This window comes from Ictidomys tridecemlineatus, chromosome 14 (assembly GCF_052094955.1).
Source record: "Ictidomys tridecemlineatus isolate mIctTri1 chromosome 14, mIctTri1.hap1, whole genome shotgun sequence".
Lineage (NCBI taxonomy): Eukaryota > Metazoa > Chordata > Mammalia > Rodentia > Sciuridae > Ictidomys > Ictidomys tridecemlineatus.
Window position 1 is genome coordinate 36084675 of NC_135490.1, and position 72089 is coordinate 36156763.

Genomic DNA, 72089 nt, shown 5'->3' on the forward strand with positions numbered 1-72089 from the left:
GTGAGGCTGGAGTTGCATTGAAAATGAGAAGCCAACCCCACGAGAGGAAACAGGAAGAGCACTGGTGTTTTCGAATATGGGCTCTGAATCAGTAATACCTATGTTGAATTACTGACTTTGACATTGTAGCCATGTAAATATCCATTGAACAAGTTAATCAAACAAACTAAGCACCATAATTGGCCATCTAAAAAATGAGGATATTCTGAAATTCATATTAGCGATTATTATTACTGAATAATTAATTGATAAATGTTCATTACAAGGCTGACTTTGGATGAGTAAACACTATAATAGGTTTATAGTAGGTAGAGCATAAATAAATTGATAACGCAAAGACAGAGATTTCATAGCTGCAGTCAAATAATATCTACCATCACCAGAAACATATGTTACTACCCAAACTGTAGTTTTCTCTTGACTTACTCTATGTTGCTCAGCAGCCTTGATTGACTGGATGTTGGCCCTGATTGACCTATGCTCAGCTAGGGCTTTATTGTGGCTTCACAGGGCCTATTGGCCATTAATATTTAATTTGTTTTTTCTCCTACTTGTTTCTGAATTGATAATTTGGTGTTAGATAATTAAAAATCAATTGGATTTCTGTTCTAGGCAAGATATATGTAGTTACTTTTTCATGTATTTGTTTCTGACAAATCAATGAATAAACACATTTTGAAAAGCTTTTAAAAAAATATCAATAACAAAGCAATGAGAAAATTAAAGACAAACTTGAGGACTACTTCAGGTTTCTTCTAATTCTCTTCTTGCTCTTTGGTAGTACTCTTCCATTGCTTTCTCTTTCTCTCTTTTTCTTTCTTTTTTACCTTTTTGGACAAATTACTTACCATCTGTTTCTGAATATCTTGAACACTTTAAATGAGCAAACATAATTCTCTGAATAGGACACTTAGTTATCTAAGTGTTTATATTTCACATTATCCATTGCTTTGGATTTAATTATACTGGACAATTCTATCCCAGAGAATTAAATATCGCACTTAGATATCAACACTGTGCTGAAAGCTCTGATATTGAATTGGTGTAATTTTAACCTTCTAAGAGAAATCGCTGGTGTGGAGTTTCTACTCAGCCAGCACATGCTTTGATTTTAAGAACCATTCTGTGAAGAGTGTCTGATTACTTTTAGGGGTGAGTTCTGTCCTTTTGTCCTGACTAAGCTCACTTTTCCATTCTGGCTGCCAATTTTTTTTTTTTTTTTTTTTTTTTTTTTTTGCCATTGTAGGATTTTACACACCGTTGCTTGGAAGTCAAATTAAAGGTCTTAGGCAATTTCCCTTAAAAATGCCATGAAACAGACCAAATGGAGGTTGAGATTCAATTCTGCTGGTGAGCAAGTTAGGTCAGGTCTACAGAGCCATGGGTGAATATGGATAAAGCCAAAACATTTGGCTTTTTACTTTATTGCTTTCCAAGACAGACTGCCAAGAAAACAACAAAGAAAGAAAGAAAAAAGGCAGACTCTACCTTCCTCTTGCTAGAGGGAAAATTATTGTACACTTTGTTTATTTTAAATAGATTTGCAAACCCTCAAAGCTTTTAGAAGATCAATAAATGCTTAATTAATTTATTCATCTAAAATGTAAACCATGCTATCTCCTTTTTCACATACTGAGCGGAAGCAACTCTTCCTGGAGTCAATCTAACCTTCTTTTATGCTTCCCGTTCCTTCAATATCTCATCTCAGCAGGTCTTTTTGCTGTTCTTCTCTCCCTGCCCATGAACTGACTTGGCAGATGAATAGAGCAAGGTAGGAAAGAGGGATCCTAATGTGGGTGGTTTAATTACTTTCCTCCTGCTCAGTCCCCACCACCCACAGCCCTGTGTCGATACCATGAAGAGACCTGCTGGAGCTTGACTGTGAATTCTGACAAACTACAGAAAAGTCCAGAACAGAGAACTACAAGTCAGAAATTCCTACTGATGAATGGAGGGTGAGGGAAGGCAGAGGAGAGGAAGGTTTTAGGAAACCTGTTAAGGTATACACTTAAGCCATGGCCAGGCTCAAGATAATGAAACCTGTCGACCATTGTATCTTGTACATTGATTTTCCCAGTCTCTCTACCCTTGATTCTCTTGACCCCATCCTATTAGGGTTAGAAGTAGCTGTTACAGAAAAAAGAATGAAATAAGAGAAGAGAAAAACCAATCATTTTGTTTTTCCTGGTGATATGACATAGGACAATTATATTTTAATAAAGATCAAATTATTTCGTGGAGCTAAGCATTCTTTTTAAAGTATTTATTTAGTATTTTAAAAGTCACCATAGGACTTTGTATTACTCAAGAAATCTCTGCAAATAGTGGATCTGATCTGACTTTTTTTTAAAACCCAGAAATAGGATAAGTCCCAGGGAAACTTACAGTGAGAATTCAAAGAAGATTACTCCTGATAAGTATCTCACAAACCAGGTTTATTCACTGTAGGATATCATGGAACTGGCCATGTCCAGAATCCTAAAAATCTGAGCTTTCTATGAAATACTAAAAAAACTTATAAAATCCAAATTATATGGAATACTTTATGTTTAGGGATAAATATTTGATCCCTTATAACACCTTGGTCAGCAAAAAGGAGCAGATCAGGAAGACTTGCAAAGACCTTGGAAGAGCAAAACATTATGAATGACAGCTTCACTAGTGTTTGGTGTATCTCAAATGCTGTCAAGTTTCATCTTTCACCATGAACAATTGTAAATATTGCAGATGTTAAAGGACTTTGTGGAATCTTAGTACTAACCTTTGAATATAATAGAACTTCTTGAGGTTAGATTTAGCTAAACAATATACTTAATGTACAAGGTCTTAGACTTCATTTGAGTTCTTGAACTTTGTAAGAAAATATTTTAAAATGCAAAATTGTAAAGAGAAAAATGCACATATCTTTGTGCCATTTGGGGGACTAAGTTATGATAAATACAACCACTCATGTCACCACTACCTCCATCAAGATGTAGGATTATCTTTAATATGAAACTAGTTTTGCCTAGCTCTGATAATTATTTCCTTTCTTTTCCTAAACTTGGGTTTAGGGTTTTTGTTGTTGTTGTTGTTGTTTTAATCATTTGTGATATAATATTAGGTTGTTGAAATCTGTCTTCCTTTTTGGTGTAGACAGGTGTTTATTGCTATAAACTTCCCTCTTAGAATTGCTTTTGAAGTATCCCCTAAGTTTGGGTATTTGAGTATTCTCATATTTGTCTCTCAGGATATTTTAAATTTCTCTTTTAATGTTTTCTGTGACCCACTGGTGGTTCAGAATCTTTTGTTAATATCTTCTTAAATTTTGTAAGACTTAATTTGTGGCCTAACATAGAGTCTACCCTGGAGAATGTTCTGTGTACTTTTGAGATGAATGTGCACTCCTCTGGTGTTGGATAGAAAGGCCTGCGTATGTCTGTCAGGTATGCTTGGCTACAGTGTTGTTCAAATCTACTGTTTCCAGCCTGGGAGCCTGGTCTGCAGGTTCTTTGTGTAGGGGATCCTGGAAGAGCCTGTGTGCTAAGGTGTAGGTAAAGTCAGGTGCTTGTTTCATCTCCTTCCCTCCTGTGGAGGATTTATCTTTTAGTACAGTGTTGCTTTATAGGACAAAGTTGTGAGTATAATGTGAAACTATGCTTCCTACCCTTTTTTTTTAAATTTTTATTTATTTATTTATTTATTTTTTAATTGTTGGTCGTTCAAAACCTTACACAGTTCTTAATACATAGTATTTCACAGTTTGATTCAAGCGGGTTATGAACTCCCAACTTTACCCCATATACAGATTGCTGTATCACATCAGTTACCCTTCCATTGATTGACATATTGCCTTTCTAGTGTCTGATGTATTCTGCTGTCAGTCCTGTTCTCTACTATCCCCCCTCCCCTCCCCTCCCCTCCCCTTTTCTCTCTCTACCCCTTCTACTGTAAATCATTTCTTCCATTTGTATTATCTTGTCTTACCCCTCCATTACATAGTTCTTGATATATCATATTTCACATTTTGATTCAAGTGGGTTATGCACTCCCATTTTACCCCTTATACAGCTTGCAAAATCACATCAGTTTCTCTTCCATTGCTTTACATATTGCCATCCTAGTGTCTGTTGTATTCTGCTGCCTTTCCTATCCTCTACTATCCCCGCTCCCCTCCCCTCCCCTCTTCTCTCTCTACCCCCCCTACTGTAATTCATTCCTCCCCCTTGTATTATTTTTCCCTTTCCCCTCACTTCCTCTTGTATGTAATTTTGTATAACCCTGAGGGTCTCCTTCCATTTCCATGCAATTTCCCTTCTCTCTCCCTTTCCCTCCCACCTCTCATCCCTATTTAATGATGGTCTTCTTCTCATGCTCTTCTTCCCTAGTCTGTTCTTAATTACTCTCCTTATATCAAAGAAGACATTTGGCATTTGTTTTTTAGGGCTTGGCTAGCTTTGCTTAGCATAATCTGCTCTAATGCCATCCATTTCCCTCCAAATTCTATGATTTTGTCATTTCTTAATGCAGAGTAATACTCCATTGTGTATAAATGCCACATTTTTTTATCCATTCGTCTATTGAAGGGCATCTAGGTTGGTTCCACAGTCTTCCGATTGTGAATTGTGCTGCTATGAACATCGATGTAGCAGTGTCCCTGTAGCATGCTCTTTTTAGGTCTTTAGGGAATAGACCGAGAAGGGGGATAGCTGGGTCAAATGGTGGTTCCATTCCCAGCTTTCCAAGAAATCTCCATACTGCTTTCCAAATTGGCTGCACCAATTTGCAGTCCCACCAACAATGTACAAGTGTACCCTTTTCCCCACATCCTCGCCAGCACTTATTGTTGTTTGACTTCGTAATGGCTGCCAATCTTACTGGAGTGAGATGCAAATCAAAACCACCCTAAGATACCATCTTCCTACCCTTTTAAAAGCATATTTTCTTATTTCTTTTCTCTATTCAGGCTCAGGTGCCATAATGTCTCACCTGGGTCTCTTGGTTTTTGTGAAGGCATTTTCCTTTGTGGATAGCTGTTCTAGATGATATTTTTGAAAAGGGATGGGTACTGTTTCTTTCTGCTGTCTTCCTGATGTCACTCTCAAGCTTTTTTTTTTTTTCCCCTATATGTTCTTGCTTGCTGAGACCACATATAAACTCCTTAAAACAGGAAGCAATGATGCATGGGTGAATACTTTCACACCTTAAAGCATCACAGGTTTGTCATTCTGTGAATTCTTTTCACCAGAAAAGTCAAATACCAGCAGATTTAGAGAACAAGGTGGTTGTTACCGTGCAGAGAAGGATAAGGAAAGTTAATAATTATTTCAGGCATGTGTCACTGAGAACATGGGTGGCAATGATTCTAGCAGAATGTAAAGATAAAAAAATAAAGTGGAATTTGAGTTCAGTTTTAGGTAAAAATAATACTACTTTTCAATTGTAATGTCAAAGAGACAGTCGGATATAGTTTGTACTTGGAGGAGACAAAAGTGTTTGAGATGAACATTTAAAAGTGGTTAACGTAAAGCTGATCTGAATTGAAGCTAGGAGAAAGATGGTGACTTTGACATTAACTACCAGATGCCATTTCCAAAGGTGAAGTTACAGAAGAAAGATGCAAAGTCTCAAAGTTAGGAGAAAGAATATGCTCCTTATTTTAGTGGCCCCAAATCTTCAGTCAAAAAGAAAAAAAAAATGTGAAAATTTATAATTGTTAAATAACTTGATTATCATTAGTAAAAACATTGGCGTTTGTGCTGTTTTTAAGTCAAAACAGTAAAAGTATTTGAAAATAGAGGTAGAAAGATTTTATATTTGACTAAAATAGTGTTTATAAACTATAAATATATTTAAACAAATAATTTAGGGAATATCAAATGCCTTTGTAAAATATAATTATGCACTACATAACAACATTTCAATCAATTACAGATCACATATCAGATGGTGGCCCCATAAGATTGTATTGCCTAGTGCCACCTTGGTTTGTGTGAGTACACTCTGGTGTTCAGACAACTATGAAATAGCCTCACAATGTAATTTTCAGAATGTATTCCTGTTGTTAAGTGATGCATGACTATATTACAAAGTTAAAACCAGAAAATAGTTCCATTAACTTACTATATTCCCTAGAGTAAAGTAGTTACCTTCATAGTTCCAACCTCTGCTCAAAGTAAATTTTACCAAAAAGTGTGAAAAGAATTTTAACTATCTCACTGCAAAAATCGAAGGTTTTTGTTGTTATTGTTGTTCATCAGAATCTTTTCATGGTAGACCTGCCTAGTTACAATTAAGCTCATATTTAACTTCTAAAAATGTTAAAAATAATCAATAACAAACTTCCAAACCTGTTCTCCCTTCCTCTTTCTGTAAATATGCATATATCCGCATTAACTGTACTAGGCACTTTGGCTGATGACATCAAGAGAGTGTCTAGAGGTAATACAAAACATGTACAGAAATAATTACAATACAAATGAGAATATTTTCTAGTTCATTAGGTATGAATTATTGAATGGCAGTTATAAATGTTAAATGAACAAATTCTCATTCATTCCTGATTGATTATGGTTAGGTGTCAGTACAAGAAAAATTTGGATGGAATGATGGCTAACTTCAAAAATAACAATGCTACAATTTTAAAAAAGTAAATGGGTTTATTATGAAACAGATAAGCTTATTGTGCTGTTTTGATATCATATTGATTTAGTTCCCTGAAAAAAATATTCATAGCAATGTAATTAATTTTGAGTTTCAGATACTGTCTTACCGACAGGCCATACAGACTTAACTCATAGGAAGTTCTTAGAAGGCAGAAGAAGTACATAATATCTAAGCTGATGACTATTAGTTTCAGTAAGTGCATTGAGGCAATTTTTAATAAATGTACTTTACATAATTCAGCTTTTCAGACTTGATTATAAATGTTTCTAGAGCATTTCTATGTCAATTAAAATTTGAATATAAGCAGAAAAATATGTAGGCTCATATGTCTGTATAGTCTACACAGGTTAGGGAAAAATAATTACTCATTGAAATTTTAAAAGTTAAAACATTGCTCACTATACACTAGTCACAGGTGAAAAGAATTTCCTACAGATTTTGAACTCAGAAGTGTACATGCATCTTAATTACATAATTACCTAAAGTGACCACTCTAATCCATCTTTTTCACTCTGCATTTTATAAGAGAAACAAAAAAATTATGGTTCTATACAGAGGAAAAATACAAACGAGCACCATGTTTACTGGTTTTATTTAGTCTGGTACATCTTGCTCCTCAGACAGGCATAAATTATAGGGGGTGGGGAAATCCCTACTAAAAATGTGGTTGCTCTTCTGCATGTTGTAGCAGTTTTATTAAAAGGTAAAATGTCATTGAATCAACTCTTATGACAATGGAAAGCATGCTGGCTTTCTTTCTGTCTGGAACCTAGCTGGGATGTGCTGATCATGAAGCCCCACTTAAGAAGAATAAGTGAAAATGGGCTAATTTGGACAAGGTGAAAAAGGATGTGTAGTGAGGGAAGAATGAGGGGATTGTTAGTGTAAGGCACATCAGAGTAATGACAAGTGAAACATTAACGTGAGCTAAAACACAGGCACACAGTGCAATATACAAATAAGGTGCACAGCAGAGAAGAAATATTTGAACATCTGCTCATGCAGACCTGCTCCAAAGGAACACAGCTTTGCCTCTATAAAGATCTTCCATTGAACTACAACTTGGTATATTGTCCCTTCATGTTTAGAAAGGAATAGTTTGTGATCACAGAGACAAAGGAAGCTGTTAGAAAGGGGAGTACTTAAAGCTATGATAGCATGGATATTTCACAGACAAAAGCACAAGATCTCAAGTGTCCCAAGGGATTCACTCTAGTCTAGGACACACCAGGTAGGATCTTAGTTGATGCTGGATTACGGATTGGTGCACCACTCTGATGAACCAGTGTCCAATAGTACTCAAAAGATTTCTGTTAAATTTGAGAACACACCTAGAAATGCCCGGCTTGTTTAGGGTTCTCTACGTGAGGCACCAACCTAGAAAAGATGCAGCCCTGACACTATCAGGGAAGGCAGGACTCTAGATCAGTCCTTTGAGAGATGAGGTTTCTTTATAAGCAGAAATAAACTTGAAAGCGGGGTCATTTCCTGGGCTGAACTGTGAGCAAAGCTTCAGTATATCATTTGCATGGGTAATGGCATTTTACAAACTTTACAAATGCACAAGCCAAATATTGGAGCTACTCCAATCACTTGATTAAATATTACAGGGTAGTATGTGTCAAATTTTATTCCAGCTAGCAATACCATACTTTTAAAGTACTGCTTGATTATAGATGTAGATTACAAAATCTGAAGTGAGTTGTCATTCTAGAGCATAAAAATATGATGTTTATTTTAGTCAATTATATTTTTTTATCTAAATAAAGATGGGTTTTTTGCTTCACATGTAAATTAAATTTTTTATTTTTACACATTTGTCACAAAGACGAACCAGTGTCCAATATTACCGCACCATCTTTAAAGGGTTGATTTTAGACGGCTATGGTTGCCTCTCTAAAAATGTTTCCCTGTTTTTAGTGTAAATACAATCTTGGAATAAGACAGGAATAAAATGGCAAATATTTCCTTTTGATACTTTCTCAATTTATAATTTGATAGTATTTTTTCTAAAAGTCATGTGATAGTCATTAATTGATATTATACAAAGAAAATTCTTAATTAGAACATCTATCCTGAAATCTATTGATCAGTATTAGTTTAATTGGATTTGGGTTGCTCTTATAGGAATTAATTATATTTGCTAACAAATAAGAAGTCATTCTACAAATCTTTTGGGCAATTCTCCGTGTGTCTCTTGCATTGTCACATATCTTGTGCTTAGAGGCACTGACTGCTGTTGTTCTAGGCTATTGTCTAATGGCTTTTGTAAAAATTGCCCTGGAAGATACAGATAGTGTCTCTCAGAACAAAGAGCAGGTTTGCTTAAATAATAGTAACAAGATAATATCTTCCCCTAGAACAAATGACAGGCAGGTGGGTTTACTGTCCATTGTAAAATATTTGGTTCCCTAAGTTTATGATTCTTCTCCTATAATACAGGAATATTATTATTGCAGATACAAATGTCATCTGACTCCTTTTGAGTTGTCCTTTGGGAATCAGTCCTGTGGAATAGGGGCAAGAAAATGCCAGTATTTTGGCGTCTGTTGTTTCTTCATAGTCCTTTGCCTCAGACCTCTGAGTCTCCTGGATTTTGACAGAATCCATAAAATGGTGGCAGACTAGCTTTGAAGTAAAAGCTTAGACTCTTCAACGTTCTTGACAACACCATGGCAAGAGTCTAGGCACGATGGGACCACTCTAAGAGGGAGAAGAGATGGTCAGAAGATTTTGCCTCCATGTACAGTAATTTTTCCCTGTGGCTTAAATATGTATATGTCCATTAAACTAAATTAACATGATTTCTTTAGTTTTATCATCATCTTCTAAATGTCTGTTTGAATTTAGAAGAGAACAGGCTTCTGACAGTTGTTGCAAAGATCTAGGAGCTTAGATTTTAGAAACAGCTGGTTGGTGTTTACTCTGGGTAAGATCAATGAAAAAAATCACACTAGGTAGAAAAATGGGTCTTGTTTTTAACATTAGATCTATTTAATATTGAGGGATATTGAAATAGATTTGATAGACTTGTGAACCGATTTTTACAAAGTGAACTGTGCGTAGTCTTTGCCTTTAAGTGTTATGCTTTAATGAACCGGGTCAGGCTTTCTCAAATTCTCTTTGTTTAGAGTGGGCCCATGAGTGGAATACAGGCAGTGTGACTTCTGAAAAAAAGTAGATCATCCCCAAACACATGGTGGGCTTTCAGGGACACTGGGAGGAAGACTTCCTAAATGAACTTTTCTACTTGCTCTCAGATACCTGGACTTCTTTATCACCAAGACAAAATCCTTTCATGCAGTGTTTGTAGTAAAGGATTGAAATGCATATATACAGGGAAAGGTGACTCTTTGCTTAAACGGACATGATGGTATACCTGAATATGAATTTTCCTGATAGATGGCCTTCAAGCTTAAACTGGGGGTGGAAGAACTTTATATAAGAGAGAAAATGGTTCAGGATGATTTTGTTACTTTAGATAATGATCATTACCCCAATCTGGCACTGGCAAGCAGATTTTATCGTGCATGCAAACTCTACCTGATTGCCAGTGGTTTCCTAGAAGGTTGCTCAGGAAGAATTCTAGAGCATATCCAGGTTCACTGAAATAGCTCCACGGTCAGTTCACCATGGCTGTCAAGAGCACTGAGAGAGTTGTGGCACATATGCTAGATATTTGGTGCCTGTTTTACAATATTAGTTGCAAATAACTTACTAAAAGTAAATGTGACTATTTAGTGACCAGGAAATGATATAAAAAATAATAGAATATTTTCATTTATCCTCTTTGAAATTTCCCATCTTGCAGTATATACATAATTTCTTTTTGCTTCTGAGTTGAGTATCATGGTTCTGGTAGACCTAAAAATGTCATTGGTATCAGATGAGACTGACAACATTTGGTATATCAAATAAGCCAGCAAGTATCTATGATTGTCTGCTTTAACTGGCTAACTCTGCTACTGTTAGAAATATTTTGCCATGATAGAAATCCAAATTTAACCAACCTAAACCAAAAAAGGAAATTAATGGCTTATGTTATCAAATTGCATGAAGGGTCATAGTGTAATCTCAGAGACTGCTAGAACCATGGATTTTAATCTGGATCTCCTGGTTTTTTACTCTGCTAGGGTTTTTGCTTCTTTGCTTAATTTCGAATTTTCTTAGACAAACATTCTTTGTGACTCTAGTGTCAAAGGTCCTAATAGCTTTTGGGTTAACTCACTTTTTTGCTCTTACCAATAAACAGAAAGGAGGCTCTTATGTCTTACCTCCAATTAGAGAAAAAAAAAATGATGATGACAAGCCAAAAGCTTTGAACAGCATCGTAGTCTACTATAAGGTCAATTGACCTTCCTTATATTCCCCTGGCCAGGAAGGTGTACTTGGAAGTGTATATCAGCTTCCCTGGGAAGAGGAACATTTTCCAGAAAATGGGAGAGTCCTGCTTATCAAGCAAATAAGAAAAAAAAAATAAATAAAGAAAAAGAAATGCTGGGCTGTCAAACCAATAAGTGTCCCATTAATTAGATATTCTTAGGTTTCCTAGACAATTTTGGTCAGAAATATAAATCTTATCTGAAGAAACTGAATTTTATTTATAAAACACAAAAACCATTTTACCAATTTTCTTTTTAAAAACTTAAACACTTTCTTCCAGATTCCAAAGAGGCCACATCAGAGGGAGGAAACAAGCATCACCTAGCAGCTCCTCAGCATCAGATTTTCAAAGCAGGAAGACATCCTCTCGGTGAGGTGGATAGCCAAGGGAACACACTGAAACTTAGTAATAAAATGTAAAAACGAACAAACAAACAAAAAACCCAAATTCGTTAGATACAGAAAATCAGATACTTGAACCTAAGAAATGACATGTTGGATAGGCACCAGGTTGGGTGCCAACATGGCTTCCAGTGGTGGAGTCAAGGGGAGCGGCAGTGAAGACAAAGGAGAGGGTACAACTGTCACATCAGAAATTTTTAAAAATTGAATAAATATTGACTTGGATAAACTTGTATATTAGTAAGGAAGTGATTTTAATGGACTCAGAGTTGGTGGGGGCAGTAGCTCCATGGAAAGAAATCCAAGATGGCCTCCCTCCTCCACTGGAAAGTGTTCTCATGCTACCAGACTCGGGGCTCCCCAGGAAAGCAGGTTCCACAGCCACACTCCATAAAAGTTGCCTCCACCTCAGGACTCTGTGCCCCAGGTAGCCCCCCTCCATATTTGAGTTCCCCAATAGTAAGAGCAGCCAGAACTCTCTACTCTCTGAGTAACCTCAGCCCCCCAAAATGGAAATGGAAAATGGCTACTGAGGTAATGGAAAGGCAGGATCCCCTGCGGCCAACTGAAGAAAAAAAAAAAAAAAAAGAAAGAAAAGAAAAATTCCTCAGAAAGTGCCTGAAGCAAAGAAATTGAAATAGGCCTAAAGAAAATTTTACCTGGACCCTTTGTACTCTGGATCCCAAAGGGGAAAGCCCACAGTGTTGTTGGTGCAACAGGGGTCAAATAGGGGCATCTGTACTCAAGTTAAATACTCTGCACTTTATACTCATAAAAGTGAAGCTGAAACCTGTGGAGAGTTTTCCCCTATGCCCTAAAAGTGAATCTTACCAGACACCTGAGAGATCTAGACATCTGGATCTAGAGACTGGCATCTCCTGAGCAATGTAGGGACATGATTCCTTCTCACCCACAAAATTCCAAACTTGGTTCAAGTCTAAACCCCAATTACTGGACTCTCCAATTTAAAACAATACATCACTACATCATCCCTTGCCACAGAAATGCACAATTTATCAACACCCGCATTATGCTAACCCACTGTTAAGGTGGAGGCTCAGACCCAGGAAAACAGATTCAGGATCCCAGCAGGTGAGAGAAGATGGAAGATGCAGTTGGGATAGTAACATTCTTTATTCAGAAGTGGCAGCCCCAACCTCAAGCTCCTGCTTCATTTTGCCCTGACCATTTAGACTCCTGAGCCATTTATGTAGATTTGTTTTTCTTTTTCTTTTTTTTTTTTTGGCAGGATCTTCAAAGAAGGTACATTGCCAACAGGTTACAAAAGTGGGTGCATGCATATTCCCAAGCAAATGTTTATGATCCTGAGTACATATACTGAATTAGAGTGTACATGATCTTGGCTACATACTAAAAACAGCCTATTGGATGCTTCTGCAAGGGAGAGACTAACTGTAGTCATGAACACCTACCATACTTGGAGTAAATGGAAACTGAAATATATTACAACTCGCTATTCTCCCTAGCCACAAAGGCTGGCAGCAAGTGAGAAACACCAAGTTGTTGGGCTTTATAGTCCCCAACCCTCCACCCAAGGGTTATAAACCCAAAAGCAAAAACAAAGAATGAGAAGCCATCCCTGCCAGTAGTTTTGATCTCTGCAAGAGAATAAGCTTTTTATTTCTCAGTGAGATTTTTTTATTTGTTTGTTTTCTTTCTTTTGTTCCATTTTAACCATTTTTATTCATCTTCTTTTAAATTTTAACTTTCTAAAAATTTTCTTTTCAAACATCATTTCATTGTGTTGTATAATTGTTCACATTTTTCCATTATGCATAATTTTTTTTGTGTGTGTAGGTGTGTGTATTCACTGTGTAGATAATTTTAAAAAATCTATATATTCTTAACATTTTACTTTCACATTAATTGCTTCCCTCTGCACTTATTTATTGTTTAGCCTTGAATGGTATTAGGCTTGACTTATTTTCATCTCACATAAGTTTATTCATATTTTGGGTCTTATTCCTCTTATTTCTCCTTTTTTCACTCTTTCCCCTCTAACACCCAAATTTTCTATCTTTCACTCTGCAAAAAAAAGTCAAGTTAAAATAGATTGAAGGCTTAGGAATTGGATCAGAAATCATGCAACTGTTAGAAGAAAACATAGGGTCAATACTCCATATAGGTACAGGTACTGACTTCATCAAGCCCTGAAGTTCAAGAAATAAAACCAAGAATCAATAAGTGGGTTAAGATTGCATCCCACTCCAGTCAGAATGGCAATTATCAAGAACAATTGTACATTCTGGCAAGAACATGGGGGAAAAGGTGCAGTTGTACATTGCTAGTAGTACTTCCAATTAGCATAACTACTATGAAAAACAGTGTAGAGAAACTCTTTAGAAAATGGGAAATGGAACCACCATCTGACCCAGCTATCCCACTCTTCAGAATTTATCCAAAAGAACTAAAATCAGCATACCATAGCAATACCACCACTTCAATGTTTATAGCAGCATAAATCTCAATTGCCACATTATGGAATCAACCAAGATATCCATCAACAGATGAATGTATCAAGAAAATATGCTATATACACAATTCAGTTTTACTCAACCATAGAGAAGAATGAGATAATGGCATTTGCTGATAAACGGATGGGAATGGAGAAAATCATGCTAAATGAAATAAACTGGACTCAGAAAATCAAAAGCTGAAGCTGGATTCATATGTGGAAGCTAGATCAACATAAATGAAAGAAGATGGCAGGGGAGTCTATATCATAAACATAAATCTATATTTATGATATAGACTATCATAAATATATAAGGTAGACCAGTGGAGTAGAAAGAGAACAAGAGGGAGGAAGAAAGAAATGAAAGGGATTGAGATATGGAGTGAATTTAATAATAGCATGTTTCTTGCATATATTAATGTACCAAAAAGAATTTCACCTGTATATAGATGTAGAAAATACCAACAAAAATAAATACATAGTTGGTGCATCCCAGCAACTTGGGCGACTGAGACAGGAGAGGATCAAAAGTTGGAGGCTAGCCTCAACAATTTAGCGAGATCATGTCTCAAAAAAGAAAGAAAAGAAAAAGAAAAGGGCTGAGGACATGGTTTAGTGGTAAAGTGCCCCTGGGTTCAATCCCTTAGTACTAAAAATATGTACATACAATCATACACACAGGAGTTAAAGGAAGATCAATAGAGGAGAGGAGAAGAGGGAGAATAGGGAAAGAAAGAAGGAATTGGGATTTGATTTTAATTTCTTGCATTTGTCAAAATGAATACAAATACTATGCATAATAATAATGCTCCATAAAAAAAGAAAAGAAAAGAAAAAGAGAAAGCTTTTTCAGCTCGTGTTTTCTTCCTGTGTAGTCCTGTTTCCCAGGGTGCTGTACCACACCAACTGCTGTTCCTCCCACCATCATTTTCTGGACTACTCATTCGGCCAGTAAGCTGCAGTCTTTCCTGTGTTCTTGCTTTGGCTCTGTCAAAGATGATTTATGTTCTCAACTTAGAAGACTTCTGTTTTAGATCCAGCTTAGAAGTTTTCTTTTCATGGTAAATTCAGTCTATTCTCTCCCTAAACACCCCCCCCACACACACACAAGGAGTTATTCATTCTACTTTCCATCCTTTAGGAGGGCTTTATTTCTTATTGTTATTTTTATATCATACCATGTTTAATTTTAATAGCTTCCCTGATATATAATCTATCTACCATAAAGTTTACCTATTTAAATGTCAAATTCAATCATTGGAGGATATTCACAAAGTCATTCAACCATATTATCTAGTTTTAGAATGATTTCATCACTCCGAAACCATTGTGCTTAGCAATCATTCTGAGCTCCTTCCCTATCTCTAATAACTCCTCTGTCTTTAGCTCTGGGCAACCACTAATCTTTGCTCTTCTATATAGATTTGCCTGTTCTTGGCATTTCATGGAAATAGATAAATATGATATGTGAACTATTGTGATTGCCTTCTTTCACTTAGTAGATTATTGAGGTTTAACCATGCAGTCACACATATCCATGCTTTATTTCTTCTCTTGCTGAACAGGAATCAGACATTTTAGTCTTATTTCTTAGCATTCACTGTCTTTCCACCCATAAGCATTCTTTTCACAGCTCGATCATTCAGCAAAAAAAGTTATGGTCTCATAGTCTGGCGAGAACATATTTTGTCTATCCATTTATCAGTGGATGGATATTTGGGTTATTTTCATCTTTGGTTATTATGAATAAGGCGCCTATGAATATACCTGTGCGTTTTCACTTCTCTTAGGGAAATAGCTGGGAATTAATTGCTGAATAAAGAAAAAATTCTGTGTTCAGTATTTTGAGGAACTGCCAAGTGCTTTTCCAAAATGGCTGCACTGATGCACCTTCCCATTGGCAATGTGAGACAGTTACAAGTTCTACCCAGCCTAGCTTGTATGCTTATTATGATTTCTGTTTCTCTCTCTTCTCCCATATAATAGAAACTGAATTCTATGGTGTATTGTTTTTCATTGATCTTTATATTATCAGGAATCTTATAAATATATAAAAATATGGACATGGAAAGGAAGACCGAGTGTGGCTATAACTTGATAGATGGGAAATGTAAAATTAATCTGAAATTCTATATTGTTTTCCTTCATGTATCTTGTTCTGACTTTCTTAATGTAATAGGCTTTAACATGTTATATGATCTAATTGCCACAATTATTGATACATAATCATTGAGAGTATAGCTTTATCAATATTTTTCAGTATTAATAATAATAATGTGATACTGCAATTCAAATGATCATTTTCTTAGCAGTTGTTTCACTGTGTTCAGCAATGGTTGCAAGAAAAAAACAGGAAAATTAGAAAATATAAATAAAGTTTAGAATTATTTAAACTAAAAAAAATAAATGGTAAGATTAGTGAGATTTTTCTCAATTAAAAACTATTAAATAATATTTTTTGGACAGTCTATCTTAAATTTGGCCATGACCTTGTCTGCTTTCCATACTTTTCTTTCATAATTTACATAGATTTTGCAAATTTACTCAAGTTCAGAGGAGTGACTGTAACATACATTTTCATACTTCAATTCTCATTTTGCAAGGTGACATGAATGACTTGCTACGGCTTTTGTTCAGAGTGGAGGTATTTACATGACATATTTCAGATGTCAGTCAATCAATCATCAGCATGTATTGATTTAGGATATTTGTGCTTTGCAAGTATCTCTGGGGAAATGGCTAAAATTTTCTTTTGTTCAGGTAAAAAGAGGCCCTGAAGTTGTTTTAAATGACAACTTCATAATTAAAAAATATTTCAAATTGTTTTGTACATTGTGATTACCAAGTATTCTTTAGGAGCCTTTAGTTGGCTTATATCGAATTCATACTAAGCCTTCATATTGTTTTATAAGGAATTCTTATAAGTTTATAATTTGTTATTGTTTTTAAAGGCTTGACATCTTCTGAACAGATTTAATGTTTCCTGAAACATTCAGCCTATGCAGATACGCTTTTGAGAGTAAACCTTTCAATGTTATCTTATGAAATTCCAAGATTGATTTTGCCAGCTTTTCAGAAGCAATTTTTCTAAGAGGTCTATCCTGAAGGATATAAATTATATATAGAAAAAATATATAAATTATAGCAAGAGAAATTATATTGATTTTTTTAATTATAGAAAGAGAAAACGTAATTATAGAAACAAAAGTGATTCAAGCTTAGCAAATCACATTTCCACATATGTATATGCAAATATCATATATACCTTCTACAGTAAAAGAGTGCCCTGAGATCATTTCAATTTTGAGCACAAACATTAGAATGAATTGCATTTATTGTCATCTTTGGGGTTTAACTTGAAATAAAAATTTTCTCAGCAAAACCACAGACATAAGGGTATATAAATTAAAAATTATATATTTTTTAATATTTCTTTCCTATTAATATGATATAGAATACATACAGAGGGTTTTGTTCTATTCTAAATATAATGAGAATGCCTATTAGGAGATTACAACTGGATTTTTTTTTTAGCTTTCAGCTATTACTTAAATTTCTGCTTTATGGCAGATTTGACTCAACATAGGGAAAAAAGAAAATGTTTTGTGAAATTATTACTGAGGCATGATTTGATCAAAATCCTTCCAGTTATTTCCTTTGAGCATTCTGTTTTTGAACTATTTAATAATTTTTTACATTTTTATAGCAGAAAGATTAGTCATAAATATCACTTTAAGGGCCATGCAAATCATATTTTTATTTATGGAGAATAAAATACTATTTTTCTTTTAATGAGAGTTCAAAGTAAAATAATGCAACAGTTCTTAATACTGTTAGAACGTATGTTGAAATAAACAATTCCTATTGCTTTGCATTTTATTATTTGATTGGTTCTTGAAAGGTGACCTAAGAGGGCATAGGATTATAAATTTTATTGCTACAATGTATTTTGAGTAATTTATAAGTACTGTTTCATGAGATTGTGATGTTGATATAATCAGTGTGTCTCAATCTGCAAATCCATAAAAAATACAGCTTGATTTTAATTCAATTATTTACAAATTAAACTTTAGGCCATTTATCATTTAAAGAAGTCTGGGGTTTTTTATTTTAATTTCTCTTCCATTTTCTAATATTTCTTCAGTATTTTTTTGCATATTCTCTACATTTATCTAAGATGACTATTATACATAGAGCTTCAGGGAGATTAATATACTGAGGTTGGAAAATTCAAGTGTTCAATAAGCATTGTCTGGTAAAGTACAAGTACTTCCAACTGAAATTAGTCTTGAGCTTGGTTTGTAATTTGTAACTCTTTTACTTTATGCAATCCTTTACAGTGAGAAAATGAGCATATCATTTACTCATTCATTAACTGAACTGATATTCATAACAGTCTACTGTATGTCAAGCATTATTCTAGGCATTAAAAATACTGGGTGAATCAGGGAGGCAAGCTCTCAGGCTAATGGGAAAGAAATAGTCAATTAACAAGAGAACAATAAATAAAGATCAAAGTGCTATAAAAACTAAACGAGGTAATATGGAAAACAGAGTTCAGTGCACTTCATCCCATAGGATAGTTAAGAATGGCTATTTTTGGTAGATGTCATTTCAGCTGCACCTTCAATAATGAGAAATGAGAAGCTATAACAAGATCTTGGAAAATTACCTTCCAAACAGAGGAAACAGCCAGGCTCAATTCTGTACCTTGTGATTTATAACAATTTACATTTTCCACTTTGCTAGGAATCCTTTATATGAATACTTCCCCAAGATAATGGGATATAATTGTGTCTATTCCAATCAATTCTACTGAGAGGATTATGTAATTTGTTGGAAAGATCAATTGCTGACCCTTCTCTATGTGTATCAGTAGGGATCATGCATTATGTTTTACTGGTACAAGTAGGAGTGAAGGTTGAACATTCCTGTACATGTACAACTAGATCCTGTCTTTTGAATAGTGGAGCAAAGTCATCATGTGGTGAGGAAAAAAGGAAAATACTGGTTTTCTGGACAAAAAGAGGAAGAGGAAGAATACCTGCTTCTGTTCTAAAACAACAAAACCTGTCATATATTCATTTGTGTTTTGTAAGAAAAGTCAATATGTTTTTTTTTTTTATTTATATAACGAATTGTCATTTTCATTCTGGTCCTTAGAAGCACTCAGATGCATGAATTCTTAGAGATTCCTGATTTTTTCCAAACATTCTCAAATTAACCTCTATTCTTGGAAAAAGTGCAATGAACAATGTATTCATTATAAAGCATTGTTCATTGATTTATAAGACTTATATAGATATATAAGGTTTATTATAGTATATATAGATAACATAGAGAGACTAGTTTTATATATATATATATGTATATATATATATAGCTATATATAGATTATCTCTATATATTTTATATACACATTTGCTCACATATATATGTACATGCATATGTTCTTTGCATTTTTATCAGAATTACTGAAATCAACTAGCACCATCAAACCAAACAGCACAAAATGAGGGTAATAATTTCCCCTCACAAATTGAAGTTAAGGTATTACCTATCTGATCAACTCTATCCAGATGCTTGCACATAAAGTCACACACAAGTACACACAACACACAACACACACACACACACACACACACACACACAACCAGCCTTCCCACTGGAGAGAGACCTGTGAGATCAAAAGACTTGCCTGAGGTTGCAAAGTGGCAGTAGTAGGCTTGAGAAAAGAACCAAATCTCAGGGCTTTTAATTCAGTTCAGGTCTCCCTCTAAGGGAAAATGATAGACCTGCTAGATGGTACCTACATACACAATAAATAGCTTTATTCTTTCTTCTCCAACCTTACTTAATTATTTCTCTTGCCATAGAAGTTAAATAGGACATTTTAGCAGGCACTTCAAAAAAAAAATATGGAGTGCCAGTTAAAAATGAAATGGTCTGTGGGTGGTTCTGTTGCAGGATGAAGAGAAATAAGTTATTGAAGAATTTAATAGTAGAGAGGGACATAGCTTAGTGAGTACCCAATGTTGCTGATAACTCTGATGTTCTTATTGCTCTGTTGGAAAAAAAATTATAGGGCCCAATTGCTCTTTAGTTATTTTATAAGAAGAAAAAAGGGACAGTGTTTGAAGCATTGGACTTTTTCCTTTTATTTTATTTTAAAAATTTCTCATTGCTACAGCACTCTGAAACATAGGTGGGTAAATTATTCCACAACTTCAGACTTTTCTGAATGTTTTCTTATATTGACGTACAGTAGCTAACAATGGCAATTTTCCCATTGTTTATCACTCTAACCAATGGTACGTAATTGGAAGTCACTCTTGTTAATGCTTACTGCTTTTAAGTGGTTTTAGTCTTAAACTATGTATCTTATTCCACATCTGAAGTTGTATGAACTTCATGAACTGCTTTCAAATATTTCCTGAAACACTGCTTGCAATTCAAATGAGGTTAGCTCCCATCACTGTCCCATTGAATCTTCCAGATAGTGAGATGACTATGTCAACCTCCTGAATGCCAATGGGATTAGTCACTGGGAAATTTTAAGAATGAAGGAAACATGTATGTTTCATATGAAGGACCTGGAAGGATTACATGAGAATTTTCAAATTTAGTATCCTTGTAGTGTATTTCTTTGTCACAAAGCTCTTTACTGTAGGTGATCATTTGTTGATTCAGAGAGTAAAAACTCAGGCATAAACTGGAAATGTTGGAGAAAGAAGCTATAGATTATTCATCTCTCTATGCTCAGTGTTGGCTCAAGTGCAGATTCTTAATAAATGTTTGATTTTTAATCACATCTGTTCTGTCTTCGAATGGAACAACTATGGCCAAGTGAAATAAATACGCCTTTGTAAATGAAGGATCTCAAAAGTTCATTTATCTGATACATACTTTCTTGTACTTAATCCTCTTTTAGTAGCTAAATTGCTGCAAATGATAAACACTAAGTTGACTGAACTGACATTAGATAATGATTTTCATGTTGTTGCAGTTACATAATATCCAATGCAGGCCACACCCTGGCCCAGAGATCCCGAGGAGAGGCCCACCTACCCTGCATCAGCCTGAAGAGCTACCTGCACCTTTCTGGTTCCTTATTCACCAAGCATGGCCCCACAGCCCAACATCAGGGTACATATAGGCTTGGGGCTGCCACAGCCATGAAATTGGGATATCACTGCTTCTATCAAAGGACAAAAATAAGGACCTGGTAAGATGCCACCAAGGTCCCTCTGGGCCTGGCTACACCAGAAGTTTCTCTACTAGGATTGCTAACATTTATCCTGTTGCTAAGGTAACAGGGTGTATTACATGGGGTTGCCTATCTCTCCTACTAACAGCCAACTTCTTATGATTATCCTCTCACTAGTCATATAATCTAATACCTCAATGTTTTCACATCCTACCTCATAAACATCTCAGCCAACCCTTCAGTGCCCCCTTCTACAATTAGTAAACTATTATGCAAACCTATTGACTATATGGTAGAAGATAACCAAACTCACCTTTTCTGATTATAGTGATAAAACTACAGTGTAAAAATAGAAGCTAACTGATAAATGGCTGCACGTTGGGTACATTGAGTGCTGTAACATTGATCTCTCCCTTAAAAGTGAGGTATTGGTAACCTTTAGGGACACTATAAGACAATAGGGCAGAAGCTGTAATACCCCAGATCTACACTCAAGAGAGGAAGACACATAGACATCATGAAAAAACAAAGGAGGAAAGTGTCCCAAACAAACCAAGATACTACAACAATAAAATCCATAGGTAGCACAGTAGGTGAAATATCAGAGAAGGCGTTCATAATATACATAATTAAAATGATTTGGGAATTAAAGAATGACCTAAGGGAGCAGATACAGGCAAAAATTGATCACTCCAACAAAGAGATAAGTGAACAAATACAGGTGACCATTGATCACACCAACAAAGAGATAAGAGAGCAAATATAGGTTGCCAGAGAATACTTCAAGGAAGAAATAGAGATTGTCGCGACCCCTTGCCCACAAGGAAGACGCAACTCGGGAATCTTCTCTCAGCAGTTTATTCAGGCCTTTAATTATGTGTCTCTGGAAGCTTCTCTTACTACTACTACTACTACTACTACTACTACTACTACTACTACTGTTACTGCTTCTTCTACTTCTACCTCTACTTCTACCTCTTCTACTTTTACCTCTTCACCCGAGCGCCCCAGCCTTGATAAAGCACATCAAGCCCCAATGCACAACTGCCACGTGGACCTTTCTCATAGGGTGTTTTACAGCTACGTGCCATCTCTCCCAAAACAAGGAGTTGTTTATCACAGGCCACGGCGCTTATCAGCGCCATCTTGTAATGGCGACCACGGTCCGCTGACACGGCTCACCACAAGAGATACTAAAAAAAAAACCCAAACAGAAATCCTTGAAATGAAAGAAGCAACAAACCAATTAAAAAATTCAATAGATAGCATCAACAACAGACTAGATCACTTGGAAGACAGGACCTCAGACAATTAAAACAAAACATACAATCTTGAAAACCAATTTGACCTCACAGTGAAGATGGTAAGAAACCATAAAAAGAATATCCAAGAATTATAGGATACCATCAAAAGACCAAATTTAAGATTTATTGGGATAGAGGAAGGTTCAGAGATTCAAACCAAATAAGACAACAGACACTACAGAAATATAGAATAAGATATTTCTAGAGGCATATGATATGCCCAAACTGAATCAGGATGATATACACAATTTAAAGATATCAATTTTAAGCAAGAAAATAGAGGATACCATCAGAAGCCTACCAACCAAGAAAAGCCCAGGACTTGATGGATATACAGCTGAGTTCTACAAGAAACTATTTCAGGAAATAGAAAAAGAGAGCACTTCCAAACAGATTCACCCTGATTTACAAAACCAGACAAAGACACATCAAAGAAAGAAACTTTTAGACCAATATCTCTAATGAGTATACATGCAAAAGTTCTTAATAAAATTCTGGCAAATTGAATACAAAAACATATCAAAAAGATAGTGCACCATAATCAAGTAGGGTTCATCCCAGGAATGCAAGTTTGGTTCAACATACTGAAATCAATGAATGTAATTCATCACATCAATAGACTTAAAGATAAATCATATGATCATCTCAATAGATGCAGAGAAAGCATTTGACTAAATACAGCATCCCTTCATGTTTAAAATACTAGAAAAACTAAGGATATCAGGAATATGCCTCAACACTGTAAAGGCTATCTATGCTAAGCCCCAGACCAACATCATTATAAATGGAGAAAAATTGAAAGTATTCCCTCTAAAAACTGGAACAAGACAGGAATGCCCTCTGTCACCACTTCTGTTTAGGATAGTTCTTGAAACTCTAGCCAGAGCAACCAGACAGATGAAAGAAATTACAGGGATATGGACAGGAAAAGAAAAACTCAAATTACCATTATTTGCAGATGATATGATTCTATACCTAGAAGACCCAAAACATTCCACCATAAATCTCCTAGAACTAATAAATGAATTCAGCAAACTAGCTGAATATAAAACCAACACCCATAAATCAAAGGCATTTTATACATCAGTGACAAATCCTTCATTTACAATAGCCTCAAAAAATAAAATACTTGTGAATAAACCTTACAAAAGAGATGAAAGACCTCTACAGCACATACAGCACACTAAAGAAAGAAAACTACAGCACACTAAAGAAAGAAATTAAAGAAGACCTTAGAAGATGGAAAGATCTCCCTTGTTCTTGGATAGGCAGAATTAATATTGTCAAAAAGACCATACTACCAAAAGCACTATACAGATTTAATGCAATCCCAATCAAAATCCCAATGACATTCCTCATAGAAATAGAAAAAGCAGTCATGAAATTCTTCTGGAAAAATAAAAGACCCAGGATAGCCAAAGCAATTCTTAGCAAGAAGAGTGAAGCTAGTAGTATTACTATTCCAGACCTTAAACTATATTAGAGAGCAAGAGTAACAAAAACAGCACGGTATGGCACCAAAATAGACCTGTAGACCAATGGTACAGAATAGAGGACACAGAGACTAACCCACATAGTTATCTTATATTAGACAAAGGTGCCAAAAATGTACATTGGAAAAAAGATAGCCTCTTCAACAAATGCTGCTGGGAAAACTGGAAATCCACATGTAACAAAATGAAATTAAACCTCTATCTCTCACTATGCACAAAACTCAAGTCAAAATGGATCAAGAACCTAGGAATTAAACCAGAGACCTTGCGCCTAATAGAAAAAAAAAGTAGGACCAAGTCTCCATCATGTCAGATTAGGCCCCAACTTCCTTGATAAGACTCCTATAGCGCAAGAATTAAAACCAAGAATCAATAAATGGGATGAATTCAAACTAAAAAGATTCCCAGCAAAAGAAATAATCAGGTGAATAGACAGCCTACAGAACAGGAGCGAATTTTTACCACAAGCATATAAGATAGAGCACTAATCTCTAGGATATATAAAACACTCAAAAACCTAAATACCAAAAAATAAAATAAAATAAAATAAAATAAAATAAAATAAAATAAAAAAACCCAAATAACCCCAGTCAATAATTGGGCCAAGGAATTGAACAGACACTTCTCAGAAGAGGATATACAATCAATTATATATATATATATATATATATATATATATATATATATATATATATATCCCTTCAACATATCTAGCAATTAGAAAAATGCAAATTAAAACTCCAATCAGAATGGCAGCTATTAAGAATACAAACAAGTTCTTTAAAATGGATACATGTTTTCATGTAATAATTATTTGGTCAATTATACTTCTTTTTTTTTTTTAAATTAGTTACACATGACAGTACAATGACCTTGACATATCATACATTTGAATCAGATGGGATATAATTTCTCATTTTTTCTGAGTTTACAGGTTGCAGAATCACATTGGTCATGTAGTCACATATATACACACATAATAATAATGTCTGTTTCATTCTACTATCCTTCCTATCTCCCCATCCCCTCCCCTCCCCTCCCCTCCTCTCCCATCACTTCTCTCTACCTAATCTAGGGTAACGCTATTCTTTTTTTCCCCCTCACATCTTCATACAGGTATTTTGTATAAAAATAAGGGTCTCCTTCCACCATCCATGCAATTCCCTTTCTCCCTCCCTTTCCTTCCCACCCCTCTTCCCAATGTAGAGGTAATTTTAAGGAATCTGATGTAAATTTAAGGTTTTAAAGTTTTAGATCATTTAAACAATCTTTCTCTGATTTGTACTAATTTGAAATCAGTGTATTACATTTCTCCCCAAAGGTGTTAAAATAAATTTAGAAAAATAAAAGAATACAAACAACAATAAATGTTGGCGAGGATGTGGGCGAAAAAGACACACTCATACATTGCTGGTGGGACTGCAAATTGGTGTGTAGCCAATATGGAAAGCAGTATGGAGATTACATGGAAAATTGGGAATGGAACCACCATTTCACCCAGCTGTCCCTCTCCTTGGACTATACCTAAGGACTTAAAGACAGCATACTTAAAAATAGCTACATCAATATTTATAGCAGCACAATTCACAATAGCTAAACTGTGGAACCAACCTAGATGTCCTGCAATAGATGAATGGATATGAAAACTTTGGTATATATACACAATGGAACATTCTCAGCATTAAAAGAGAATAAAATCGTGGCATTTGCAGGTAAATAGATGCTAAGTGAAGTTAGCCAGTCCCACAAAATCAAAGGCCAAATGTTTTCTTTGACATGAGGATGCTGATTCATAATGGCAATGGGGAGAGCATGAGAGGAATGGAGGAACTTTAGATAGGGCAAAGGGAGGGAAGGCAAGGGAGGGGATAAGGGGGTAGGAATGATGGTGGAGTGAGTTAGACATCTGTTAAGGTCTGTAGACAAGTCAAAATAACACCTGGTATTTTGCCAGAGAAATGTTAGAGTTCGTAAACAAGTTTGGATGGTGCCTGGCAAAATGCCAGAAGGAGTGGTTTGAGAAGTAACAAAAGCAAGCCATTAAGTGTGGAGATTCCTTATTGGTTGACTGATGTATCTAGTTTATGCTAATTAAGATAAGCTGTGCAAAATGTATAAATAGCTCTGTTGTCCTATAATAAACGGCTCCTATCCTTGCTGTGTCAATCTACAGAAGTTATTCGTCACCCCCCGGTTATTCTGCTGCAGCCGGACTTCTGCTACAGCCGGACTTCGACAGACATCATTATCCTAAGTACATGTAGGAAGACATGAATGGTGTGAAAATACTTTGTATACAATCAGTGACTTAAAAAATTGTGCTCTATATGTGTAATATGAAATGAATTGCATTCTGACATCATGTATAGCAAATTAGAATAAATAAATAATTTAATTAAAAAATATCCAATGCATGTTGCTTTTTTAATGATTCTATCCATAGGTTTTAAAATAATTGGTTAAGGATCACAAATATGCCTCCCATTACCCTGAATTATCTTCCAGAACTCACCTTGTGAGTGACTTCTCAATTGCTGGTACTCCTCTGCCTTCACTCCTCCAGAGCCTTTTCACTTCACCTGGACTAATTTTACAAAGAAAATACCCAGAATCAATTGGAAAGTGATTACAAGTCATTAGCTTCTTGCTGGGCTAATTAGAAGTCATTAACTTTGAGCATTAGGACATACATAATACCCTTGCCCTGTGTTTCTGACCACAATCCCAAACTGTACATGAAAGAGAACACCTAAATATCCTTAACCAAATATATTTATAAAGTAATAAGTGTCAGTCTTGTAAAGCCCCAGTGGTGTTACAAAATAAAAAAAGTAAATATACCAGACTGAAAACTCAAATTTGTGAAATGTGACCACCCTCTTAAGATGGACTCTGACCAAGAAGCACTTTGGATAAATTCCTATATCCAGGGTAGTTCTGAGGGGCAAATAAGAACTAAAGATCCAATTCCCTTGTCCTTAGAAGTGTCTTAGCTATAGGAGCACTGGGGACAAGAGCATGGCCTGCCTCATCTGCAGAATGCATGCAATCACCCCCCCCACCACCACACCACATGCACACATTCACAATTCCTCACACACAAACACACAGAAGTATCTCACGTGTGTCACTTGGTAATGTGAGCAAAAGAGGCAGAACTAAAAGTGAAATCCAAGCTTTGGAAAGAAGCTGCTTTATTGTAAATATTTCAGCCTGTGCTTAACATTTGATAACTTGTACACTCATGTTGAGCATAATAAAGCCAAATTTGTTGGGCATTCTCCAAGCACTTATATCATTCTATTTAATAGTTCTTTTAATATTGATGTTTTTATGCCAAGGAATTTATTTATTCAAAGAGAAAGTTCAACAGTTGTTCAAAGGTTCTTTTTAAAGCTAAACTATTTTGTCTACATAGAGATACTTTTGTAGTTGGTCATAGTTGAGAATTTTATAACAGGCTTGATTTAACATTAATATGTATGAAGCTAGGGAATATAGATATTTCCTGTGACTATAATCTATACAGAGGTATAAGATTTGCATCTTGATCTAGCATTATTAATAATGTTTAATGTAATTTTATTTATCCCTCATTTATTTTGTCACATTCTTTATGACCACTGATAATTTATATACTTGAGGGGATGCTACATAATTAGAATCTATTCTTGCTATTGTTCTTAAACTACAGTGTGAACTGAAAATTATATAATATTGAAAAGAGTTAAAATGATTCTAAACACAATGTTGCTCAATTGAGAGTGATAAAGATGATAATTCTGCTCAGTAGACTCTGTCTTGAATGTAGTCCCCACTCAAAATTATGGAAGAATTGTCATAATTTGGAAAAATGATTTTAAAATTTGTATGGAAATGAAAAATACGATTTGTAACCAGGATAATTTTTTTCTTTTTCCTTTTTTTTTTTTTTTTTTCAGTAGTGGGGATGGAACCTACGGGCGCTTTACCACTAAACTACATCCCCAGACCTTTTTTGTGTTTTATTTTGAAACAGGGTCTCACTAAGTTGCTTACGGCCTCGCTAATTTCTGAGGCTCGCCTTAAACTTATGATCCTCCTGCTTCAGCCTCCCAAGCAGCTGGGATTATAGGTGTGTGCCACCTCACCTTGGTAAATATTCAATTTTAAGTTAAAAGTGCATATAATTCTAAAACCTTACGTATAGTGGGTTTTTAAACCTATATAAGCACCACCATGTTTAGGATATAGGATATTTTCAGAATTCAAACTGGTTCCCTCATGCCATCCCTACCCAGTTAAAACCTCCTTCTTCCCTGTTTTAGCACTGACACAAAGACAAACTGTTCTTCAAACTTCTATTAACACAGTATAGGTTTGTTTGTTCTTGTATCTCATACAAAGAAAATCATATAGAATATAATCTTTCGTGTCTGGATACTTTTACTCAGCATGGTGTCTGAAGCATTGACAGTAGCCTTTTCCAAACTCTCTCTCTTTTATCTTTGTAAATTAATCATATCTTCCTTATTTTGTAAATATGTGGAGCTATTTAGACTTTTAATGAGATTATTCCCAAGATCAAGATCGTTATTGCTTTTTAATCATTGTAAATAAGAGTGCATTCATTGATTTTCTAATTGTCAATTGCTAGTATCTAGAAATATAATTTCGTTTTATGTGTTGGTTTTGTATCTAGTAACTCTATTTTATTCACTTAATAATTCTAACTTATTACAGTTGCTTTTGGATCCACAATCCTATCATGGTTGAATATTCCTCCTTTTCAAATTTCACAACTTCATTTTTCTTGCTTAAATGACTTGAAGAAAATCCCTGGTAAAATCCTGACTGGCAGTGGTGTCAAGGAACACCTTTTTCTTATTCCCAGGTTCTTGGAGTAAGTTTTCTGATTTTCTCAAATAAATATGAATGGGCTTTTTGTTGGTTTATTTCAGATGCGCCTTTTCAGATGGAGGAAAGAGTCGAAAATAACCAGAACAGAATACACCACCACATTCAACATGCTTATAAAGCTTTTGTTTCATTTTCTTTATATACCTGGACAGGCATGTGTGAGTGTACATACACACACACTCAAGAACACACTCGTGGTTTGCTGGCTTCAAGAAAGTTTTGAAAGCCACTGCCTTAGAAACACTAGTACCGGAATCAGCCAACCATAGTGCACAGGTCCATTGCCTGGTTTCGTAAGTAGGTATGCTCCTGCACTAAAGAATTGTCTGTGGCTTCTTTGAGCCTCAATGGCGGGTTGAGTAATGCTTACAGAGACCCTCATTGCGCAAAAAAAAAAAAAGCAAAAATATTTACAATTGGATCTTTAGAGAAACAGTTGGCTTACCTCTGATTTAATATATGTGTCCAGGGTAAGGTGAACAAGATTATTTGTTACAGCATTTCCAATTTACATTTTAATAGTAAAAAAAGAAAGGAAGAAAGAAAGTAATACAGGAGTAGAAAACTAGATCATGGAATATTTATTCATACAGGAAAAGTTCTGTATAGAAATAACCTTAGTAATCAGCAGCTTATTTCTCAATATTAACAAATCTATGTAGCATTTTGTTGACCATCTAAGTGAAAATTTCATGAGGGTGAACTCATTAGAAGATATTTTAAGTAAATTTTTAAAGACACAGAAAAATGCAGTTTGGATTTTGGTGAGACGTATCTGTTCCACTGTTTTCAGTCTCTGTGAAATTTCTTTTAAGCACTCAGGTTTATCATCCTAGCTACCATCCTCCCACTAAGTGAGCTATGCTTCCTTGGAAGGCCCATTCTCCCCTAAAATGTTCACCTCTTATCTTGTCCTCATAGAGAGGCAGTGCGGTCTAGTGGTTAAGCGGACATATGCTAGAAATCAGGTGCTTTCATTGAATGTTGGCTCTGCCACTTTGTGACCTTAGGCAAGTTACAATCTGGGTCTCAATTTTCAAATCTGAGAATAAGAGTCATGCTAAAATCTATCTCACAAGTTTACTGTAAAAATCAGTAGTTTACTCTAACTAAAGCACACAGGAGAGTGCCTGATGTATAAACACTAACTTATTATTAACTAGGATTAACTGGATTGCCCCAGGCAGCAATCCAGCCCCCACCATCACTATCCCCAAAACAGTTAACAACAAGCCCAGTGCAAAACTACCCTAAATATAGTTCAACTTCCAGGTGATTAAACATTAAAAAGCATGGGAGAGGGAGCTGTGGTTTTTGAGAGGCATAGAGATAAGTATCCTTGAAAGAATCTCAGAGGCCCTTCTATGTGTAAATCAGGAGCCATAAAAAGGGGTGTGTGTGTGTGTGTGTGTGTGTGTGTGTAGTGTTTCAGCTTACCATCACCAAGAGAAGCAACACCATTAACCACTTTATATATTTGACTTCTGAGTATAAATTGATTTGAATAGTTTAATAAATCTCTTTGTAACCTGGCTGTGGTTGCTATCTCTTTGAATCTGTCATTATGCCAATGCCCTGTGTTCTACCAAACTACAAGTTTAATAAGCTTCTTCTTGTACCAAAGTATAGAATGTATGCATAAAAGTGCAGAAACCATAAGGAAAGTCTAGAAGAATTTTCACATTAAACACTTCCATGAAACTGTCATCCAGGTCAAGAACATTAAAGCTTCAAAAATCTCCTGCCTGCTTCTTCCCAGTATCTGATGTTTCCCCAAACAATCACTACACTGATTTCTAACATCATTGATTATGTGTGCCTGGGTTGGTCTTTACATACATTTACACTTAATTTATATAGGTATGTGTATATGGTACAAATCATTTATTTTATATCTGTAAACATTGTCCAATGTTATGCTTATGAGATGCATCTAGATTGTAGTCTGCAGCAGTGTTTGATTCATTTTCATTGTGGCATGATGTCCTTTGTGTGATCACATGTCATTTATCTGTTGTATAGTTGATATACATTTGGGTTGTTTACGTGGTTGGCTATTACAAATAATACCTCTATATGCATTCTTGTGTATGTCTTTTAATAAATCTAAGTATAAGGTTTTTTTTAGAATTATATTAGAAGTGGAGTTACTGAGTTTAAGATGTTTTGCTAATGTTAACTTCAACAGATCGCAACACATGTTTCCTCGAAATGGTGTTCAGAGTACCTTCCTGCCAAAAAAAAATGCATGAGAGTTTCCATAACTACAATCTTGCCAATACTTGCTATTATAATTTGCCACTCAGTGTTATGCTCTCCATAACTGGTGAAACTCCATCCCTCTAGAGTTTCCACTATGTAGAAGCTTGCCTTTTCACTCTCTTACTAGTAGTGTTTGCGGAACAGAGGTTTGTAATTTTAATTTTAACTCATAAACAATTGATTTTTAGTGTTCTACTTAAGAATATTTTACTTGAATCAAGATCACTAAGATATTCTCCTAGCTTAATTTCTAGATGTTTGTTCATAATTTACATTGAGATTCACAATTTATCAGAAATCAATTTTTTGCTCATGTACTATGAGGCAGGCATAGAGAGAATTTTCCAAAATTCATATTTCCAATGGCTTTTGCATTCATTTTTTAATTGTTATCTTCCCCCTGAAATTTAGTGCCACCTCCGTGTGTCTATTTTTTGTTTTAGTTAGCTTGTTCATCACTGTGATCAAAAGAGCTGATAAGAGCAACCTAGAGGAGGAAAAGTTTATTTTAGCTCATGGTTTCTGAGATTCTGTCCACGGATTGCCCACTTCATACCTCTGTGCTCAAGGTGAGGAACAACATCATGGTGAAAGAATGTGGCAGAGGAAGGGATCTCAGAACAGGGCAACCAGGAACACACAGAGCTCTGTTCATTAAAGACAAACTATAAACACCAAAGCCAGTGACCTGCTTCCCCCAGCCCTGACCTACCTGCCTACAGTTACCACCCCATTAATCTACATTAATGGATTAACCCACTGATTAGACCACAACTCATAATCTAATCATTTCACCTCTGAACATTCCTGCATTAACACAGGAGCTTTGAGGGACACCCTATATTCAAACCATATTTTTTCCTCGCATCAATCTATACTTTGTGAATTGTCATAACTTAATGATAAATCTTAAAATTCAGAATTAAGTTCTTCAATTCTCATTTTTCTCCTTAAAGATTAATTGGCTGATACACTTTCAGCTATGATGGAGAAGTTTATACCAAACTAACCATCCTGCTGACAACAATTGTAAAACCTTCACTTTGTGAGTGTGTGTGTGTGTGTGTGTGTGTGTGTGTATGATTCTGAATACCATGGAAAACAAACCATGCTAGAAAGTACTTAGGAGAAAGCAATCACATAAGTACCTTGACTTATTCCCTCAGATTTTTCAGTTCCTGCACGGAAAACAGCCCAAGCAGAGGAGTTTCACTGTGCTATGAAGGCAAAGGGATGTGGCCAAATTGTTGAAACCTGAGAGGCAAGGACAGAGGAAACCACAGACAGATGCCCCCAAATCTACATACAAATTTTCCTTTACTATTTTATATTTAGCCACATATTTAACATTTCAGGTATTGGGTAATTATTTTTGATTTTTTGTTTAATATAACTTCCCTTCTTTCTGAAGAATCCCTTTAACATTTCTCAGTGAAGAAGTACTGGCAGTGGATCCACTCATGTTGTGTTTTTCTGAAATTATCATTTCATCCACATTTTGAACATTTATTTTACCTTTTAATTTTTTCTTAAAAAAAGAATAATACAATTTAAAAAAATAATACAATCTTATATAATCTAGAAATTCTGACAGATTTTTTTTTTCCTTAAAACACTTTAAAGATGCCATTCCATTGTCTTCTGGACAATGTTCAGACAATTGTTCTTGATTAAACAATTGATGTCATTTGACTCATTGTGTACAAAATATCTTTGTTTAGCTGCTTTTAAGATTTTTTTTAATCTTTGATTTTCATCAGTTTATTATGATGAGATTAGATGTAGCTATCCTTGCTTTTATTTTACTCTGGGTATGCTGAAATTCTTAGATCTGAGAAGATGATATGAGTTATTGTTTTTTCAATTATTTTTAAAACTATTGCTGGCACAAAAAATATATGTGTATTGAATTAATGTTGCACATATGATTGCATTTTTAATTGTTTTTTAAATATCCTGTCATCTGTTATTCAGATTGGATAATTTCTAACACTTTGATTTCATTGTCCTTTCAGTATCCAATCTATTATAAAGCTTATCTGATGAAATTTTACTTTATATCATACACTTTTAAGTTTTAGACATTTTCTTTGATTTTTTAAAATAATAGATATAATTACTACACTGATGCTCTTCATCTGCTTACTTATTATATATCACCTTTTCCTTTAAATCTTTGAACATACTTATTATAACTGGTTAAAAAAAATCAATCTCTGTTAATTCTTGTACCTGTGTTATTTTGAAATATATTTCCATTGACTAGTTCTTCTACTGATTTATGGGAATATTTTTCTGTTTTTAAAACTAATTTTGGCATTGTTAAGACATTTTGGATGATATAAGAGTCTGGCTAATATTGTCTTCTTTAAAGAGTATTGATTTTTTTCCTTCTAACTAGTAAATCCTATTGATACTTGTTAGTGTAATTCTTTCTTAGGTCTCTTTTGTCCTAAGTCATAGCATATGGGCTTTATTCTGGGTTATATTTATTTTTCTGAGTCGTGTCATCTTTCTGAGCCTCAATTGAATGGCCAAGGGTCTCAGCCAGGCCTCCCCACTCTGAATGGGCTGGAGCTCTGAAGTCTCACAGTACAGCTCCATCTCCATTGAACTCTTGGTTCTACACAGCTTCTGTCTCATAGGACACATAGAGTTTTGCCTGTGATCCAGACCCTGTTACTCAGACATGAACCTACATAAAATCTCCATTTAGATATCCGAGGCTTTTCTGTGTCAAACTGCTTTCTCTCTGGAGTTTTCTGATAAATTCCATCTGTTCCTGTCTCAATGAGCTACATTTGTGCTTCCTCAGCTTAGCAGGATCACCATGCTGGTTGTCCACCCTGAACTGTGGTTTAGAAATTGTGGTCTGGGGATATGGATCAGTGGTAGAGTGCTTGGCTAGTATGCCTGAGACTCTTGGTTTAATTCCTAATATTATCACAAAAAGAAAGAAAGAAAGAAAGAAAGGAAGGAAGGATGGAAGGGAGAAAGACAAAGTGTACCCACAGGTAGCTTGGAAAAACATCGGGTTAATTTTATGAATCTCCCTTTACTCAGGGATGAATCCTACATTCTTGTGGTCCAATGCTTAAAAGTGTCCCTTTATATTTTTTTTCCAGATTTGCAATTATTTACAATAAAAATTCAAGTATAGTACTGTTTACTGAGTCAAGATTAGAATTGGAAATTCTCATGATTTGATAACAAGCTTCATTACGCTGAATAGAGTTAACATGAACTTCTTCCCATTTAGTTTTCTGGCACAGTTTTCAAATGTAAACACTGTTTATTAGTTGAATATCAATACAAATCTTTCTCTAAAATGATCTGGACCCCATTTAATTTTTAAATAGATTTTAGCCATTTGTTTACTTGATTAAATCATGATATTTCATGGTTATTGGTCTCAACTAAGATTTTCACTTTCTCACAAGTCATTTTTGGCACTTTAAATTTTTTAAGAAAATTATTGATTTTTTAAAAAATCTAAAATAATTAATTTCTTGACATAGGATTTCATTATAAAAATTAAAATGTACTGCAAATCAATGTAAGCCAAGTATATAAATGTCAAAGAATATGGGCAGGAAATAAATGACTATTAAAGTGTTCTGAAATTTTCATCAACATTCATGAAATGAAAGGAAGATTCTATTTTTAATTTACCAGATTGTTAAAATTAAACTTATATAAGCTTACTAGTTAAGTAATGTGGTAAATTAGGCATTCATATTCTTTTGATGAGAGACAAGATTGCTATAATAACTTTCAAAAATTGTGATAATAATTATCAAAATATGAAGTACTTGTGCTATTTGAGAAATTCTACTTGGGGAATTAATGTCATTACACATTTGTGTGTTATTATATATGTGTGCATATATTGATATATATATCCATATTTACTGGATTATTGTTTGTATAGAAAAAGTCTATTGATACAGCCCAAAACACCATGGAACTGCTAAAAAAGGTCATGGTAAATCTATAAATAATTTTATAGAGTTGTTCTATAGAGTTGTCTCTAATGTATATAAAAAGAAAACAAAGTTTAAAAATGTAACAAACAAAAACAAAGCACACAGAAAAGCAGTGAGTACAGTAATCTTTCCTTTGAGTAAAAAAAATTAAAAATATACACATACCTACATGTGTATGTATAAATGAGGGAACTGTGGAACTGGTCTTTTTAAAAAATTTTATATATTCTAATTTATTATATATGACAGCAGAATGCAATTCAATTCACATTATACAAATAGAGCACAATGTTTTATGTCTCTGGTTGTACACAAAGTACAGTCACACTATTAGTGTTTTCATACATGTACTTAGGGTAATGATGTCCATCTCATTCCACCACCTTTTCTATCCCTATATCCCTTCCCTTCCCTTCACTCCCCTTTGCCCTATCTAAAGTTAGGTTCCTCCCATGCTCCTCCGAGCTCCATTATGAATCAGCATTCTTGTATCAGAGAAAACACTCAGCATATGATTTTTTGGGATTGGCTTACTTCACTTAGCATTATATATTCCAACTCCACCCATTTACCTGCAAATACCATGATTTTATTCTCTTTTAATGCTGAGTAATATATTCCATTATGTATATATACCACCTTTTCTTTATTCATTCATCTACTGAAGAGTATCTAGGTTGGTTCCACAATTTAGCTATTGTGAATTGTGCTGCTATAAATATTGATGTGGCTGTGTCTCTTTAGTATGCTGTTTTAAGTCCTTTGGGTATAAACCCAGGAGTGCAATCTCTGCTCTATTTTAGAGAAGGATTCATGTGATGCTGAGAAGAAAGCGTATTTGCTTGTTTGGAAGATCTATCCAGTGGTGAAAGAGGTGTATTAAAGTAACCCAAAATTATTGTGTTGTGGTCTATTTGACTCTTGAACTTTCAATGAGTTTGTTTGACAAACATAGATGCTCCATTATTTGGGGCATATATATTTATAATTGTTAAGTCTTGTTGGTGTATGGCTCCCTTGAGCAGTATATTGTGTCCTTCTTTATCCCTTTTGATTAACTTTATCTTCAAGTCTATTGAATTTGATATGAGGATGAAAACCCCTGCTTGCTTCTGCAGTCCATGTGAGTGGTATGAGTTTTCCCACCCTTTCACCTTCAGTATGTGGTTGTCTTTTCCTGTGAGATGAGTCTCTTGGAGACAGCATATTGTTGGATTTTTTTAATCCAATCTGCTAGTGTTTGTCTTTTGATTAATGAATGTAGGCCATTAACATTTAGGGTTATTATTGAGACATGATTTGTAGTCCCAGCCATTTTGTTTGTTTTTGGTATTTAATGTGACTTGGTTTCTCCTCTGATTAGATTTTCTCTTAGTGTAATACCTCCCTCTGCTGATTTTCATCATTGTTTTTCATTTCTTCTTCATGGAATATTTTTCTGAGGATTTTCTGTAGTGCAGGCTTTCTAGTTGTAAATTGTTTTAACTTTTGTTTATCAGAAGGATTTTATTTCATCATCAGATCTAAAGCTTAATTTTGCTGAACATAAGATTCTTGGTTGGCATCCATTTTCTTTTAGAGCTTGATATATGTTGTTCCATGACCTCTTGATTTTGAAGGTCTGGGTTGAGAATTCTGCTGAAATATGAACTGGTCTCCCAGTATATGTGGTCTGATTCCTCTCTCTTGCAGCTTTTAAGATCCTATCCTTATTCTGTATGCTAGACATTTTCATTATAATGTGCCTTGTTGTAGATCTGTTGTAATTTTGTACATTTGGTGTCCTATAAGCCTCTTGTATTTGATTTTCATCCTTGGGAAATTTTCTGATATTATCTAATTGAAGAGATTGTGCATTCCTTTGGTTTGAAACTCTGTGCCTCCTCTATCCCTATAACTCTTATATTTGGTCTTTTGATGCTGTCCCATAATTTTTGGATATTCTGTTCATGGTTTCTTAGTATCTTCACTGTGTGGTCAACTTTATTTTCCAGATTGTATACTTTGTCTTCATTATCTGACATTCTGTTTTAAAAATGATCTAGTCTGTTGGTTATACTTTCTATTGAATTTTTTATTTGGTTTATTGTTTCCTTCATTTCATGGATATCTGATTAGTTTTTTTCAGAGTCTCTGTCTCTTTCTTGAAGTAATCTTCTCTACCTGTATTTGTGTCTTATCCTTTTGTTCGAGTGATCAACTTTTGCCTGTATTTGCTTATTTAGGTCATTCTTTAATTAAAAGATCATTTTAATTATGAATCTTCTGAACTCCTTCTCTTACTTTTCATCAACTTCACTGTTCATGGGATCTGTTATTATAGTATCCTGGTTTGTTTGGGGAACTTTTCTCCCTTGTTTTTTTTTTTATATTGTCTATGTGTCTTCCTTTCATGCAGTGTGGATCTGAGCTATTATAGTTTCTACCCTATATTCTTGTAGTACCCATGCAGATTGTCTGTACCTCACGTTGATGTTGGGCTTCTAGACCCTGCTGGTGTCCCTCAATGTATGCTACTGCATCTAAAGGTGATGTCAGCAATAGCAGAGATAACCCAAGATAATAGTGGAGGTGTCCCAAGATAGATGCAATATCTTACAGATTTTACGTGTGGGCCTTACACTTTTTGGGATGCCTGTTCTGAAATGCAGCTGCTTCTAGGCTCTGTCTATTGTCAAAAAGGTAGGGGCTACTGTTGCATGGGGAAGGCTATAGTGATGACCGCAGTGTCCCAAGATGGAAGTGGGTTAGGCTTGGGCTCCCAGATGAGTGGCAGCTAACTCAGACCTACCCTGGACCTGGATTCTATGCAAGTTGGTGTGGCTGGATCTGGTCCAGGCCTGGGCTCCCTCAGTAGTCTACTGGTCAGAAGAGGTGGTCCTGTGCTGGAGGCTGGGCTCTGGTAGTTGTCTGCCAGGGGAGGGATGGACCTAGGCCTACTGTGAGCCTGGAGAAACTGGTCTTTTAAGTGATAGGATTGTTCCTTTTTTTTTTTTTTTTTTTTTTTTTTTTACTATTTTACCCATAAGGACTAGCAAATTTCAGATTTTTGAATTGTGTATGTGTATTAGTCAGATTTTCATTACCATTCAAAATACTTGAGATAAGCTAACTTTACATAAAAGAGGTTTTATCTTACCAGTTGTGAAGGGCAAAAGTCCAAAGGCCTGCTGCCTGCTTTGGGTCTATGGTCGATGGCTTGATGAATGATGTTTTTTGTGTGCATGTGTGTTGCTGGGGATTGTGAATGATCACATTTGATTCAGGACATGGAAAGAGCAGGAGGATACAGCACAGAAATGGCCTAAGAATACTGAGAAGAGCAGATGGCAAGTACCAGGTGTAGACCTGAACCTTGAAACATTTTGTTCCGAAAGAAAATAGAACAATGAGATAGTAATTGGAGCAAGATTTGGCATAAAGGGAACTTTTAAGGTGGGTAATATATAAAAACCCAATGTTGAAGGACTTACTTAATAGAATAGATAACCACCAAAAGGGAAAAAAATAGTTCTATCATGTAAGTTTGATGGTTTCAGAGAGAGGTGCCCTACCAACCTGAAAATATGGTGTGAAGGAAGGCAATGAATGCCATATTGTCCACTGACCTAATTCTGCCCATCGATATATCAGGTCTTTCCCTTCCAATAGTATTACAGTGAGATTTCTCAGCCCTTCAGAAATTGTTGTCAAGTGCATCGATTTTTGCTAACAAATTGAGATGGAGCATTTAATCTTGGGAAGCAGCCACACAAACAGTAAGTTCCAGGAGGGATCATTAAGAGTGAGGATGGGCTTGAGACATAAAGAAGGTCATTCCTTTCTGTCTAGTGCCGTGTAGAGACGGCAGGGGAAAGCTGTCACCTTTGATCTTGGAAAGATCACAGGTTTCAATAAATTGGGGAAGATGGAAACCAAATTGCAGGGAAAAGTTGGTAGTGAGTAGGAAGAAACCATCTGTTCAAAGAAATATTGTCGCCATCTGTAGGAGAGATCTGCCATGGTAGAAGTGGGGAAGTGAAGCTGGTCAATCATCACCAAACAGTTTATGTGGAAGTAGTGGAATCCTTGTTTCTTAATAAAATACATTATAAAGGCAATTATATCACCACATGAAAACAAAAACAGAGTTTTAGAATTATATTAAAAAATTCTAAGTGCTTCCTTAGAATCATCATGAATAATGATGATTTAGGCAGAAGGCAGACAAAGCACAGAGGGATTTGGTGTAACAAAGGTGGAGTTGAGGTGTGGCTCCAAAGTTTTGAGTTTTCTTACAAAGATATAATGATCTCATAGGCTTGAGTTTTCTTATCTATAAAGTGAAAGGATTAGATTGAACCTAATTTTTGGAGATCTAATTTAGATCCAAAATGCCATGATTTTATATTACATTTTGAATTTTGAAGATGAGTCCCAAGATACAGAATAAATATGAAGGAGTCACCAGAAGCAAGCATGGAGATCCATGGTGAATTTTATTCACTTTATTATTCATTTATTATTGTCAAAAGGTATGTGGCATGTGGATGAATCAGAACAGGATCCCTTAATTCTTAATGTTTTAGTATACATTAATGTGGAAGTGTGGAAAGAGAAATATTAGAAAGCAAACCCTTTCATTTTCACAACTGAATCACAGCAGTCTTAATTCTAGAAAGATTTCCATAAAAACTGTTTTGTATTTCTCTAGATCTTTTCAGGCAAATAACTCCAGGCCTTTGATTTCTGCACCAACATTTCTTAGGCCTTTGTGGACTGTACAGCACTTTCTTTAACAAGTCCAAGTGTCAGGTATAGGATCTGGGAATGAAACTATATGCGCTGATTTTTGTGTAATTCCTGTGGTTGCCTTTTGATTGGTAGCATGTGTGGACTAGCATAAAGGGATTTATATATTTTGAGAGCTAAGAGACATTATCTGATTATTTAATATTCCTTTGATTGATGCTGAAACCAGAAAATGGTAACCTGGTATTTGTCACTCTCCAAATCTTACTTCAAGTGCTCAGCATAATCCTTATAATCTTAGCAAAGAGTTACAATAAAGATCAAGCTAACACCTGACAACTGTTCAACATTTCATTTGTTTTTTAAATACAAAGCAAACATTCAGATTGAATTATTGCCTTAATCCACGCGGATCACTTCAGTCATGGATAAACTAGATGAAAGTCAGCAATACTAAATACTGTAGTACTAAAAAGATTTTGCCCTTCTACTATTTAAATGATATAACTTTTAAACTGCTTACAATTGTTCATGCATAAGCTTTGACAAAGCAGCTGCTCATCTGTGGATCCTTTAGTTGTTCTGTAAAGGTAACTGGGAAGAAAGTGTCAGACAGAGAATAAGTGCATGTCCTGGAGTCTCTCATTAACTGAAAAGTGAAATTCCCAAGGAGTTATTTTGACGCCAAGATAGTTTGCTAGCAATTATCACAGAACCATCTGCTGTTAGCCCCAAGTAGGTCAATTAATTGTCATGACCCAGAAGGGAGTGTGGAAAGGGAAATATTAGAAAGCAAACCCTTTCATTTTCACATCCGAATCACAGCAGTCTGATTTTTAGAAAGATTTCTGTAAAAACTGTTTTGTATTTCTTTAGACCCTTTCAGGCAAATAACTCCAGGCCTCTGGTTTCTGTACCAACATTTCTTAGGCCTTTGTGAACTGTACAGCACTTTCTTTAACAAGTCCAAGTTGAGTTGTGTTGTTTTTTATAGCATTAACTTTGATTTGTAAAGCAGAACGTAAATCTTAGAACTAGGGAATATGCAGGTCACACCCTTTCATCTTTTCCCCACATAATGAAGGTTTTTGGAGTTTCCTCAGAGCAAAAAGCAACATTTCATTTTACTTTGTGGCACTGGTTGTAGAGTTGTGGTAAAATGGGTGACAGAAACTAGAGTTGCTCTCTTAGACCCTCTGGTGGCTGACCTCATGGTTAGGGTGACTAGATCTTAAAGTACAGTCAAATAACTTAAGGAACAGAGGCATCATGGTATGTATGAACCACTTTTATGAATATAGTGAGTCGCAAAATGGTATGTAGATTGGTTTTAAGTGTCCAGAAGTGGGTGAAGTATTGTAGGGCTTGAGTATTTCCAGAGTGAATGGCCTGAGTTGATGATGTTCCTGTTATTTTCTGTGTTTATCATAGATGTGTAAACCACATATAATGCACTAATAACAACATTATGAGCATTAATTTTATGTAAAAATTTTGCACAATGATTATAGTTCAGCTTAAACTTTTCATCGAGATCATTTTTACAGCTCTATTGATTTCTTCTTTTGTTTGCTGGCGTATTGCTCAATTTAGTCTCTCGAAACATAGATTTATAATAGTTAAATTTTAAAAGTTTTAATTTTTTATTACACAACTCATGATGAATTATTGATTAGGTTTATGGCCAAAGAAATCATGAATTGATCATGCATATGTTGACTCTTTCAATCGATTAAAAGTACAGTCCACCATAAAGTGGAAATACTCACGTGTTTATGAAGTGCCAGGCTTTCAAGATTCACCCTCTCCCAGTAAACCCAGCCATTCCTGAGCATATGTTTTCCTTTTAATTAACACTTACTAATAATCTGGTTTTCATTTTTTAAAAGCATTTGCAAGATAACTTGGCACAGAAATGGACATATTTTGTTTATTGGCAAGTTGCATCTAGTTTCTTTCCTGTATTGTTGTGTTTCCTTAAACAAATCTGTCAATGTTCATAGAATTAGATACATTTGAGCTGGAAAAATCTTCCTTGATAATCGAGACTTTCCTCTGACTCTTTCCAAATTACTGTTGCCACTTTTTTCCTTGTTTGGCCACAACATTAAGAGTCGAGGATGGGACACCATTTTTCTTTTCCAGTATTCATGTCCATCCAGGATTCCCTGGGTAAGAATTGACTATTTTAAATGTTTGTGTTTTGTTACTCATCACATATTTTTCAGAACTGGATTCTGTTAAAGTTATACCTAGTAATTTTGCTTGTTTTCGATTTCTAGATGTACACAGTCCACCATGGAGGTCTGAATATGATGGTACTGCTGGGAAGCTCATTAAATTGCATAAAATCATTCTATTGCAGAGTATTAAGTTGCCCAAGTTCCTTTCTGGAGCAGAATGGCTTAGGGATGCAGAAAGACCTCATAGGGTTTTGTCACCTATGAGTTTAATCCAAGTTGTAGATCTTACCTCCCCAGTCTGCCACTCTTTCCTTCCTCATTTGTTCTTCTCCAAATCCTATATTAACACCACATTAAAATTTATTCTATTTCAGCACCTTGAACTCCTGTGTCAAGTTTCTATGGCTTTGCAACTTCTTTTCTCTTTTCCTGAGGTAGTCTTCCCATTCATTATAGTCCTCAACTTCTTGTGTTAATTTACCCTTAGATTTATTCCTTTTTTTTTTCCGATGTACCCATATTTTTTCTGACTTTTCCCACTGTAGTGTTATATGCATGGCACACATACATATAGAGGCATATGTGTGTGTGTGTGTGTGTGTGTGTATTCATTAGTCATAAGTGGTTTCACTTTGTCCAATTTCAGTTACCCTCTGTGAACTATGGCCCCAAAAATATTAATTGGAAAATTCCACACACACAAAAAAAAATAAGTCAAGAATTGTAAATTGTGTACCAGTCAGAGTAAGGTATTGAAAGTTTTCATTATTCTGTCCAAGACATAAATCATTACTTTTTCAGCGTATCCACATTGTATACCACCCACCTGCTAGTTACTTGGTAGCTGTGTCTTGGTTATCAGACTAATTGTCATGGTATTGCAGTGCTTGTGTTCAAGTAAACCTCACTTGGTAGCTCAGTGCTACATGAGGATGCCTGAGTCATTCACTTCACTTCATCTCATCACATAGGCCTTGTTACCATCTCACATCATCACAAGGGGAAGGCTGAGTGTAGCGCAATAAGATTTTGAGAGAGACCACATTCAAGTAACTTTTATTACAGTACATTGTTAAACTATTTTCTTTTAGTTATTGCTAACCTCTCTTGTGCCTAGTTTATAAATTAATATTTATCATAGATATGTATGTATAAGGGGAAAACGTTTATGCATGATTTGGTACTAACTGTAGTTTCAACCATCCACTAGGAGACTTGGAACGTCTCTCCTATGGATAAGGAGGACTATTGCATGTATGTATAAACTACTTCGTTTCCTCTTTACAAGGTAAATAAGTAATATTAAAATATACTAGCCATGATATTAAGTATTGGTGAACTGTTACCACCAAGTTGTTTACAGTCCCTTTGGAGAAAGTCTTACAAGATTCTTTCTATTAAAAATCGGGCAGTATGTATTTAGAAATGAAATATATTCAGGCCCAGAGGTAGCACAAAAGTAAGAGTAGTCATTTTTACACCTGAACAGGGAGAAATGTGTTGCTGACGCTTTGCAAAAATGATGTCATTTGAATCTTCATTCTTCAACAGAAAGAAAGAACATCAGAGGCAAATGAAACCTCTGTAACTTAGTTCTTTCTTAGAACACAATGGCAATGAGCCCATTTTTCTTTTTGTTTTCATGTTGCAGAATGTTACTTGTATATTTCCCTTCTGGATTTATGTAGATCAATCTGACCAGATTACAGTAATTGCCATAAAAGTCGTGTGGATATATGACGTGAGGCATATAGTCATCTCTTTGGAACAACACAGATAAAAACAGGTTAGAGTAAATGATAAGGGATTTGCTTGATGGAAAAATACATGTTATAATAGAGGAAGCACATCCAATGGGATTTTATGGTAAAAGATAAAACTATCTTTAATTGTTCCTTTGTGCTAATATATGGGGATTTAAGGCTGATTCTTTTTTCTTTTCTGTTGTGCTGGGACTAAACTCAGGGTCTTGTGCATGCTAGGTAAGCACTCAGTTAACTGAGCTATATCCCCACTCCCCTAGGGCTGATATTTTTATGTATGTTTATCAATCCTTTATCATATCAGTGGATCCATTTTTTTTCCTCTTAGATTAATAGCAAACCAGCTATTATTCTAGGAGACTTTGTATGTAAATGAACTCTTAAAATGTAATATCCTCAACTTGTTGAATTCTAGATACAGCTCTGCTAACAACACATATCACCTACAGTTCTATTAAAATAGAACTGGAAAAGAAAAATCAACATGGAACTAGCACTATCTTTGGTTGTTCTTCTTGTGGCATATGTTTTTTCATTTTTCAAGTGATCATTAATCATTCTCTCACTTCCTAGATTAGTCTATCTCTGAGCAGAGACTGCTGCATCTCTGATGTCCATTATAGTGTGTAAATCTTGCAAGGATCAATTATCATGGAGCTGAACAAAAGGTAGGACTCAGTGGAAAGCACACAGATTATGCTCATTGTAGTAGCTGAATGAAATATAAAATTAAGGAAATTAGCACTGGTTCTAGAATTAGAATGATCTGTTCTCTCTCTGAAGAATATCCAGGTCTTAAATCAAGAGGAATTATTTTGATGTTTTAAAAGAAAAACTAGTTAGGCTTATTAGGTAGTATGTTCTGTGGATTAGAATAGTGTTTTCCATATTTTTTTCTGTGCAAATATTTCTCAGTTGAGTGTAAGCATAAATCAATTAAAAACTGTTATTAAAATTTAGTCTGTTGTTATTAGTTAACATTGCATTATATTATTTTTCTTGAGCATTCCAGGAAGTATCAAGTGAAAGGTTATAACCATCATATTTTGAAGAAAAAATATTTGTGGTTTAATACGCTATGCTCTTAAGAACAGACTGTATAGCTAGCTGACTTGGACCAACCCCAAGGGTGCATTTTTTCACAGAGGTGAGAATCTTGTTATGAACCTGTAGGGAAATTCTGGTATTGGGTGCCTAAGTTTCTGCTGATTTCTGATATCCTTGTGGTTAAAAAGACAATTCATTTTCACCAAGTATACTCTTTCTTTTTGACCCAATTTCGCTGTTAAAGGAATGGACTTTTGCAATACCTTCTTTGTTGGTTAGCCAGCCAGTCTATGCCCTGCATCCATCATCTGGAAGGCGGCAGGACAAATGGACTTGGAGGAAAGGATGCTGTAATATAAGACATCCTTCTAGACTAGAAAAAAAAATGTGCCCTTTATACTTTGGCGATGATGAGGAAGAAAAGAGAAAGGAACGAAAAAGAACAGAAAGGAGAAGAAAAGAAACATAGGTAGACATGTTTGAAGGGAAAACTGAGCTCATTGGGGCTTATGTCCTTTTACAACTGAAATTTTGTGAAAAGTCTCATGGACCATTAGTAATGACGGAGATGCCATCACCAAGATGAACTGCATAGAACACCAGGAACAAGTTGGCCACGGCACAGTCACAGCAGGACAACTGGGTTCTCAGAAGTGGTGTGGCATAATCAGGCCTGAGAACTGGGGGTGCCTGAGTTATCATTTGTAAGAAACATGGAAAGATCCCTGAGCTAAGAGCCACAAGTCTGTCGTAGAACCATAATAGTGAGAGACCCACTGCTGGGTGGATGGTCCATGCTGCAGACGAAGCTGAGGACTCAGAGGCATCTTGAATTTAAACACTCAGGAAAGGCCACAATCCTTAACTGAGGAAATGAACAAGCAACAATGTCACCAGGGACTTTGGAAAACAGACAAGTGAAAGTGAAAATAAAAAGCTTATTGACTTGGGTTCGTTTTCTCCCTTACTGACAGAGCCTCAGAGTCTCTCTTTATTCGCTTAAATACTAGGTTGTGCAGGGGTTGAGTGCATGTGAATTTGAAGTTTGTGTGTGCATGCAAGGCACAGGCTATTTGTTTATATGTTTTGGGGAGGGTGGGTGGCACGGACAGCAAGACGAAGCTTTATCTGAAAGAGATGAAGTTCACAGACAATCACTGTTTAAATACTAGAAATGACCTCCACTGTTAATGCATAGATTAGTCAGAGTTCTCCAGAGAAACAGAACCAAGAGGACATACAGAAATAGGTAAGATGGATTTATTAAGAAGTGTCTCATATGATGATAGAGGCTGAGAAGTCCCATAATAAAACTGCAAGCTGGGGACCCACAAAATCCAGTGGTGTAATTTGGTCTGAGTCTGGAGACATATAAACCAATGGTAGCACAAGCTGTCACTCTATGTCTCAGACTAAACGCCTGAGAACCTGGGGAGCAGCTGGTGTAAGTCCTGGAATCTGAAGGCTGAGATCTAAGACCACTGATTTGCAGGGGTAGGAGGTAAATGTTCCAGCTCCAGAAGAGAGAAAATTCACCCTGCCTTCACCTCTGTGCCCATCTGGGCCCTCAATGGTTTGGTTCATACTGCCCACTAGGGAAGAGTAGATATTTTTTGCTCAATCTACGAATTCAAATGCCAATCTCTTTCAGAAATGCCCTCAAAGACACCCCCAGAAGTAATCTTTTAATGGGATTTTTGGTAAACCTTAACTGGGTTAAAATTGAAAATTCACCATGAAAATGAACCAATAGAAGTATTCTTTTCATCTACTCTCCAGTTGGCTGCTGCTGGAATGAAGCTTTGGACCTATTAAAAAAAATAAGAAACAACATTTTATTTGCAAGTATGCGTAATTATGCTAAAGTTGGCACCCTGCTACTTTTAGGTTAAATATGCAATTTATTGTGGGGAAGAAGAGTAAGAGTTATATTAAAATGTTAAAATGTGTCCTTTTAAAAAAGTAGAATCCATTATTATTGCCACTTTCATTCAATTTTCTGTCACGGTATTCCATGTTCTCCCTGCATAAATAGTCATTAGTGTCTGCAAAGGAGAAGATGAAGGACGTTCCTCTGTGACAAAGTTTTGTTTTATGCTGGCTGTGCTTTTGTGGATCCAATTTATCTTACCAACTTTGGTTCTCCTTAAGGATCTATTGTCCTTTGAAGGAGGCAAGTTGAATAAGACAGGGTCCTTTTGCTGAAGAATTTTATACCTTATTAAGGAAAATAAGACAGACACATATATAAGTCTATAAAATCAGGCAGTCAGGCAGAGTGTGACAACAGCCAGGTACAAAGCAAATGAAGTATGTGCCTCAGGCAAGGGAGACTGAGTCTTACAGAATCTATTTTTACTTAAAGTTACATCCCAACTATTATACCTTGGGAGAAAAAAAAATAATAATAGGAGGAGAAAAAAATAAATAATAATGGGAGACTTCTAAGGCTAGATGTCTTAACAGGTCTTTTAAAAGGAATTAGTAAAACAGTGGTTTTGGTTTCACATTAATAACTATAGAGAAACTAGGCTTCCCCAGATTTTCTACATTTGATCCCATCCTATGTAAAATAAATGGGTTTTCTTTTGACCTTTACTTTTATTTTATTCTCTATTCTTTCTATTCCTACTGACCTTCTGAAATAATCCCTCAGTTCTATCCACCACTCAGTGCCTCTGGGTCATCTCTGCACAAGAACAGTGTTTGCAACAGCTTCCCTAGGACAACAGGGTATATAAATGGGCATGTGACTGTGATCCCTGGTAGGTGTACTTTTGACCCAGGGGTCCCCATGGTGGGATAATTCTTATTTTGGGTATACTACAGGGCTATTTCAAGATTAGGCTCAGTTCTTTCTAGGAGTTGTCAATATACAGCATTCTTTTTTTGTGTGTGAGAAAGTGAGTTAATCCCCTTGGGGATGCTGCAGGGATAATATCTGCAGTGTTATAACTAATCTATTTTAAAAGAAGGATGCCTAAAAGATACATTTTACAGTTTCTAAAGCATATTATTGTCACAGTTGAAACGCTCAGGGCAAAGGGGCATTTTAAAGAGATTACGCAGTATATTTTGTCAGAACATTTTTTTCCTGTGATTTCATAGCCTCTCTCTATAGAAAAGAAGAGAAAGATGGGTCTCCTTTTCTCTCCCCTCTTCTCACTTTTGTTGTTCTGAGAGTTCTGAGGAGGGAAAAGAGTTTAAAGATGTTTCAAAAATTTCCCAATCAATTGTTACATCTATTTTCCTCCATTTGAAGTGTGTAGTATGTTGTAACTGAACCGACATCTTGGCTCAGTGCCCAGTGGAAATTTTAGGAACAGGGGACAGTGTGTCTCGGTACATTGTTTCAAATAACTCTTGTTGACTTCTTTAGGGAGATCAAATAGGCATTCCCATTAGGCCAGAAGGTTATTAGATCTCCACAGGAGATTTTGTCCAGGTCCGGCTACATGCCATGAGTATTATTCTGTCAACACAAACGTCATTAGAATCTCCTAAAATTGAATTACTCTTAGCAGCTTTACAGCTGTCTTACAACATTTGACATCTATAAGAAACGCTTCTTGGCACCAATGAGAATTCTTCACTTGGCCGATTTATATCTAAGAAGTGTGGGAAATGAGGTGGAATAACAGTATCACTGTTTCAATGTATAATGTTTACAAATAAGTGTTGAGGTTTTTCTCTCAAATGCTGGGATTGATTTTTCTATGCCACCCACCCCCGCCCCCACTGCCTTTATAGCCCTGGCAACTATAAATAAGTTGAAGGAAAATTACTTCTCCACTGTTTCATAGTGCTTTTCTTATCTGACTGCCACAGCTGTCACATATCCAAATGCTCTTATTTAGGATGTCTACGGCTGAAAATATTATTGCTTATGTTCTTCCGTGGCTGAGGAACATTATCATATTATTTTATAAATTTAATTCATTTCTCCTTTTTGCATCAGTATGCTTTAAAGTCCAGTTATCTCTCAACCATGCTATAATAGATCATTGTCTCTTCTCCTGCCTACCATTCACATTTATCCAAAAGAAAAATTCAATTTAAGATTTTAAGGAATGGATTCGTGTTTCATAACTTACTATATTTTAGTGATCCTGATGTGAACCTGCAAACTGTTGCTGATCCACTTCAGTATTGTTAACAAATGCTCCAAGGTCATTGTGCAGGCTTCTGAAATATCAGACAGTAAATATTTCTGCTGGATCATCTGTGTTGTTCTGTTTGATTTCTTTAAAATTAGATGTTTCACAGTGAAGCTAATTTCATATGCACAATGAAATGTGGCCTAGGCTAAAACACAATGAAATCCATTTGAAAACTTATTTATTTGAAAAATATGCTTATTTTTTCTTTAAAATTTACTATAATTTACTTTTTCCCTTAGTGAATACTATCTATTCCATTCAAGAGCTCTTGAAAGAGTATGTTTTGAAATGAATAAAACAGAGCAATCAAAACTCTCAATAGGACATAGTACCTTAATATTTTACAATATATTTTCCAAAGTCCAGAAGGACCTATACAAATTTCATTAAATGTTTGGGCCAAAAATGTGTAATCACTTTTTTTTTTTTTTTGTAAATACAAGTATTGGTTACCCAGCATACTTTTTCTCAAGTAAATACAAATCAGTTTAAACAACATTTTATCTTGTAATTCTTAGTATTAGGTAAAGTGTAGTCCAGCCTTATCACACGATGACTATCAGTGAAGGAATATTTTAAAAAAGAATGGCAGAATTTCATTTGAAGTGCCCCAATATTTATGCTTCATAAAAATACTCCAAAATGATTCATCTGACAAATATATCATCCAATAAATGGTAAATATTGGAGAGGAAGTAAATATTATTAGGCAAAGAAAACACTGAGAGTCCTGGAGAAAAAACACCACAAATCTTATAGTGAGCAAGTATGCTCTGAAGTTATACTCTACAACTCTCCAAAAGTTGAAAAACAAATCCCCTGGAGTAAAGTAGAAAGAAATTTAAGCCCAGCAATTATTGTGAGGATTTGGTCAAACTGAAGAAACTGAACAGTTAGTTTGGATAAATTTAGGCAAATGCCTCACTTTTTACATAGCAGGGCCTTTCTTTGCCTAAATTCTTTCCCCCCTGTGGATTGTCAGAATAATTTTTTCAGCTCAGGGCTTTTCCTTCTTCAGTTCAACTGGATGATTTCCAACAGCTAACATTTTCTGAATCTCTTGGTGTCATGTTGTGATTGGTTTAGACTGACTTTTTCCTCTCCATTCCAAACAAATATGGAAAACAGCATGCAAATATAATCAAGTGTCTTTCAAAAATATATAATTGCTGATATTACTAGGGAAGCCCATGTTCATATTGCAGGAAGACCTTGAGTTAGTCCTGAAAGGAGAGGAAGGAGTCCAAGGAACAGGCGCTGGGTCTCAGGATGAAATATTTCTTTCTTTGGAGCATGAGGTTTACAGAGGTGTGGAATAAAAGGTTGGGAGAACCAAATTCAGCCAGATTTCGTACTAAAGGTAACAAAACTACTGGAAGAAAAGCTATGAAAAGAAAATTTAAAGAGATTGTTTTTTATGATAAATTATTATAAAAGATACCAATGATAGAATGGATTGAAAATACTGGAGCAATTCAAGCCCTGTCCAAATCTAGAGGCAGGGATGAATCTAAAAGACTTTGAAAAGCAAAAGCCATGATATACCATTGTTGCTACTTGGAGGAGCACAATATAATGTGCCATACTTACAAGCCTATAGGAATATTAATATTTACATCAGAATGACTTGAGAGCAAGCTTTTCTACTCATTCTTAAGCATGAATAGTCTAGGATTTTAAAGGGCAAGGGGAATCTTAAAATTATCTCAGTTGTTGTAATAACAATAATTGTTTTGCTGAAGAAATGAGTTGCAAAAAAATAGAAAACAGATAAAAGTATACAATAAAAAAATCCACACCCTTTACTATTAAATTATGTAGAAAGTTCTAAATGAAATTATGATTTTAAGAGAGAAGTTTTCTAGCCCTTTTCACTGGAAAATCCCAGAGGCAATAATGTTCTTGGTAGGAAGCTATAGTCCTCAGACCCAGATTTTGTTTTTTATTATCATTCCACACTTGAAGAACCAGGCTCTCTTAGGAAATGGCTGATTCTACATGATGAAGCAAGAAGATAGAAGTGGAGGAGAGAACAGCTGAGTCTTATAGGAAATAGTCAAGGACTCCTGGAATGTTATTAAAAAAAGACACAGAAACCAGCCTGCGGGACTCCCTTAGTCCAAATTGGGATAATTCAAGCATGGATAACAAGAACTAAATCTCATTACTATCCATTTCAAAAATACATATCATTAAATCAATAATAAATATTAAGAAAAGACAAAGAAAACCAAACTCATTTGACAACATTGGAGATGAATAATAATAACATATCCTTAGTTTAAAATTGGTAACTATAAGATGAGAATTAAATATTTGAATATTTGATGTTTTAAAAAATAACAACTATAGTTTCAAAGTTAAAAATAATGACCCTAATTGATAGACAGTTTTTATTTACAAGAAGACAAATTAATAAGTAGAATAGTTTGTTAATCCCAATGAAACAACTAAAGGAAGAAACTCTGATAGATGCTAGCTTTTTTTTTTTTTTGGTAAAATGTTGAGAGAATATTCACATAATGCTAATTCCTTCACAAATTACGTGATACTTGTAAAGGAGGAAACATAAATTTGAAGTGGGAAGGTCTTATTTACAAAATTAATCTAGTGGTGCCAGTTCAGTAGTGACAGAAGCCAGTCTGTTAATACAATCCACTTAATAGCAATTTATATTATGACAAATGCTTGCCAAAAATATTTAATCTATATCTAATAATGATCTTAGGTTTAGCCTTTGTTTTATAGAAAGTACAGAAGATATGGAAACAAAAATCATTTTATGAAAATAAATCAGTCAAATTGCAGAATCGAGGACATTCTATACAATATCTGGTCTGAAGTATTTTAAAAATTTAGCTTAAGAAGAAAAAAAAGGTGAAAGCTGTACTTGACTTAAAAGTCCTCAAAGACATAACAAAAAAAGTTCATTAAATGTCTTTTGATTGAATATTCATCCAGTAAAAGGATTTATAACATATATTTAGGAAAATGTGAATTTAGATGGGGTATCTGTTCAGATTAGAAAATTATTGCCAAATTTGTTATGTAGGTATGATAATGCTATTGTTAATCATATGGGAGTGTGTTTCTTTTAATACTGAAGAATTTGGGGGGTAAATATAGTGATATCTAAATTATTTTAAATAATTTATCTAAAAATTAGGCATAAATAGTGATATTGATATACATTATGGAATATAGACCTACATAACATAAAAAGCAAAATAGTAACAATTATTGAATCTGTTGAATTGTTGAATCCCAGCAATCAATTGTGAATATGTAGGTCATTTTTTACCATACTTTTTATTTATATATTTTTGAAAAATTATCATAACAAAATAGTTTATTTTAAAGAAATGTATATTCATAAAACCCCAGCAAGCACTCAGGTGACAATAAGAAATACATTAGCTTTTTTCCCTTCAAAAGTAGTCTGCTTCTGTGAATGAAGTTCAAAGAAATCAAAACAAATTGGGAAAATCAATGATTCTAAGGAGAACTCCATCATGATAAACACCAAAATAGATAGCTGTTAAAAAAAGAAAAAGTCTATAATTGCTTCAATGTGTGTCTTTAGGAGTTTAAACTATTTAGCCTCTGAAGGATACTTGGCTCTGGAAATTCTCTGGATGTGGTTCTGAACCTGCTGGGGTCTGGTTCTGCTCGTCCAGAGTTCTAGACCAGCGCACACTCAGGATACTCCCTCTCAGACTACATATTCCTGGGCAAAAGTAAAAGCACAGACTGTCTTGGAACTTACTTCTGCTTCCAAGATAGCTGGGAAGAGCTTCTAAAGTTCTCACATTCCAGGTCCTATCACAGATCCCTGGCAGGCCAGGCCATCCCAATAGAGGCGTTAGCTCAATAACACTTGGGTACTTTGTAAACGCCTCTCACTGGTGAAACAACGCCTGTCCATAAACTTGTACCTTGAGTTCAGAGTTATAAATTGTGCTTTCAACAGCCTTTGTTTAACCATTCCAGTCTCATGACCAATTCTCGACTTCAATTCGTTGAATATGAATTTCAATAAGAGTCAATTATTTCACAGGGAAAACAATTTTTACTAAGCAGGAAATTCTTTTCATCTTACCAAAGCTGGAACATAATAGTTCAGACATTTCCATTCTCCAAAGCATAAAACATCTTGTACATGGACATTACCCTAACTATTAAATAAAAATGCTCTCCGCAGGTAGAATGTGATAATACTTAGGAAACTCATTAAGTCAGGAAGTATTCACTGAGCCCAGGCAGGCTGAAAAGTATAGTGTTGGTCATTAAAGGAAACTGTCAACAGGAGACTAACTGCATGTCCTTAGGGAGTTACAAATATTTATGAAAGAAATGGTAATAACCTAAGACAAGCTATTCTTGAATTCAGTTATAAAATATTTTTTTTCCTCATAGATTTTATGTTTGGTTTTCTCCAAAATCTAAATTTTTAAAGTTAAATCACTGAGTGTATTTATAATAATAGTATGTTTATACTTTCTGAAATCTTGTATTCTAAATTCCATGAATGAAATCTTATCAAGTATATTTAGTCACTAAATAAATTATGAATAAACCATTAGAGTTTCTAGCATGTGAATGTTAGCATTAAAAAGTAAATTTGTGTTTCTTTTAAATCAAAACAGTTGAATTAAGGCTGTTGTTTCAGAAATTAGGTTTCCTAGTCACTACATGTTATTTTGAAATTGCATTTGGCCCTACTTATTCATGGGTTCTAAATCCATGGTGGATTTAAACAACACAAGATTGAAAATATTTGAAAGAACATTCCAGAAAGTTTCAAAAGCAAACTGGAATTTGTCATTTGCTGAACATGAGGAGAAATTTATATGAATTAAGTGGTGTGCATGCACACCCCGCTATTGCCTCCTGCCATAGGGCAGATCTTCAGTCTCTCTCCAGCCCCTTTTTGATTCTTGTTTGTGGACCACGTAGCTAGGCCTACAATGATTGCTTTTTGTTATGGTTTAGATATGAGGTATCCCTCAAAAGCTTGTGTGAGAGACAATGCAAAAAAGTTTAGAGGTGGAATGATTGGGTTAGGAGAGCTTTAATCTAATCTACACATTAATCCTGATAGGGATTAACTAGGTGGTAATTATAAATAGGTAGGGTGTGGCCTGAAGAGATGGGTCACTGGGGATGTGCCTTTGAGGTACAAATTTTGTTCCAGGAAAGTGGAGCTTGTCTTTCTCTGCTTCCTGGTGTGATGTCCTGAGCCGTTTAACTTCTCCACACCTTTCCACCTTGATGTTCCGCCTCATCTAGGGCCCAGGGCAATGAAGTCAGCCATCTATGGACTAAGACCTCTGAAACCCTTAGTGCCAAATAAACTTTTCCTCCTCTAAAAATTTTTCTTGTCAGGTATTTTGGTCACAGTTACAAAAAAGCTGACTAAAACACATCTTTCTGAACATTTACAAACTTTTTTGATAATTATTCTCTCAATAATAACAATTTATATAACATTATACTTTATTATAATTATAAATAATCTAGATATGATTTAAAGTACAGTGTATGGAAGGATATGCATAGGTTTTATGCAAAAATACAAGGCTATTTTTTTTTTTATCAGTGACTTGACATTGAAGGATTTTGCATCCACAAGGGATCCTGAAGCCAATTTCCCTTGGGTATTGAGGGACAACTGCACTACTTGAGCATTGTTTAGGAACTCAGTGGGACAGGCTTAAGAATCCCCATCTCAAATTATGGAGGATGAGAAATGAGAGTAAGTGTGGATCCGCCTGCAGCACAGTAGTAAAACAGTGGACTGTGTTAAAGAGCTTGATCTCCATATAAGTTGGTGAAAGCATTTTAAAAGAGGATGGACATAATTATATGGTTTTACTTATAATTTATTAAACTAGTATAACAAAACACTACAGACTGAGTAGCTGGCTTAAAACAACAAATTTATACCTTATAGTTGTAGATTCTGGGAAGCCCAAGATCAAGACACTTAAAAGGTTCATCGAAAGCATTTTTGCCCAAATACTTGGTGCCTACTCACTCTTTAGCTATCTGCTAAGTTACCCTTTCCTGATTTACTGACGGCCTGTTGTGTAGGTACTGCTTTCTCCTTGTATGCCTCATTTTGCACTTGAGGAAAGTGATATTAGACCATTCCCAAGAACTTCAATCAGAGGCACTTCTAGGGGTCTAAGAAAGCTCCTCATGTCAGTAACACACTTTCCTTCCTGAATCTTATTCTCCTGTGTTTTTTTTTTTTGTCAGCTCCCATATTAATACATCTAGCTTCCATTTTATCTTATAAAGTTTAAATTTCAAACAACCTTTGCAATATGTAATCTCTCAACTACTCAAGCTATTACAGTAAGCTCAGTGGCTTTGAGAGCTCAGCTGCAAATCCTCTAAAGACTTTTCTAATTTTTTTTTTTCTGGCAGGTGGCACACGTTTTGTCATAAAACTTTTAATGAAACTTTCCATTTCTAAAACATATCAAGTATCTTTAATTCTTTTAGTGAAGACACTGTAAAAATTGTTTTGATTAAGAATTTTCCTCTCAATTTTAAATGAGAATCAATGTAGTGAACATAATTTTACATGTTAAAACTTTGTTTTGATGTTATTTGTTTTGTTAATTATTTATCTATGAATGTAGTATCTAACTCCCAGAATTTGTTGTAATTTTGAAGTTGATTTGTCTTTGTCACCATGGTTGCTAACCTCATTTCAGGTGCATCCTCAATTAAAATGTAAAAAATTTTCTTTCTTTCTTTTTTTTTCCCCTCAAAGGTTATATGATTCACATGAATCAGTAGTGTTTCTTTGGGAAATTTTCAAAGGAAACTTCATAATGTGGGGATTGGGGGCATAAAGTGAATATATTTTAAAGGAATAGTTTTATTTTGGAAAAAAAATATGCATCAAAAAGGATGTTACATAAGACATTGCAGAGACAGGAACTGATGAGGACACTTTTAAGTCTCCATGGCAAGACAAAAGCACTTGTACCATCTGCAGCATAAGTCCTAAATCCTTAACGGGGGTTTCTTCCATGGATTCTTGGAACAGCTGCTCATAGTAATTGTGACTGAATGAGTGACACCTTTGCTTCTGGTGAAGGAATTAATACTGACCTATGGATCAGGCTCTCTGGAGTTGTGTTTTTTTTCAAAAGGTTTTTATCGCTAACCCCCATCCTCCACCATAATAGAATGAGGAATTTTAAATTTAGTTGAAAGATGCAATTAATGATAAGGAGGTCTACTTATTGTCAGGTTCAAAATTCCTAAAGTATCTAGTGAAAACCTAGTGAGAAACACAATTATCCTCGATTATACATATAATTAAAAGTAACTTGAAAGTATCTCATAGGAAAAAGAATGAGAAATGAAGGGAAGAAGAGAGAGAGAGACAAGTTTTCTTTTAATCCCTGAATGTTATGGAAACTAATGATATGATTAAAATTGAACTTGAAAATCTACATGGTCTTTTTATTTGAAATAAAAGGAAAACTTCAGTGCCTATTAGATAAACCTATCTAAAGAAAAGAATTCAATGAAAGTATATAAGGTGAATGTTCTGTACTAATTGAGTAATATATATATATATATATACATATAATTCATGTAAATATGTGTGAGTATATATATATACACACACACACACACATATATATATGTATGTGTATATATATATATATATATATAAGAAACACATACACATATGAATCTAAGCTAATGATATTGAGTTAATGATTTAAGGAAAAACTGATAATTTTAACAAGATCATGTGAAGGAATTACTGAATCAAATTTCATATAATTATATTAAAAAAGCAAATACTCAGTGATTTATAGGCATTTATGGAGTAAATAATTTCTTTACTGTACAAGAATGTTTGCTTTTTATAGCACAAGATTTTATAAATTACAGTAATATTTCATACTTTTGTGAATATTTATAGGATTTTCTTATACTTTGATAACTTTAATAATTACAAAATCCCCTAAAACCCCCAAATTATATCAATGATTTCTAAATAATAGCAGAACCTATTTTTCTTAGTGTGTATTAACTATTATTTTATTCATGAAGTTGACTGTTAATCTGGTTCCTTATCTGTTCTTTTCTAATTTATAATTAAGTCTTTGGTTCTTCCTTTAGGGCACACAGTCATAAAGTAAAATTCCCCTAAAATAAAAAGAAGGACTTATAGAAGATCTTTGTCTGTTGCTGGCTCTAATATATTTAATCATACAACTCTAGACTGTGGCAAAATCTAAAACATTATCATGCCACTTAACATATTAGGTACTTCATGTTAAAAAAGTCTAGAAAGTTCTTTTGATGCAACAGATTCTGCTGTTATAGCAATAAACTAATGAAAAGTAACTTTTTAAAAAGTCATCAGGTATATTTTTGTCTCATTTTTATATTTTTCTTATTATGAGTTATAGATATTCTAAGGAATAAAACTATTGTTTAACATATACATGCTACCACACATTTCTAAGTCACTTTTTATTAAATATATGTCATGTAGGCCCTATGTTAACCATTTTGCACTCAATTCTATTTAAGTCTTGCAAGAATCAAGTAATTTGGGAATTGTCAGGTCTATATTACAAATGTTCGAACAAAGTTGAGAGGCATTTCAACTACCTGAATCTCCACAAAACCATTAGTGATTACAGAATCAAAATTTAACCTATGACAGTTTAACTTCAAAAATTGGATTCTTCCAAATACAATAGTTAATAAAAATGACACAAACAACTGGCAAAGAAGAAAGATACTGAAATAATTATTCCACTTATTTAATTAAAATAATTCACATAAAGTGCCCAATATGGTACAAAACATAATTATGTAGTACAAACAAAAAATGGTCACAACTTTTACTTACACAGTTAGAAAAACTGGGATTTACGGCTTTATTAATCTGTATTACACTTAATTTGTTATAAAAGCACACCCACAATCTCAATTATTTAACAAAATAAAAGCTTTGTTCTTACATAGCCCAGTAATCATCAACAGAGTCAAGATGAAAGGGAGGCTCTGATGTCCATACAGTTACCTGTGGACTTAGGTTCCCTCCCTCCATGGAGTGAATCTGAAATCTCGGGAATTTTTCCTTGGAAGAGTCCATCTTTTCCTAGAAGATAAAGAATCACAGGGGTCTGGCCTGGGAATAGCATATATCATATCCACACACTTGACATTGGCCCAAATTCAGTCATGTGGCCTGACCCTGACTGTAAGTGAAGCTGGGAAAAGGCCTTATGTGAACACATAGCTTTGTCTCTGTCTCAGCAAGAAAAACACATCATCATCAAAATGAGTGGGTCTGGAGTTTGGCAGTGGAGTTGAAATCCCAGAGAATGGGGATAACTATTAGAAATCAGAAGAAAATTCCTCCTTTTGAGAATAACTTAGTTTTAGTTCCAAAATTATAAAATCAGCTACTAAAGAGTCTCCATTCATTTTAATGTTCCAAATATGTCTTACTAGTTAGTCTTCCTTTGCAATGCCAGGGTAAGCGAAGTCTGAGTATTTTAAATACAATGGTGATTTTGTAGCAATTTTAATAAAACTGGAGTGTTTCATAAATTTCCAAATTATGACATCATTTGAAGGCACTATTAACTCGTACTTTATTAAATGTGAGGATTATGAAATTAGAGCTCACTTTTAGGAATAAAGAACCAATTTTCCTAAAATTGTAAATTGTGTCACTCTTGAAAGGAAGAAAAAGACTAATGATACTATCTAATGCCCAAATATAGTAGAAGCAACAGTTGAAAAATTGTCTTCCTCCAACTTTGCCAATGTATATGATTCCCGAGATATATTACCCTGCCCTATTAAGTGTCCTTGGCCTACCTTCAAGTGGAGACTGCCAATTCCCTCAGAAATAGCCAGAAACCTGTGGCAACTTTACTACAAATGGTCTGCTTTTCTTTTCCTCCAATGGAAATTTTATCCCTTTTTTTTTTTTTCCACTTGGGGAGAATTTTGTTCCAAGAGTGTGGCTTATTTGACAGTTCTACAGCTGCACTCAACTACTAAGCTCTCAGTAAAGGATCTTAGAAGGGAATTTATCATTTTAGAACTGCTCACATTTTTAAATTTAAATTCCAAATTTCATTGATCCATGTATTCTTTCACACCAGAATATTTGTGACTTACCTTCCTATGATGGGCACAGGAAAATGACTTGACCAGATCCTGGCTTTCAATTTATCTATTATTTTTTTTTTGTGGGAAAAGACAAATAAATAATCAGATAAATAAAATAAAATCCAAAGTGCAAAAAAGTGTTGTAAACAACACAAATGGCATTTATAGAACTTTTTTTTTAAAGAGAGAGTGAGAGAGGAGAGAGAGAGAGAGAGAGAGAGAGAGAGAGAGAGAGAGAGAGAGAGAGAGAGAGAGAGAGAGAGAGAATTTTTAATATTTATTTTTTAGTTCTTGGCGGACACAACATCTTTGTTGGTTTGTGGTGCTGAGGATCCAACCTGGGCCGCACGCTTGAGCCACAATTAATGTAATGAAATTGGGTCTTTAAAATAGAGAAAAATCCTAAGAAGATATTTTAACATACCTGTAGAGAGTCCTCTGTAGAGGTGATGTTTAACTTGAGACTCAAAAGATTAGTAAGATTCTGTAACATGAAAAGACAAGAAAAGAGAAAATTTGAAGACTCCTGAATGTAAATTTGATGTGTGATTGGGACAATGAGCCAGATGCTGGCATATGGGTGACTGGAAGGAGAGCAAAGGCCAGGTTGTACCCAAGGACCCCTCCACCATGAAAAGCTACTGAAGGATGTTAAATTGCAATGTCTTGCTCCTATGATAAAACTTATGCTTTTAAAGGATCTTTTTATTTCCTCAATGGGAAAATAGATTGAAAAGAGTAAAAGTAGAAATAGGGAAAGTGATTAGTGAATGATCCAAGTGAAGGAAGACTTTGGAGGTGGAGGAAAAGAAATATGAGATTCATAGAGCAGCACCACAGAGAACAGACGAGAGGATGAGAGGGATGGTTGGGTGTAAGGCATGAAAGAGTAATGTTATGGTTCAGATACAAGGTGTTCCCCAAAAGCTTGTGTGTGAGACAATGCAAAAATTTTCAGGGATGAAATGATTAGATTCTAAGAGGTGTGCCTAATCAGTGGTTATTCGACTGTTATGGATTGACTGGGTGGTAATTGTAATTATGTAGAGTGTGGCTGAAGGAGGTAAGTCATCTCTGGTTATATTTTGTTCTTGGTCAGCAAAACTCTTCTGTCTGATTTCTGGTTGCCATGTTTTTTTTTTAGCTGTTTTCCTTCACCACCTCCTTCCGCCATGATGTTCTGCCTCATTTCTGGCCCAGAGCTATGGAGTCAACTGATTGTGGACTGAACTTCTGAAACTGTGATCTAAAAGGAACTTTTCTACCTCTACGTTGTTCTTGTTGGGTATTTTGGTCAGTGATGAAAAGCTGACTAGAACTATGATACTCAGGTTTTTATCTAGGAACTAAGTGAATGGTGATAGCATGTGCTGAAATAAGTTACATCAGGAAAATGTTTGTGAGAATTAAATGATGTAATTGGAGTGTGTTGGGATATCTTGAGCTATTTGAAATGCCTATGAACTATTTAATGTGGATTTCAAAGAGGCATTTGGATATAAGTCTGGATTTAGGAGGAAAGTTTGGGTTAAAGATAAAATTAACGTTTATCAGATTATAGATAGTATCTACATTCAAGGGGAAGCATCAGATTCACTGTTAAACCATATATTTTAGTAAGAAAAAAGTGTTCAGAGGCTAGCTGTGAAACATTTAATTTATAAAAGATAAGTGGAGGGTGATGTTCATATATAGTCTATAATCAAGTGGGAATTAGAGGTGACTGAAAAAAATTGCATTAAAATTAACCAGATTTTCTCTTTTCTAGCAACTGACTTAATTGTGGATCCTTGAGGATACAGAGATATGTTCATTTCTATGCACCAAATATTTGAATTGGGTCTTTTAATGCAAAAATCATATTTCTGATGCCATTTTAACATTGGTAACAGACTTCCCAGCTAATGTATCTTATAATGTCCATATGTATTAAGATTTCCATAAAAACCATTACCATTTTTATTTATTTTGTCTAGATGTAAAACAGACAGCATGTCACATTTCACATATTGCTAGAATTTCAGCAGCCTAATGTATACAGATTTGTGAATTTCAAATGATTTGAAGTTCATGAATATTTTGAGTTTGTTTTGTTTTGTCTTGTTCAAAACCTGGATATCATGTTTTTGCAGTATAACATATTTCTTGAGAGGAAAGAATGTTTAGATTTCTAGCTAAATGTAAAATTGTCAGACAAAATAGAAGTTAAGCATACAGAGAAACAAAGGTAATATGTCTTAGAAAATATTAGAAAAATCCTTAATAGTCTAGGCAAATGCACTCCAATTGCTTTATTTTTAATCAAAACTATAAAGAAAGTGATTACCTTTGGGGAAAATTAATGAATATTGTGTATTTAGACATAAAGTAATTGCTCCATTTTTAAAGTATAGATCAAAGATTTTAAAATCAGTAATACAATAGTAATATGATACAGAGATAAATGGAATACAGATATTTTTGTTTATTTGATGAATTTTGTCTCCTATGCCCTTATAATGATCTGATTTTTCACACCTGCAAGTTGGTGGGTCAGAAAGTCATCTTACCCTTAAATGCCAAATATTATTTTCAAACCCTTGAGTTTTCCTAATAATTCAATCCATTTCGTATGCTTCTGACATGCCTCTTAGGACACTGATTTGCTTAAATCCCGTTCTTAAAGCATATTGATTAAAATTTGTATGTATTAGTTTGGCGCTCAAAGCCTCTTAGTCTTACTGAGTAAAGTTAAAGTGTCCTGCTTCTGTGATATGATTTATATTTTTACAAGACTAAGTTTTTTACCCTTTCCAATGCAATATCTATATTATATAGTATGGCTAATCTATTTATATGAGTTTTATTTTCTTCCTTTATATAATGTGTATTTGTTGGGTTCTCCAGAGAAATAAAGCCAATAGTATGTACATAATTATAAGGCATTTATTAGATTGGCTCACATGATCACAATGGCTGTCTCAAACTGGAGAGTCAAGAGAGCCAGTAGGTTCTCAGCCCAAGAAGCTAGAAGACTCAGAATGAGAGGAACCAATGAAGCAGCCCCTGTCCAAGGTTAAAGAGTAAAACGCCTTGGAGAGCTGCTGTACAAGTCTGTGTTTAAGGGCTAAAGATCCTGGAGTCTGACTTCCAAAGAAAATACACAAACTCAAGAAAAGAGACCAAAAGCTATAAAGTGAGTTTCCCATTTCTTCTTTTTCCTTGCATCTGGCCTCCAGCCTGTTGAATCATGCCTACTTCCCGCTCTGTGTTCCACTTTCTTTATGGAACTCCACACCAGTCTTCTCTGAAAATACCCTCACAGGCATACTCAGCAGTAAACTTTACCCATTTTCCAGGCATTTCCTTGATCCAATCAAGCTCATGCTCCAAATTAACCATCATATCATACAATTTCTATCTTGATATATTTCTTGTGTTTCTACCTCTGCATTGTGACCATCATATTGAGTCATCTGATTAGTGACACATACCCTTTATTATACAAGGAAAAGGCAAAATTGGGTCTATTGAATCTTTTTCTCCTATATAATACCTATAGTAGGGCCATCTTACAAACAGTTTTCAGTAAATTAGGGTGGGTTATCAATAAATGTTTCTTGGTTAATTAGATGATTATCATTCAGAATATTTTTGATACGAAGAGTGAAGAAAAAATGATCCAAGAGGTTTATGAGATTAGATTCAAAACTATATGTATCTATCTTCAAAGTTATGTCTTCTATACTATATAACGCTAACTCCCACAGAATGGTGTCAGTATTCATCTACTAGATTCCATTTATTTTTTTTTCTCTATTTTTCTAAATAGAAACCTGGTCATTTGTCCCTGATGTTTTACAAACAGAGAAATTTCTAATTTGTATGGTATGGATAAAGAGAATCTCTTTTGAGGATTTAGGAAATCAGTAAGCATAATGAGAAGATATTGTGTTCTCTCCATTTTTTCATATGTTTGTGAAAACATATATATGCCATAGATATAATAGTATAGTTTCTGTATTTTAGACTAGGTAAAAAGGAAGTACACAAAACCAAGTGAAAGACTATGTAGTGGATGCTGTGGTGTGCTATGGAGGTCCCCCCTATAGCAATGGCGAAAGCTCATTTTCTACACTGCTGTTGGGACTGCTGGTATTCTGACTTCTCATAGCAGAGTCTTTATGTGGAAATTGCCTTTGGCATTAAGAAGCCACTTGATCAAAGTTATGTGTCCTTCCTGGGCAAGCCCTGCATCCACTGGTGTTCAGTATGGCGATACAAAGCCCTGATCCCTTGTCTCAATTAGAAAAAACTCTAGGGAATCTCTACTCCTGAGCACCCTCAGCATCAGTTAAGGTATGCATGGCAACCACATCAAAGTTTGATTTTGTCCTCCAGTTGATCTTCTTCCACTCTTTCATATGTGTAACTCTTAAGACCAATACCCTATATAGCTCCAGCACACAAACTTCCAATTGAGGAGACCGTCTCCAGGGAACTAACCTACGACAGCACATACTCATAATAAACATTAATAATAGCTTGTTCTCACGCCAGCTTCTACATAGTAGAGATATTTCTATGTGAAGTATTTGGAACTTTTCGGAGTTCCGGGGGTTTTGGGTACCTAAATAAATCACATCATTTTATGTATGCATATAGTGTTTCTTTTAAAAGATATTTGTGTTTCTTGTTCCTTTGTAGATATAATATTTAAATAAGAAAATTTGGGTTTTGAATTTGGACCTTATACTTTTTAGCCTTTTAATTTTCAGTGTCTCAGTTTCTACACACTAAAAAGTCAATGAAATGCATCTATCCTGTGGCTAGATTAGACAGACATTATAATAAATTTTGAAAAATTCTTATGTTTATACAATTAAAATAATCACTAGATTTTTCCCAATCATCCTTGTCTCCTCTGTGATTTTTCTTCAATTTAAATTTTTATAAATGACTTAAAAGTACATATCCTTAAAGTCCCAGAAGAATTTAGACGTTGTTTATTCTAATTTGCTTTTTCCCACAGACAGTGGAATTATGTTGAGGATTTTGCCTTTTGATTTAAAGATAGCCCATCAAAATGATCTTACATAGAACTGTACTGAATATTGTCTCTAAAAAGAGCATACAAGACTCCCTTAATTTGAAATAGAGGTAGCACTAAATATAGACTTAATGAAGCAATTCAACAGCTCACTAATGGTCTTTTTACCTTTGTCTCAAATTAGTTAATGTGGTGTGTGTGTGTGTGTGTGTGTGTGTGTGTGTGTGTGTGTGTGTATGCGTACATGTGCACACATTTTTTAAATAATGGAATTTTCAGATTACCATAAAAAACGCTCCACATAAGAAAATAATTCACATTTGACACACTGGAGAGATCACTGCAGGGCTGGTTGATCAAAGTTAGGTGTCCTTCCTGGGCAAGCCTGATTTCTCCAATCTGATTTCTCCAATCCCATACAATGTTTGACATTTATGAAGAGAGTTTGAAATTTTAGTAGAGCTATAAATAAGGACAATAAGCTGGAAAGAAGTATACATAATTAAAAAAAGAGAAAAATAACACACACATCCATATATATATATGGGGGGTAAAGGGGCACTAAATGTTAAGGGGGCACCAATGCCAAGTAGAACTCAGAATACATTGAGAGAAAAATACCATTGGGCCTACAGATCTCTAATCCCAGGAGGAAAAGGATGCTTTTGGATTGTTCTAGCAAGGCCCTTCCATTAATTATCATTCAGGCATGTTTCAGGGGGAAAGTATCTATCTCCTACCTGGCTCCTCTTGTTTCCCCAAGTGCTGCTTCAAGGGTAAGTTCATTGCGTGGAAAATCTCCAGGGAGTGCCATCCACGTCATCGTGTATTCATATTTGAATGACACCAATGCGATTACAGCCTGAACAGCTATAGGTGGACCTTGGAAAGGCCTTACAGAGAAAATACTTATTTCAACTTTCATTCTTTTTATTTTCTGATTATCTATTTCTTGCTTATTTTTGAGAAGCAGGTATTTAAAATTTAGATTATTCTTTTCCATGACAATACAAAGCATACACCATTCATTCACGACTTGTGAACTAGGAAAGTGTAGATGCTATTGGGCAATGCCTGACGTTTTGTTTTTAAATATGGTTAAGAAAATAACCATACATTAGCTTCTGTGTCCCTTCACAGGCAGCAGAGTCCTTCCTCTGTCCCGAAACAGTATATATAGGGATTTTGAGAATATTCAATATTTTATCTCAAGAAGTGAATGATTTGAGTGTAAGTGGTTGTTTCTCCTTCAGAAATAATAGCAAGCACAGATACAGCTAAAGAAAGGCAGCAGCACAGAGCTTTCACTTTCCTTGGGATCCAATCTTGCCTGAAAGCTATTTAGCAAGAGGCTGGATACTGTGTGAGGAATGATCTGTCGTGGCTCACATTCCAATCTAATGGCCTGAAGAAGCATTGCTCTATCTTAGTCTACTGGGGTTGCTATAACAAAACAGACTGAGCAGTTTATAAACAACAGATATCTATTTTTCATAGTTCTAGAAGGTGGAAGTCCAAGATGGAGGCAATAGCAGATTCTGTATCCAAAAAGGCCCATTCTGTAGTTCATACAAGGTAACTTCTCCTTGTGTCCTCCTATAGTGTTAGGGCCAGAGGCAGCAATCTGAGACCACTTTTATTAGGACACTAATCCTATTCTTGAAGTCTCAGCCCTCATAATTTAATCCATTCCCAGAGGCCTTACCTCCTCACACCACCATTTGTGATGATCAGGTTTTAAGATACAAATTGGCTGTGGGTGTCGGGGGCAGACACAAACATTCAGACCATAGCAGTTACAGTATAGCAGTCAGGAAAACGGAAGAAAATCATTATCGATGTGGAGGAAGAAATTATCAGTAAATATGATCATTGATTTCAGATTCTAGAGGTGATGAGATGGAAACGATTATAAAGATTACAGAAAACACAGTGACAATGCTTACAAGAAAAGAAAAACAAACAGAAGAAGATGACTTTCCTGTTTAATGCTAGAAGATTAAATCCGGAGCATCAGCCCATTGACATTTCTGTCGTGGTGTGAGGAAGAGGGCAGAGATTCAAGTTTGTGCTAAGCTCTCCAGTGTATCTCCACTCCACTGGACTCTGAGATCAGATAATTATATTCCTTCTTTTCTTTCAAATTTATCTTTTATCACAAAGCTATATGACCTTTCCTGTCAGTGCAACCAACAAAGATAGCTGGGTAGTGAGTGACCAGACACTGCAAGCCTTCCCAATCCAAGGAAATTATATATTTCAACCACTCACACTGATTTTTTTTTTTTAATGCCAAGCTCTGCAGCTTGGCTGTCAGAGCAGTGAAGTGAAAATAAAATTAGAGGCCAAATGCCTAAACCCTCAAGAAATGCCATAGACGAGAAGAAACAAGTACAAGGTTTTCCTTATTATTTTTTTTAATGTTTAAATATATGGATTTTTGTTATCAGTGCACTGGAAATGGAATCGGTGACCCATCAGACCAAATGCTCATGTTCAAGAAATACCTTGAACTTTAAATAAACTCCGCATTCTTTTCTTTTGGATTAATTTACTTGTAGATGTGTGACATTGCTTGGGAATATATATTCAGCTAAAAAAAAATACAGACAAGGGCAGGGCTGAACCTCATTTTCTGAGTATTCAGACTTTATTGAATAGATATCATAGCTTTCAAAAGAAACATGAACTTCTCTTTTTTAATTCACTTCAGGGACAGAGAGATTGAATTGAAGGCAGAATTCAGAGTTTCCTCCAGTGACCAAAAAATAGCATTTTAAGATCTTGTAGTGTTTTGTTTTTGCTGCATGTTTTGATTTTTTTTTCTTTTCCTTTTCCTTGGCAGGCTTGTGAATTTCTAAGTAGCTAAGTCCTGCTGTTCCTTATTCCTGCACTATGAGCAGTAATGATGCATTAACTAGCTGAGCAGCTGTAGGGAATTTACATCACCTCTCTGGGCCTTAGTTTTTGTCTCTATAAACAGAGAGTTGGACTAAATAATTTCCTGTTGCAGTGTTTGGTCGATTTTCTAGGTTTATATTTGGATGTCCCCTTGTGGGGAGGTGGAATCTCTTAGTATAGTTCAGAATACTAGTGCATCAGCTAGGTAATGGGTTGTAGCCAAAGACAGAATTCACATCAGTTGGAGACAGAGACTATGCCTGGTGATTGTGTTGACATTCCTGAAGATATGACACCTCTTTCCCTCTCTCCTACCCAATAGCAATTTCCTATTTTTAGTTTAGCATTGTATAGATTTAATTACACTTTGTCTCATTTACAAAGAAAAAGCAATTTTCATTATCATGGATGATGTTATGCTTTGGATCTTAAATGTCTCCTGAAGCCATGTGCTATATATAGGCTTGATCACCAGCCTGTGGCAATATTGGGAAGCCAGAGACCTTTAGGAGTTGGTGTCTAGTGAAGGAAACTGAGGTCATTAGGAGTGTGTCCTTGAAGGAGATATGGGGACTCTGACCCCACTTCCCTCTCTCTTTACTTTTTGGTTGCCATGAAGTGAGTTGCTTTCTTTACCACATGCTCCTTGCCATGATGTTTTTATTCACCATGGGGCCAAAGTCAAGTGACCATGAACTGAAACCTCTGCAACCAAGAGCCAAAAAAAACTTTCTTCCTTTTAATTTGTTTATCTCAGGTAGTTTGTTACAATGATGGAGCTCTTACAGATGATTAGAAAACAAAGCTTTAAAAGACTAAGTTCATGCAAGCATCTTTACATCTTGAAATATTAGGGAAGATATTCAAATTGGATATTGATCTCATTTCAAATAGCCAAATGTGCAATTATGGGGAAGTTCTGTAGCAGTTACGTATTATCTCTTTGTTCAGGTTCAATATATTACTGATATTGATATATTATGGATATTCTTCACATTTTTAAAAATAATATTTTAGGCTTATAATAACAATAATTTAAAAATTATTCTAGTGAAATAGTTCTATTATTTATAAATAATCTCCGTTTTAGTTAAGTTATTTTTCTTACTAAGAAAACTAAATATTACTCATGATGTTTTGAACAGAATGATTATAAAACATAAGGGGGGGTACTTAACAAATTACCACAAACTAGGTGGCTTAAAACAACAGAAAGTCATTCTGAACTCTCACAGTTCAGAAGGTCAGAAGTCTGAACTCCAGGTGACCAGAGGGCCACACTACCTCCAGCAACTGTAAGGGATAATCCTTGTTCCATTCTCCTCCAGCTCCTAGGGTGTCCAGCAATCCTAGAATTCTTACCATGGTTAAACATCACTCTAGTCCTGCCTCTGCCTTCTCCTCTCTGTGTCTCTATCTTTTCCTTTACAGTTAAAAATACTCATCATTGGATTCAGGGACGATAGTAATCCCTCATGGTCCCATCTCCATATTTTTGCTTTAGCTATATCTGCAAAGAAACTAAATTTTAAAAAAATGGATCATATTCTGAGGTTCTAAGTGAACATAATTTGGGAGGTGGGGTTTCTCTTCAACTCACTACTCAGGCAAGGTCATGGAGCTCAAGAGAAGAAATAGCACTTGGGTCTCAGAAACCACCAGAACAGCAATTAGGAAGCTCTCAATCATCCTCTGTCTCCTTCTGGGCTGCATTGATCCTTAGTTTGCTTCTCTTTGAAAGTCAGGTTAGGCTCAAATCATTCTTCTTTGTAGGCTGGATCTCCTTATGGTCAAAGATGATCCTGAAATATCTTAAACTTATATGCCTTTAATTTAAGAGCACATAGAAGTGACTAATATCTTTCAGTCTTGAATGAAAATATATATAATTTTTTTCTCCAGTATGAGGAATTGAACCCAGGGACACTCTACCAGCAAGCCATATCCCCAGCCATTTTTATTTTTTATTTTGAAGCATTGCCTTGTTCAGTTGCTGAGGCTAGCCTCAACCTCGAATCCTCATGACTTAGCCTTCCAGGTCACTGGAATTACAGGCAAGTGTCACTGCACCCAACTTTAATTCGAAATTCTTGAGAAAAGCAATTTCATTAGCTAGTTTAAGTCAAGTCTCTATTATGTGTCCCCTCAACAATGTCTCGAGTTGTGATCAGTCAATTGGGGATGTAAGAGGAAAAGGCATTCTCAGTTTTTTAATTATTTTAAATAGAGTGCTAAAGAGCTGAAGGTTCATAAGAGATTTTTATACTCTTCCCAATATTGTTGATTAAGATACCATTTAATTTTTTAAAACCATTCTCCAAAAACTTCAGAGACATCTAAAATGATTGCTGGGTTTAGACTTTCTGAACATCTATGATCCACATCATGATTTAACTATCAATTTTAGTGTTCTAGTATCATAGTAAGAGCCTATAAGAATAGTGAATGTAGTTTGCAGTGACTTTTATTGAAAATCTTTCAGAAAACACTAAGCCACATTGCCTGCAATTAGGTTAACACTCTCAGTTTAGTCTGAAGTTTCTTGGCAGGCCTGCAACATTTTCTGATCATCTATTGGTGGGTGGTCTTTGGGAGAAGTTATTTTTTTTTTTTTAAAGAAGTCATTGCATGGCATTAATGGAAAACTATCCTCAGGGAAAATGGGTCTAGATGTGTTGGAGGTGAGGTGGTAGTGGTGAAGGAGATGTTAATTGGCATGAGATAAAGAGAAAGAAGTCTTCAGAAATCTTAAAGGGAAGGGAGGGCAATTAGAAGCAATATACTCATTGGATACCAAAAAGTCCCAGGGAGAGAGAGAAAAATGCAATGACCATAATTAAATGAAGTAAGCTCTCCTTCCCCTTGACAAATCAGGGAGCTTTCAGAAGTGTGTGACGCTTGAGTTTTGGATGGAGAAATATGAAAACACATGGATGGGAGGTGACCAGCATCTATGGCTCCACTTCCAGATCTCAGAAGGATGAAAATGTAAACAACTGTAGGAATTTCAGTGTGAAATTCAGGTGTTGGAGAAGTCCAAATAGCAAAATCACATCCGGTTAAAATCTTATAAAATAGCATTGTCATGTACAAGATAAGAAGTTGATTGGCAAGGGAGAAGCAGGGTTGTCAATTTCATTTGCCAACAGCTGATATAACACTGTATGTGTCAACTGAACTAACTTGAAGAAAAAAATGTGATTAAAAGTGCTATCATGTTATTGAAATAGGTTTAGAATTCAAAAAGAGAATGCCCAGCAAGGGCAATAGAGTAAGTAGAATGACCTTACAATTGATTATAATAATTTTATTAATTATCGGGATACATGTAGATAAGAGTATGATCTTAATATTGTAAATGCTATGAGCTGAATTTTATCTTTCCAAAATTCGTTTATTGAAGTCTAAACCCCAGTGTGGCTGTATTTGAAGACAGGGACTTTTAGGAGGTAATTAAGGTTAGATGAAGTAATAAGGTGGGTATTAATCTGATAGGATTGGAAGCCTTATGAGAAGAGAAAGAGAGACATCCCTCCCTCTCATGCATGAACAGAGGAAGATATGTGAGGGCACAGCAAGAGGGCATCCGTCTATAAGCTATGAGAGCCCTCACTACAAATCCACCTTCTTGCATTGATCTGAAACTTCAAAGCTGCAGAGCTGTGAGAAAATAAGTTCTGTTGTTTGAACAACCCAGTCATAAATGCCATAGTATTCTTTATCTGGAAACCTGAGAAGATTAGTACGTAAAACCATTTTGTAATCATGTACAGGTATCATATATACTTATTTTTTCTTTATAGAACAAACATTATCCTACTTAGTGCTCATATTTAAAAATGAGATGCCACCTACCTTAATTTTCTTTTTGGATAGATGTAATAATTTGTGGGTAACTGAAATTTTGATCAGATATCTTCAGAATCAAATTGTCAATAAAAAAGGAAGATTAGGGGAGAAAGCTAAAGAGTTGAAGACATGAATGCTATAAAAATGGAGGTACTGAACAGGAATATCACGCTAACAGCTCTTTGTTTTCCTCTTAAATGAAGAATAACCTTCTTGATTATTGGTTTTGATCAAGAATCAAGAGAGACACTGATGTCTGCTCACAAAAGTGTAAGTTTGTTTTTCCTGAATCACTGTAAAAAGGTCATTAAGTAGAAAGATACTGAGATACTCAGATCTAATAAGACCCCTTCTGATGCAGACCATGTCTGCTCTACATCTTAGGACAAATAAATTGGGAAGTTAATCTAATTTTATAGTAGTTATCTGTATATAGTACTTTGATGTTGAATTCTAAGTCCATCTTATGTAACAAATTTTAATTTTATTTTTTGGTACCGGGGATTGAACCCAGGAACACTCAACCACTGGATCACATCCCATTAAAAATTTAAAAAATTTTTAAAAGTCCCCTTCTTTTTAAAAATTGATATTTTTGAGACAGTTTCTCATTAAGTAACCTAGGACCTTGTCAAATTGCTGAGGCTGGCTTCGAACTTGTGATCCTCCTATCTCAGCCTTCCGAGAAGCTGGGATACCATGGGCTAAACTTTTTGATTATTTTGTTCATTCTGGGTTCTGTGCTGGTTCCAAGAACATTTCTAATGTGCTTGATGTGGCCAAACATGATCTCATTTTAATATAGGTAAGATAGGCATTTTTAATGAGAAAAATAAAGTACTTGTTTTGAATAAAAAGTTGGAGATATTAGTTTCCACATCCCCCTTGTTCGTGAAGATCTAGGAAGAAAATGGGGACTAGCAAGAAAACCATTAAAGAAGACATTGGCACAGTTTTATAAATTTTGCCATGAAGAAGCTTAAAATGGAATGTTTAAAACATTCAGACAATGGAAACTGGATAGATCACAACTTGCTGTGTGGTGCTAAATAAATTTTAATTAGAATTCATTGAATGTGCCTCTTCCACTTATGATCTGTATACTGAACATATTTGCCAGATTGTTTTATCTTGTACAAAGATGGAGTGAATGTGCTTACCTTCATTGCAGGTATTTTGCTTGCCTTTAATTG